General features: G+C 46.3%; 1 protein-coding gene and 1 long non-coding RNA gene across 2 annotated transcripts; both read left to right on the top strand.

The window, feature by feature from the left end:
* Window positions 1-12,984: 12,984 nt before the first annotated feature.
* On the top strand, window positions 12,985-24,659 carry LOC140723702 (nuclear factor 7, ovary-like). The gene is made up of 5 exons (XM_073038259.1): window positions 12,985-13,020; window positions 13,077-13,310; window positions 15,018-15,040; window positions 15,128-15,246; window positions 23,458-24,659. Exons 1-5 carry the CDS (start codon window positions 12,985-12,987, stop codon window positions 24,009-24,011), a joined length of 966 nt encoding a protein of 321 aa, XP_072894360.1. The 3' UTR covers window positions 24,012-24,659.
* A 6,388-nt stretch (window positions 24,660-31,047) lies between these two features.
* On the top strand, window positions 31,048-61,595 carry LOC140723697 (uncharacterized). Its single transcript, XR_012097949.1, has 4 exons — window positions 31,048-31,251; window positions 32,489-32,712; window positions 39,447-39,598; window positions 61,482-61,595. It is a non-coding gene; the product is annotated as an uncharacterized lncRNA (long non-coding RNA).
* Window positions 61,596-72,089: the final 10,494 nt, after the last annotated feature.

Raw genomic sequence — 72,089 nt, 5'->3', positions numbered from 1 at the left:
ATCCGTCCCCTATGGCCTGCCCTATCCGGGACCAAAGGGATTGTGCAGAGTAAATGTGGTACTCTGTCGAGTATCACTGTGATCAGTCCCCTCTGGCCTGTCCTATCCGGCACCAAAGGGATTGTGGAGAGTAAATGTGGTACTCTGTCGAGTATCACTGTGATCCGTCCCCTCTGGCCTGCCCTACACGGGACTAAAGGGATTGTGGAGAGTAAATGTGGTACTCTGTCGAGTATCACTGTGATCCGTCCCCTCTGGCCTGCCCTATCCTGGACCAAAGGGATTGTGGAGAGTAAATGTGGTACTCTGTCGAGTATCACTGTGATCCGTCCCCTCTGGCCTGTCCTATCCGGGACCAAAGGGATTGTGGAGAGTAAATGTGGTACTCTGTCGAGTATCACTGTGATCACTCCCCTCTGGCCTGCCTATCCGGGACCAAAGGGATTGTGGACAGTAAATGTGGTACTCTGTCGAGTATCACTGTGATCGGTCCCCTCTGGCCTGCCCTATCCGGGACCAAAGGGATTGCGGAGAGTAAATGTGGTACTCTGTCGAGTATCACTGTGATCGGTCCCCTCTGGCCTGCCCTATCCGGGACCAAAGGGATTGTGGAGAGTAAATGTGGTACTCTGTCGTATCACTGTGATCCGTCCCCTCTGGCCTGCCCTATCTGCGACCAAAGGGATTGTTGAGAGTAAATGTGGTACTCTGTCAAGTATCACTGTGATCCGTCCCCTCTGGCCTGTCCTATCCGGGACCAAAGGGATTGTGGAGAGTAAATGTGGTACTCTGTCAAGTATCACTGTGATCCGTCCCCTCTGGCCTGTCCTATCCGGGACCAAAGGGATTGTGGAGAGTAAATGAGGTACTCTGTTGAGTATGACTGTGATCCACCCCCTCTGGCCTGTCCTATCCGGGACCAAAGGGATTGTGGAGAGTAAATGTGGTACTCTGTCAAGTATCACTGTGATCCGTCCCCTCTGGCCTGTCCTATCCGGGACCAAAGGGATTGTGGAGAGTAAATGTGGTACTCTGTCGAGTATTACTGTGATCCGTCCCCTCTGGCCTGCCCTATCCGGGACCAAAGGGATTGTGGAGAGTAAATGTGGTACTCTGTCAAGTATCACTGTGATCCGTCCCCTCTGGCCTGTCCTATCCGGGACCAAAGGGATTGTGGAGAGTAAATGAGGTACTCTGTTGAGTATGACTGTGATCCGTCCCCTCTGGCCTGCCCTATCCGGTACCAAAGGGATTGTGGAGGGTAAATGTGGTACTCTGTCGAGTATCACTGTGATCCGTCCCCTCTGGCCTGCCCTATCCGGGACCAAAGGGATTGTTGAGAGTAAATGTGGTTCTCTGTCGAGTATCACTGTGATCCATCCCCTCTGGCCTGTCCTATCTGGCACCAAAGGGATTGTGGAGAGTAAATGTGGTACTCTGTCGAGTATCACTGTGATCCGTCCCCTCTGGCCTGCCCAATCCGGAACCAAAGGGATTGTGGAGAGTAAATGTGGTACTCTGTCGAGTATCACTGTGATCCGTCCCATCTGGCCTGCCCTATCCGGGACCAAAGGGATTGTGGAGAGTAAATGTGGTACTCTGTCGAGTATCAATGTGATCGGTCCCCTCTGGCCTGCCCTATCCAGGACCAAAGGGATTGTGGAGAGTAAATGTGGTACTCTGTCGTATCACTGTGATCCGTCCCCTCTGGCCTGCCCTATCTGCGACCAAAGGGATTGTGGAGAGTAAATGTGGTACTCTGTCGAGTATCACTGTGATCGGTCCCCTCTGGCCTGCCCTATCCGGGACCAAAGGGATTGTGGAGAGTAAATGTGGTACTCTGTCGTATCACTGTGATCCGTCCCCTCTGGCCTGCCCTATCTGCGACCAAAGGGATTGTTGAGAGTAAATGTGGTACTCTGTCGACTATCACTGTGATCCGTCCCCTCTGGCCTGTCCTATCCGGGACCAAAGGGATTGTGGAGAGTAAATGTGGTACGCTGTCGAGTATCACTGTGATCTGTCCCCTCTGGCCTGCCCTATCCGGGACCAAAGGGATTGTGGAAAGTAAATGTGGTACTCTGTCGAGTATCACTGTGATCCGTCCCCTCTGGCCTACCCTATCCGGGACCAAAGGGATTGTGCAGAGTAAATGTGGTACTCTGTCGAGTATCACTGTGATCCGTCCCCTCTGGCCAGCCCTATCTGCGACCAAAGGGATTGTGGAGAGTAAATGTGGTACTCTGTCGAGTATCACTGTGATCGGTCCCTTCTGGCCTGCCCTATCCGGGACCAAAGGGATTGTGGAGAGTAAATGTGGTACTCTGTCGTATCACTGTGATCCGTCCCCTCTGGCCTGCCCTATCTGCGACCAAAGGGATTGTTGAGAGTAAATGTGGTACTCTGTCGAGTATCACTGTGATCAGTCCCCTCTGGCCTGTCCTATCCGGCACCAAAGGGATTGTGGAGAGTAAATGTGGTACTCTGTCGAGTATCACTGTGATCCGTCCCCTCTGGCCTGCCCTACACGGGACTAAAGGGATTGTGGAGAGTAAATGTGGTACTCTGTCGAGTATCACTGTGATCCGTCCCCTCTGGCCTGCCCTATCCTGGACCAAAGGGATTGTGGAGAGTAAATGTGGTACTCTGTCGAGTATCACTGTGATCCGTCCCCTCTGGCCTGTCCTATCCGGGACCAAAGGGATTGTGGAGAGTAAATGTGGTACTCTGTCGAGTATCACTGTGATCACTCCCCTCTGGCCTGCCTATCCGGGACCAAAGGGATTGTGGACAGTAAATGTGGTACTCTGTCGAGTATCACTGTGATCGGTCCCCTCTGGCCTGCCCTATCCGGGACCAAAGGGATTGCGGAGAGTAAATGTGGTACTCTGTCGAGTATCACTGTGATCGGTCCCCTCTGGCCTGCCCTATCCGGGACCAAAGGGATTGTGGAGAGTAAATGTGGTACTCTGTCGTATCACTGTGATCCGTCCCCTCTGGCCTGCCCTATCTGCGACCAAAGGGATTGTTGAGAGTAAATGTGGTACTCTGTCAAGTATCACTGTGATCCGTCCCCTCTGGCCTGTCCTATCCGGGACCAAAGGGATTGTGGAGAGTAAATGTGGTACTCTGTCAAGTATCACTGTGATCCGTCCCCTCTGGCCTGTCCTATCCGGGACCAAAGGGATTGTGGAGAGTAAATGAGGTACTCTGTTGAGTATGACTGTGATCCACCCCCTCTGGCCTGTCCTATCCGGGACCAAAGGGATTGTGGAGAGTAAATGTGGTACTCTGTCAAGTATCACTGTGATCCGTCCCCTCTGGCCTGTCCTATCCGGGACCAAAGGGATTGTGGAGAGTAAATGTGGTACTCTGTCGAGTATTACTGTGATCCGTCCCCTCTGGCCTGCCCTATCCGGGACCAAAGGGATTGTGGAGAGTAAATGTGGTACTCTGTCAAGTATCACTGTGATCCGTCCCCTCTGGCCTGTCCTATCCGGGACCAAAGGGATTGTGGAGAGTAAATGAGGTACTCTGTTGAGTATGACTGTGATCCGTCCCCTCTGGCCTGCCCTATCCGGTACCAAAGGGATTGTGGAGGGTAAATGTGGTACTCTGTCGAGTATCACTGTGATCCGTCCCCTCTGGCCTGCCCTATCCGGGACCAAAGGGATTGTTGAGAGTAAATGTGGTTCTCTGTCGAGTATCACTGTGATCCATCCCCTCTGGCCTGTCCTATCTGGCACCAAAGGGATTGTGGAGAGTAAATGTGGTACTCTGTCGAGTATCACTGTGATCCGTCCCCTCTGGCCTGCCCAATCCGGAACCAAAGGGATTGTGGAGAGTAAATGTGGTACTCTGTCGAGTATCACTGTGATCCGTCCCATCTGGCCTGCCCTATCCGGGACCAAAGGGATTGTGGAGAGTAAATGTGGTACTCTGTCGAGTATCAATGTGATCGGTCCCCTCTGGCCTGCCCTATCCAGGACCAAAGGGATTGTGGAGAGTAAATGTGGTACTCTGTCGTATCACTGTGATCCGTCCCCTCTGGCCTGCCCTATCTGCGACCAAAGGGATTGTGGAGAGTAAATGTGGTACTCTGTCGAGTATCACTGTGATCGGTCCCCTCTGGCCTGCCCTATCCGGGACCAAAGGGATTGTGGAGAGTAAATGTGGTACTCTGTCGTATCACTGTGATCCGTCCCCTCTGGCCTGCCCTATCTGCGACCAAAGGGATTGTTGAGAGTAAATGTGGTACTCTGTCGACTATCACTGTGATCCGTCCCCTCTGGCCTGTCCTATCCGGGACCAAAGGGATTGTGGAGAGTAAATGTGGTACGCTGTCGAGTATCACTGTGATCTGTCCCCTCTGGCCTGCCCTATCCGGGACCAAAGGGATTGTGGAAAGTAAATGTGGTACTCTGTCGAGTATCACTGTGATCCGTCCCCTCTGGCCTACCCTATCCGGGACCAAAGGGATTGTGCAGAGTAAATGTGGTACTCTGTCGAGTATCACTGTGATCCGTCCCCTCTGGCCAGCCCTATCTGCGACCAAAGGGATTGTGGAGAGTAAATGTGGTACTCTGTCGAGTATCACTGTGATCGGTCCCCTCTGGCCTGCCCTATCCGGGACCAAAGGGATTGTGGAGAGTAAATGTGGTACTCTGTCGTATCACTGTGATCCGTCCCCTCTGGCCTGCCCTATCTGCGACCAAAGGGATTGTTGAGAGTAAATGTGGTACTCTGTCGACTATCACTGTGATCCGTCCCCTCTGGCCTGTCCTATCCGGGACCAAAGGGATTGTGGAGAGTAAATGTGGTACTCTGTCGAGTATCACTGTGATCCGTCCCCTCTGGCCTGCCCTATCCGGGACCAAAGGGATTATGGAGAGTAAATGAGGTACTCTGTCGATTATTACTGTGATCCGTCCCCTCTGGCCTGCCCTATCCGGGACCAAAGGGATTGTGGAGAGTAAATGTGGTACTCTGTCGAGTATCACTGTGATCCGTCCCCTCTGGCCTGCCCTATCCGGGACCAAAGGGATTATGGAGAGTAAATGTGGTACTCTGTCGAGTATCACTGTGATCACTCCCCTCTGGCCTGCCTATCCGGGACCAAAGGGATTGTGGAGAGTAAATGTGGCACTCTATCGAGTATCACTGTGATCCATCCCCTCTGGCCTGCCCTATCCGGGACCAAAGGGATTGTGGAGAGTAAATGTGGTACTCTGTCGAGTATTACTGTGATCCGTCCCCTCTGGACTGCCCTATCCGGGACCAAAGGGATTGTGGAGAGAAAATGTGGTACTCTGTCGAGTATTACTATCATCCAGTCTCTCTTCCTGCCTCTTATTATTCTTGTCTGTGATTGCAATGCGACAATCTCTGGCCCAATGTTCCCTCTTTCTACAAACCCCGTTTCTGTCCTTAGCCAAGTGTCCTCTTCATCTGTACCGTCCACATGATCCTGCCACCCGATCTGGGTTCTTTGTCAGGACCCGTACTCCATCTCCTCACTACACCCAGTCCCTTTAAAGAGTCAATTGCGCTCCATATTCATCAGAATTTATGTCACCTTGGGCCAGGTCTGACACAGCGAATTGAGAATAGTTAACTTAAACGAGTGGGCAGGATTGTGTCTGAGACAGTTTAGAAAAGTCTGCACTGCCAACTGGACATACTGATCTGTCCAGGGGTTTGCCGGCATTGGACTCTCACGTATCCTTAAAAGGAGCTATAAAGTACGCAAGGGATTCTCCTTTTTTCTGTAGTTATCGGGTAAATTCACCATCGGGCTGTCATTCAAATGGGTTCCCTGACCTCAGTGATCCACCGTGCCATGGCTTGTATTACATCAGCCCCTCTGGTGGCTCCCGGTCACCTTCGGGCGTCTGCCTGGGAAAGGGGAACCCACACCCTGTCCCTGCCAGAGAGGTTCCATATGTCACCCTGAGGAGTGGCACAAGTCCCCGGGCAGGGTCTGGAAAGGGGAACCCACTCCCTGTCTCTGTCCGAGAGGTTCCATATATAACCCTGAGGAGTGGCACAATTCCCCGGGCAGGGTCTGGAAAGGGAAACCCACTCCCTGTCCCTGCCCGAGAGGTTCCATATATAACCCTGAGGAGTGCAGACAAGTCCCCGGGCAGGGTCTGGAAAGGGGAACCCACTCCCTGTCCCTGCCCGAGAGGTTCCATATATAACCCTGAGGAGTGGCACAAGTCACCAGGCAGGGTCCGGAAAGGGGAACCCACTCATGTCCCTGCCCGAGAGGTTCCATATATAACCCTGAGGAGTGGCACGTCCCTGGGCAGTGTCTGGAAAAGGGAACCCACTCCCTGTCCCTGCCTGAGAGGTTTCCTATATAACCCTGAGGAGTGGCACAAGTCCCCGGGCGGGGTCTGGAAAGGGGAACCCACTCCCTGTCCCTGCCCGAGAGGTTGCATATAAAATTTTTTAAATCCTTTTCTTCTATACTCGCTCCTTGGCTTTGTAAAATTTTTAAAGATGCGTTAACCGTAGGTAAATAACCACAATCTTTTTATAATGCCTCCATTTCTCCAATTCTTAAAAAAGATAAAGACCCCACTGAATGTGCATCCTATCGGCCAATATCCTTGCTGAATGCGGATTCTAAGATTTTTACCAAAATTTTGCCCACTAGATTAGAAAATGTATTACCTCAAATTATCTCTGAAGATCAGACCGGATTTATTAAAAACTGTGATTCATCTTTTAACATTAGAAAATTTATTAATATAATTTATACTTCTTCATCTAAAATACCAGAATATCATTTCCTTAGTTGCTGAAAAAGCATTCGATAGAGTTGAATGGCCATATTTATTTAATACGTTGCAGAATTTTAATTTTAGCTTGAAATTTATATCATGGATTAAATTAGTCTATTATAATCCTTTTGCTTCAGTTCTTACCAATAATCAAAGAGTTCCTTTTTTTCAGTTGTCCCGTGGTACGAGGCAAGGCTGTCCTTTAAGTCCTCTATTATTTGACATTGCTTTGGAACCTTTAGCCGTTGCCATTCGTGAATCACCTAATATTTTTGGTATTACCCATGGGTAAGGGACTTATAAGTTATCATTATATGCTGATGATTTGTTACTATACATATCTGACCCTGAGAGATCTATTCCTGATATTTCATCCTTGCTTGCTCAGTTTAGTAGCTTTTCTGGCTACAAACTGAATTTTAATAAGAGTGAATTATTTCCATTAAATATGCAAGTTCCAATTTATAAACACTTACCATTTAAAGTTGTCACAGATCATTTTACTTATTTGGGTATTTAAATAAACCCTTATGTTTCTTGGTAATTTTAAGTTAATTTTTTACCTTTAATTGAACAAATGAAGCAACTTGTTACCAGGTGGTCCCCATTATCTCTGTCATTGGTTGGTCGAATTAATACTATCAAGATGATAGTATTACCCAAATTTTTATATTTATTCCAAGCATTACCAATTTTTATTCCTAAATCTTTTTTTGATATTATTGACTCCAAAATATCCTCGTATGTGTGGCAGAGTAAAAATCCGAGATTAAGTAAAAAATATTTACAGAAGCCTAAGAAAGAAGGTGGTTTTGCTTTGCCAAACCTGAGATTTTACTATTGGGCAGTTAATATTCAGTATTTAATATTTTGGACACAAGAATCGGTCATAGTACCTTGCCCACAATGGGTAAATTTGGAGTGTAAATCTGTACAAGACTTCTCATTGTTTTCTATTTTAGGATCTTCGCTTCCTTTTGCTTTATCGAAACCGAATAAACAAATAACTAATCCTATAGTTCAACATACATTAAGAATATGGTTTCAATTTCATAAATTCTTTGGCTTGAATAATCAAGCCCTATTATATCTAACTTCTTTTTCCAGCCCTCTTTTATGGACCAAGCCTTTGTGTTATGGAAAACAAAAGGTATAACATGTTTTCGTGATCTATTTTTAGATAACAGTTTTATGTCCTTTGAACAGCTATCCAGCCTAAAACTCATATTTTTTTAGATACTTGCAAGTTAGAAATTTCTTGAATGTTATATTTTCTGAAATTATGACCAATGGACATTACAGAAAAAATTCTATCTCTGAATCCTTGCCAGAAGGGTTAAGTAGCCATCATTTATCATATGATCATGAAAATACAGCCAGGAGTATCAGAAATAATTAAGAAGGAATGGGAAAAAGAACTTCACTGTCTTATACCCACAGAGCAGTGGGAGAAAATTTTACAATTAGTCAATTCTTCTTCTATTTATGCTAAACATGCCTAATACAATTTTAGGTTGTTCATAGGGCTCAAATGTCCAAGAATAAACTCGCTCGATTTTATTCTTATGTTAATCCAACCAGTGACAGATGTCATACTGAAGTCGCTTCATTGACCCACATGTTCTGGTCTTGCCCGTTTGCAAAATTATTGGAAAGATATTTTTGGTATTATTTCAACAGTTCTGAATATCAAATTGCAACCGCATCCTATTACTGCAATTTTCGGTTTACCAATGGTGGATAATAGTCGATTATCCCCCCTCAGCCCGGCGGATGATTGCATTTGTTACATTAATGGCTAGAAGATCTATCCTATTGAATTGGAAAGAAATTAATCCTCCAACTATATTTCAGTGGTTTTCTCAAACTATTTCTTGTTCGAGTTTAGAAAAAATTACAAGTGTTGTCTTTCACCCTTCAGTTAAATTTGAAGAAACTTGGAGACCATTTATTCAACATTTTCATATAAGCTAAACTGACTTTTCCTAAACCTTACTTTTATTGTCCTTAATTATTTGGATGGAGGTGCGGAGTTATTGACGCCACTGTGTACAATTGATATAAGGCAATGGCCCATGTCGATTAGGTATTTTTTCATTTTTTTGGGGGGAGGTTCTTATTCTCTCCATTTTTTGTAACCACTATGAGTTTGGGAGGTTATCATCATCTATTTGCATTTATACCTTAACCTATTAATTCTGTACTCTCAAGCTTTTTGTATTCATGTTTCATTTATGTTTATTTAAAATCAATAAAAAGATTTAAAAAGAAAGGACTATTCTGAGGAAAGGGTGGAATAGGCGCAACGGGCCGAGTGGCCACGCATGCTCCTGTTTCTTATTTTCTAAAGCACGAGTTTACCTTTGCGCCTTGTTCTCCCTTGGTTTTCAGCCGTTCGGATTGCACAGGGGAGCGGTGAGAGCTCCGGAGATCCACCGGCAGCCGCTGCGGGGCAGCTCCCGTCTCCCAGCAGGAAGGGACGGGTCTGGGAGACAGCTCCAGACAACAGGCCCCGATCCTCGGCGGGGAAAGGCCGGGCACCCTCTGTGTAGCTGAAACATCTCACGGAATCTCCGCCGGTCTCTTCAGCTCTGCCTTCGAAAGGATTCACGACCCGCCGGTGGTGCAGCCGAAACCCGAGGCTCAGCTCCCGGTATCCGGGCTCACTCGGTCCCGGTTCCAAACACAGGCCCGGCCGGGCGCTCAGCGTCCCGCCCACTGACACCCCTCAGCCAATGAGAGCATCCCTCTCCCAGCGGTGATCGCTGATTGGCTGTGGGTGTGTCTGAGGACGGGCTGCTGCTGGGAACTGCAGATGTCAATCACAGTTTGTTCCCAGAATTAAAGCAAGTTTCCCGAAACTCAAATTTCAAAATAAATTTTATTTTCAGAGTCCAGATAAGTCACCACATACAGCCCCGAGAAGCATTTTCCTGCGGACATACTTAGAAAAAGTATAGAATAGTAACCACAACAGAAGCAGGCAGTGAAAGATCAGCCAGAGTGCTGAAGGTAACAAACTGTGTAAATGCAAATATGGAGAAACAGGATAAATAACAGGAACATGAAATAATCGCAGCGGCTGCTGATGGATCTCCGGAGCTCTCACCGCTCCCCTGTGCAATCCGACAGGCTGAAGGCCAAGGGAGAACAAGGCGCAAAGGTAACCTTGTGATTTAGAAAATAAGAAACAGGAACAGACGTTGCCATTCGGCCCGTTGCGCTGTTCTGTCCCTCACTCAGAACATGGCTGATCTTTGCCCTCAGCACCACTTTCCTGCAACGTTCCCAACATCGCCGAGCCCCTAAATATGTCGGTTTAATTTAGAAAACCTGTGGAGAAAACTCCAAATATTCACTGCACTGTGGGTGGGGAAATTTCTCCTCATCTCAGTCCTGCTGAGGTGACCTCGGATTTTGAGTCTGTGATCCCCGGTTCCACTGCCCAGCCAGGAGAAACTTCATTCCTGCCCCTACCCTGTAAATACCCTGTGAGACTGTGTCTGTCTCAATCAGGAAGCTTCTCCATGTGAACCTTGTGTTAATGAAATTGGTGACAGTTCTTTCAGACCAGCAGCTTTGACCACAAGAACACCAGACAGTGGTCAGCACGGACTGTCCTGCAGTTACTGCAGGAGAAGGACTGGACGGAGACAGTGGAGTGGTTCCCTGAGCAGACAGCCCAGACCATCTGGCAGAATGCCTCATCACCAGATCTCACAAACAGGCACCAAGATCTCACCTGTCTGGCAGCGAGAGGGCCCCTCCCAGTCTGATCCTTGCTGCATGTCCGGAGATCACTCCCACAGCGCGCTGCCCCGAGATTACTGCAGTAGAGACGAGACGGTCACTCTCCTCTTTGCGGACTGTGGGCTGGCTAAGATATGTAGAGAAAGATGCAAGGGCCTGTGCCACAGCAGCTGCGTGACAGAAGGCTCACTGATCCTCGGGCTGTTCCCAGGACGCGCAGGAAAACGGACAGCAAGTGCTCCTGGAATATCATCAACTCGGGGAAAGACGCTCGAAACTTGTTGGCCTGCCATCACACCGAGATGTCCGGAGAGCAGGGGTTCCCAACCTGGGGTCCACGGTTACTGGTATTGGTCTTTGGCATAAAAAAAAAAGTTTGGGATCCCCTGTCGTACAGGAATGCTGCCAACAGACACATTCCAGACTACAGAGACACCATTGGAACTACAGCGATCCCCTACACTGGACAGGGATTGGCCGGGGTTGGCTGAGGAAGCCTCACAGTTATTGTAGTAGTGAACCACCCCAGGGGGGACACATGGCTTCTCCTTTCAGCGCAGGACTTCAATCGTCTTCCAGCGGAAGGTCCTTCCGACCGCAGGGATGAGGCCTTTGGAGATTCAGCTGACGTTTTTGTCGCACTGGGTTTTTAAGAGATGGGTTGGTAGCCATACGGCCGACCGTCCTCCGCTCGTAGCCGGGCTTAGACAGTCCATGGCCGCGTTTTCTTATATGTTGCCTGTTTATTGTGTTTTTGATCCCACACTAAACAAAGAAATGGCCAGAATTTCCACTGAACACATCCTGCAAAACCATGTTCATTCCCCGAGTCCGCAGCGCGCGTAGTGGACAATCGCGGTACTGCAGGGGATCAGCAGCTCCCCGAAAGTGAAAGCATTCTGAATCAGGAAGTGCCGGGAGTTAACATGGCTTCGAAAGGATCGGTCGAGAGTTTGAGCGAGGAGGTAATTTGTCCCGTCTGCCTGGATTTCTTCACCGATCCGGTATCACTGGAGTGCGGACACAACTTCTGTCGCTCTTGTATCACACGGTGTTGGGAAAGGGAGGAGAGAAACTCCTGCCCGGAATGTAGAGAGGTGTTTGCTGACCGCACCCTCAGGATGAATCGGGCCTTAGCAAATCTGGCTGAAAAATTTCGAAATCTAAACCTGAACCCGAAAGGGAAGGAAAGTAAACGTCACTGCGAGGAACATGAGGAAGAACTGAAGCTGTTTTGTGAAACGGACAAGACACTGATCTGTGTGATCTGTAGAGACGCGCAGGAACACAGAGAGCACCGCTTCATGCCGATTAAAGAAGCTGTTAAAATCTACACGGTAAAACTAACATTAATTTAATACTTAACACATTTCCTTTCTCCTACGTACCATCACACGAGTCCCCATAACTAACACCTCATTCTCTGCAACTTCCGCCATCTCCAACGGGATTCTAGCATCTCTCCGTCCCACAACCCAACTCCGCACCCCGGAATTCTCCGCTCTCTATAAGGATCGCTCCCCGTCCTGTATCGCCCTGATCCACTCGCTCCTCCCCACTGATCTCCCTCCTGGCACCGACACCTGCAAGCGGGACAAGTGCTGCACCTGACTCCTAACCTCCTCCCTCGTCACCATTCAGGGCCACAAACAGCCCAGTTCCTCCCGTTTCTTCCATGGTCGATTGTTCTCTCGTATTACATTCCTTCTTCTCCAACTCTTTACCTCTTCCACCTGTCCCCTCTCAGCTTCTCACTTCATCACCCTCCCCCACGTTCCCCCTCACGTTGTCTCACCCGTCACCTGTCAGCTGGTTCTCATTTCCAACCTTTTTATTCTGGCTTCTGTCCCATTCCTTCCCAGTCCTAATGAAGTGTCTCATCCCGAAACACTGTCTGTTTATTTGCCCTGAATAGATGCTGCCTGACTCACTGAGTTCCTCCGGCATTTTGTGTGATAATCGGGTTTGATCACCTGTTTCTTTTGATGCATCTTTGTTTCTATTTCCTTCACTCTCTGACTTCCAGGATCAGCTAAAATCTTCCTTAGACACTCTCACAAAAAAGAAATCAGACTTCCAGGAAAAGGAGCAGCAACAGAAAGAGAAAATTTCCGGAGTTCAGGTGAGGCTTCCTGAGCGGAATTTCTGATATTACTGTCGAGTTTTGCTCCATGTAATGCAGAATAGCGAGTATCGCAGCTCCAGTGACCTGGGTCCGATTCTGACCTCTGCTGCTGTCTGTGTGGAGTTTGCATGCTCTCCCTGTGGCCATGACAGTTTCAGACACATTCCAAGGACATACTGGATGAATGGTTAACTACAATTAACCCTGTGAAGGTGGTGGAGGGTGTATGTGAATCAGGTGGGAGTTAATGGGTCATTGAGGGAGAATAGGTTTCAGGAAAATGTGAGGGAAAGGGGTTGATGGGAATGTCTCAGAAGTAGTATGGACCTGAATGGACTGAATGGTCACTTTAATGTCGTAAGGAAATACAACACAGCAATGCAGTAAACTAATCTTCACCTTTCATTCGACAGAAACAGTCACACAGCGTTCAGACCCACATCACATCCCAGTTTGCTGAACTGCGCCAGATTATCATTGAGAAAGAGCAGAGCTTACTCAGGGATCTCAGGGAAGAAGAGAAGAGGATTCTCAACCCAATGGAGAAAAATCTTCTTAAGATTCAAGAGAATATAAGGATTATTCAAGAGGAAATCACTAAGTTAAAGGAACAGATGGATCAAAAAGACAGTGTGATGTTTCTCAAGGTGAGGGATTACATTTCAATTTATTTCTGTCAAATTGAACTAAATGAACAGTGGTATATTTGAAATAAACACAGCACAGAGGCCAATTCTACCAAATCAATTGCCACTGCTGGTGTCCTCACACAGAGAGTTCTCCTCGCATTATGAACCTCCAATCACTCCGCTAATGACATTCTAAATATCGGAGATAGATATTCGATCCTTTATCGGCAACATACAATATTTAAGCAATGGAATTTCGGCATAATTAATCGTAAATTAAACTGCAAGAAATCGTTCAACAAAAGATATGGCATTTGCCAGTCCCAGGATCAAAACAGCCCAGAACAAAGTACAAATACGTAACTTATTCCCTTCGGTTTTACCACGTCCCCACTCACGTGACTGGTTATCGTAATAAACACATAACACAGAATACAATGCAGACAGAAAACAGACGTGTTGCTCCTACAAACAGCATTTACAAATGGCAGTAAACTGTTTCTCACCAGACAATTGATGCAACTATTCAGGGTTGTTGTCCCAAAACATGACTTCCACAACTTCTGTACATCCCAGGACAGAATGCAATCTTTTCTGAAATGATTTACTCTGATCATAACACAGAGCTGCTGACCGTTTCCTTAATTACCACATTAAATATCCTCTAAAACTCACATTAACTCCCAGTTCCAGTCACAGGCTGTGAGTGTGTCTGGTGCGGTGGGTGTGAGGGTCTCTCTGTGAATTAGTGAGAACAAAGAATGTGACCCACACATCAGACTTATCCTCCATATCCGGTTTCCGTCAGATTACAGAAACTTTCACTGTCTCTACTTTTTCGAATTAGTTTTACATGGGATTGTGTCCCATTCTCCGTCATGAGCAGGCCATTTGGTCCATCTTCTATCAATTTCCCCTCGGCCACAAGCCTCCTGTCACCTCCTCACCGCACCCAGCAACAATGCTCCGAACTCCCTGGTCCCTCACGTGTTTATCCAGCCTCCCCATTACATTCAATCTCTGCTTTTCCACTTCAACCACTCATGTGGCACTGAGTTCCACATCCTCTTCACTAAATTTCTTGTGGGATTTATTAAAAACCACCTGGCATTTTATTTTTGACTGAAGGTCTCCCCATAAATAGAAACATAGAAACAAAGAAAACCTACAGCACAATACAGTCTCTTTGGCCCACAGTTCTGTGCCAAACATCTACTCACTTTAGAAATTACCGAGTAAGCCATAGCTCTCTATTTTTCTAAGCTCCATGTACCTGTGTGGGAGTCTTGTGAAAGACCCTATCGCATCCACCTCCACCGTCATTGCTGGCAGCTTATTCCACCCTTCCCAAAACACTTACCCAACATCTCCTCCGTACTACTTCCAAGCACCTGTGTCCTCTCGAGTTCGCCATAATGAGGTACTTCCTCCACCCGCATACAATCACATACATCACTGATCTTAAATTCCTCCATCCTATCAGCCTGACGTCATATCCAGATGGTAATGCACAGCCTGTCCTGTCTTTCCTGTAAGTTTCATCCTCTCAGTAATGGTCTGAATTTCAGAAACTTTCCCTGTCATTTACCCCGTGGTTCTGTATTGCTGGTGTGTGTTTGTGACTGTGGGAGTGGGAATTTTCAACACCTTGTAATGATTTGGATTAAATTCATGATGTGGACAGTAAGTCCAAGTCGAATAAGATTTGTGTTTTATTTATTTCAGGAGGAAGCTCGTCAGAACAGGAGGTAGGACATGCTCTTTACTGAAACCCTGTATGGATTTGTAAAATAGTTCAAAATTCCAGTTTATCACCAGCAGTTTAATATTTACAGAATCAGTGACGATGTCCAGGAATTGTCAGTGACAGATGAGGCCCTACCGGTTGAAAAATTCGATCGCTTCTATTTGTTGTACACAGTGCTGAGAGAAACACTTGATGCCATTAACCGAGGTAAAACTACAAAGATTCATTTTTACTTATTCATGAAACACAATTAATTTATAAGCTGAAGCAAAGATTGGCTGTGATAATGGACTGAAGGGGAACTGAAGTTTATTCCACATCAACCCCACCCACTGGGAGGCATCACTGTCACATGGTCAGCTGGAGATGTCAGATCCCTGAACACACCAGCACAGGGTCACAATACAACCAATACACGGGACTGGCAGATGAACCACTGTGTCCTGATCCCAGGCACACTGCACTAACACACCAGGACATGAGTTTGGATCGACCACAGGAGCTGGGAAGTTAATACTGTTTTGATGATATTGTAGGGAATAAAAGCGGGTATCAGTGTGGTGACGGGGATTGTCAGGAAAATACATAAGTCCTCTGTGCCCTTTGAGTGCAGACTCTGACTGACGCAGGTCTTCCCCCTTCTGGAACCACAACTCTCACTGTTGTTAGAGGGAGAAGAGGGGAGCAGTAGTGACAGGGGATTCAATTGTCAGGAGACAGACAGGAGAATGTATGGACGTGAATTGGACACCCGAATGGTATGTTGCCTCCTAGGTGCCAGGGTCAGGGATGTCTCCGATCGTGTCTGCAGCATTTAGAGAGGGAGGGAAAACAGCCAGATAACTTGTTGCATTTTGGGACCAATTACATAGGAAGTAAAAACAAAGAGGTCCTGAAAAGAATTTGGAGAGCTTGGTAGAAAGCTCAGAAGCAGCACCCCCAGGGTTGTAATTTCTGGATTGCTGCCTGTGCCACGTGCTGGTGAGGGTAGAAACAGGATAATTTGACAGATAAACATGGCTGAGAAGATGGTGCTGGGGACAAGGATTCAGGTTCTTGGATCATCGGGATCTCTTCTGGTGGAGGAATGACCTGCTCAGAAGGGATGGGTTGCACCTCGACCCGAGGGAGAACAATATTCTCGGTGAGAGAGGTTTCATAGAGCTTTTGGGTAGGATTTAAACTAATTTGGTGGGGTGGGGGGTTGGAACTGGAGTGAAGGGAGAGGACTGATGGTAAAAATGCAAAGATTGCGTGCAGTCAGACTGTCAGATATGGCGGACAGATGCGAGGAGAAAATTGCAGCCAGCAAGGTGAGTATCAGTGCATTAGGGATGCAGAATTAAAAAGGGTAGCAGATACAGTACATAAATTGTTATATCTCAATGCATGGAGTATGAGAAATAAGGTGGATGATCTTGTTGCACTATTACCGATTGTCAGGTATGATGTTGTGGCCATCACGGAATCGTGGCTGAAGGATGGTTGTAGTTGGGAGCTGAATGTCCAAGGTTACACAATGTATCGGAGGAAGGAAGGAAGGCTGATGGGGTGGTGTGGCTCTGCTGGTAAATCAGCAGCTAGATGTGACATAGGATTGGAAGATGTTGAATCCTTGTGGGTTGAGGTAAGGAACTGCAAAAGTAAAAATGACACTGACACCAGTCATATACAGGCCTCCCAACAGTCAGTGGGTTGGGGCCCACAGATTACAACTGGAAATAGAAAAGGCTGATGAAAAGGACAATGTTATGATAATCATGGGAGATTTCAACATGCAGGTCAATTGGGAAAATCAGGTTGGTAAAGGATCTCAAGAGAGTGAGTTTGTTGAATGCAACGTGATGGCTTTCTAGAGCAGTTTGTCGTTGAGCCTACTCGGGGAACAGCTCTACTGGATTGGGTGTTATGTATTTAACCAGAGGAGAGTAGTTAAAAGAAACCTTAGGAGGCAGTGCTCACAACATGCTGAGTTCAACTTGAAATTTGATGAGGAGAAAGTAAAGTCTTACATTGTAGTATTTCAGAGAAGTAAAATAAATTATAGTGGTCTGAGAGAGAAGTTGGCCAAAGCAAATTGGAAGGAGATGCGAGTAGGGATGAGAGCAGAGCAGAAATTGTGTCAGTTTCTAGGAAAATGAAGAAAGTGAAGGATAGATGTATTCCAAAAATAAATACTCAAATGGCAAAATAGTAAAACCGTGGCTGACAAGTTAATGTAAAGTCAAAAGAGAGGGCATACAACTAAACAAAAATTAGCAGGAAGACGGAGGATTGGGAAGCTTTTAAATATCTACAGAGAGGAACTGAAATAAAAATAAACAAGAAATTGATTTGAATTCAATTGACTTTATTACTTACATCCTTCATATACATGAGGATTAAAAATCTTTATGGTACATCTCTGCCTAAATGTGCAATGTGCAATTTATAGTAATTTATGATGAATAATATGTACAACAGGCTGGTCAATATAACATAGAAATTCAGTTGTGTCAACACGAGTTAATCAGTCTGATGGCCTGGTTGAAGAAGCTGTCCCGGAGTCTGTTGCTCCTGGCTGTTAATCTGTGGTTCAGAATAGCATTCAATTCAAGAGCAGGGATGTGATGCTGAGGCTTTATAAGGCACTGGTGAGGCCTCACCTTGAGTATTGTGCACAATTTTTCTAAGAAAAGATGTGCTGGCATTGCAGAAGGTTCATTTCATAAGGATGTTTCCAGGAATGAAAGGGTTATCATACAAGGAATGTTTGATAGCTCTGTGTCTGCACTCGCTGGAATTTAGAAAGATGAGGGGGGATCTCATTGAAACCTTTCGAATGTTGAAAGGCCTAGACAGAGTAGATGTGGAAACGATGTTTCCCATGGCGGTGGAGTTTAGGACAAGAGGGCACAGCCTCAAGATAGAGGGGGGTCGATTTAAAACAGATGCGGAGAAATTTGAGCCAGCGGCTGGTGAATTTGTGGAACTTGTTGGGTGTATTTAAGGCAGAGCTTGATAGGTTCTAGATTGGACACAGTATCAAAGGTTACGGGGAGAAGACCAGGGAGTGGGGCTGAGGAGGGAAAAAAAGGATCAGCCATGATTGAATGGTGGAGCAGACTCGATGGGCAAATGGCCTAATTCTGCTCCTATGTCTCATGGTTATCAGACCACTACATTGAAGCATTGTGAGAATGAGCTCGGACACACCAACAAGCATTGACATGGGTCAAGATTTCATCTCGGGAGAAGCACACACAGTATAACCGGCCTGGCAAAGCTCCCTCACACACATACACAGGAAGGACTGGCAGATTGTATTCAGAGCCTCAGCAATGTACGTTGTTATTTCCCTCAGTAACCTGGAAACCAATCTCTTCAGAGACAGTCATTTATTCATTTAAACAACTCAATCAAGTGTGACACACGGCCACAGAAATAGGCACAAATTCCCATTTAGGATTGAAATCTGCCGTCCTTACCCAATCTGTCTGTTCTGTGACACTGAGCTGCCCTCTGACGTGACGTCACATCAACACTTCACAGACAGACTCCGGGGTGAGATTCCTCAGGAGGATGATCTGGGAGGGTTTGATGGATGTTGAACCCACGGCCCACTTCATCAATCTGCAAGACTAAGATGTCTTCTTGAGCATGGCCCATTTGTGTGTGTTTGCCTCCCCCCATCCCTCTAACCATTTCCCATCTGTGTACCTGCCCAAATTTATTTTAAAATATTTTATTTTTACCTGTTTCTACAGCGTCTGAGGGCAAATTCCATTTACAAACCTCCCTCTCTATGAGAATGTTACCCAATAGACCACTCATAAAAATTTCCCGTCTCACTTTCAATCCGAGGCCTCTGGATCTGTACCCCCATTTCTTGGAAAAAGAAACTTTATTTAAGCTCCTTATGAATTATTTACCTCGATAAGGGGTCATACCTGAACATCCTACTCTCTGCTTTTAACCCAAGCCCCCAGTCCTGGTAACATCCTCCTGAAGCCTCCTGTCCAGTGTAATGACATCCTCCCCATATTCGGGAACCGGAAATGCAGACAATGCTCCAAGTGTGGTCTATCATCGACATCAAAGGCCTTGCTGAATTTCATGTGGACAGTGTGGAATAGGCTGATGAATACAGGACTGAAGGTGTTTTTTTAGATTGGGACAAGAAGGGTGGCGTGGGAGCTAAATTCTGAAGGAAGGCAGTTTTTTTTAATTCTGATTCTGATTCTGATTAGAGAAAATGAAGAGGTGATAGACAGGAGCTACAAGGAGGTAGTCATCCCTAGGCTACAGGGGTCAGAAAACTGGATGACTGTCCGGAGTGGGAAGGGAAATGCCCGGATAGTGGAGAGCACCCCTGTGGCTGACCCCCTCAGCAACAAGTATATCGTTTCGGATGCTGTTGAGGGGGATGACCTGACAGGGGACGGCCACGATGACCGGGTCTCTGGCACTGAGCCTGGCGCTGTTGTGCAGGAGGGAAGGAGGGAGAAGAGGAATGCGGTAGTCATAGGGGATTCCATAGTCAGGGGAACAGACAGGAGATTCTGTGAGCCTGGTAGAGATACCCACATGGTGTGCTGCCTCCCAGGTGCCAGGGTATGGGATGTCTCGGATCGGATCCAGAATATCCTGAAGGGAGAGGGCGAGTAGTCAGCTGTCTTGGTACATGTTGGTACCAATGACATAGAGAGGAAAAGGGAGGAGGTCCTGAAGAGAGATTTCCGGGAGTTAGGAAGGAAGCTGAGAAGCAGGACTTCCAGGGTAGTAATCTCAGGATTGCTACCTGTGCCACGTGCTAGCGAGGGCAAGAATAGTAGGATCAGGCTGATGAATGCGTGGCTGACAGACTGGTGCAGGGGGCAGGGCTTCAGATTCTTGGATCATTGGGATCTCTTCTGGGGGAAGTATTACCTGTTCAAAAAGGACGGGTTACACCTGAACCATAGTGGGAATGTTTAATAGAGCTGTTAGGGAGGGTTTAAACTAATTTGGCAGGGGGATGGTAAACTGGAATGGTAAAGTGGAAGAGGGGGAAAACAGAAATAAATCTAAGATAGTGAGTAGGAAAGATGTCAGGAAGGACAGGCAGGTGATGGGGCAAATTTGCACCCATTGGGATGAGTTGCAGTGCAATCAAAACAAAGAGTACCAAATACTGGACTTAAGGTGTTAAACTTAAATACACACAGCATAAGGAATAAGGTGGATGATCTTGTGGTACAGCTACAGATTGGCAGGTATAATTTTGTGGCCATCACTGAGACGTGGCTAAAGGATGCATGTCTCTGAGAGCTGAACGTCCAAGGATACACGGTGTATCGGAAGGATAGGCAGGTAGGCAGAGGGGGTGGCGTGGAAATGATATTAAATCATTAGAAAGAGGTGACCTAGGATCGGAAGGTGCAGAATCTTTCTGCGTTGAGCTAAGAAATCACAGGGGTAAAAGGACCCTGATGGCAGTTATCTACAGGCCTCCTAACAGCTGCAGTGAGGTGGACTACAAATTACAACAGGAAATAGAAAAGGTTTGCCAGAAGGGCAGTGTTTTGATAATTGTGGGGGATTTTAACATGCGAGTGGATTGGGAAAATCAGGTCGACACTGGATCTCAAGAGAGAGAATTTGTGGAATGTCTACGAGATGGCTTTTCAGAACAGCTTGTTGTTGAGCCCACTAGGGGATCAGAGGTACTGGATTGGATATTGTGTAATGACCCTTGGACTATAGGGATGTCCATTTAGGACAGAGATGAGGAGGAATTCCTTTATCCACAGGATAGTGAATCTGCCACAGGCAGCTGTGGAGGCCAAATAATTGAGTATATTTAAAGCAGAGTAACACACACAAATTGTTGGGGGAACAGCAGGCCGGGAAGTTTCTATGGATAAGAGTAAACAGTCCACGGTTCAGACTGAAACACTTCATCAAGACCTGTGTTGCTTAAGGGTTCCTGCAAATTCATCCCCTGTCCTAATGAGGGGCTGCGGGGGATGGGGTTGTGGGAAAGGTGACAAAGTCATCCTCATCTGCCATCTTTGCCCCCTCCAGCTTCTTATTACGTGTACACACACAGTTCACCCACGGGCTTTCCACCCCTCCCCCTCCTGGTTCAATCTGCCATTCATCTCTCCCGTACTGGTTCCCATTATCAGCTCCATTACTGTCTCAAACCATCACACTCACAAATGAATGTGAACATTGTATGACGGGACTGTTCCTGTGCTGTACTGCTCTATGTTCTTTGTTCCATGTTTCTGAGAATGAGAGGAGATCTCATGGAAACACAAAATTCTTTCAGGGGTCAACAGGCAGGAGTGTGGGAGGATGTTTCCCCTGTCTGAGGAGTCAAGGGCCAGGGGTCTCTCTGCTCTCCGTCCCGCGTAAAACCCTTGTGGAGACATTAGTTGTCTCCTCGATCCCCGGGGCCGCGCTGCCCGAGTCTCCCCCCCGATCCCCGGGGCCGCGCTGCCCGAGTCTCCCCCCCCCCCGATCCCCGGGGCCGCGCTGCCCGAGTCTCCCCTCGATCCCCGGGGCCGCGCTGCCCGAGTCTCCCCCCGATCCCCGGGGCCGCGCTGCCCGAATCTCCCCCCGATACCCCGGGGCCGCGCTGCCCGAGACTCCCCCCGATCCCCGGGGCCGCGCTGTCCGAGTCTCCCCACCATCCCCGGGGCCGCGCTGCCCGAGTTTCCCCCCCATCCCCGGGGCCGCGCTGCCCGAGTCTCCCCACGATCCCCGGGGCCGCGCTGTCCGAGTCTCCCCCCGATCCCCGGGGCCGCGCTGCCCGAGTCTCCCCCCGATCATCGAGGCCGCGCTGCCCGAGTCTCCCACCGATCCCCGGGGCCGCGCTGCCCGAGTCTCCCCACGATCATCGAGGCCGCGCTGCCCGAGTCTCCCACCGATCATCGAGGCCGCGCTGCCCGAGTCTCCCACCGATCCCCGGGGCCGCGCTGCCCGAGTCTCCCCACGATCCCCGGGGCCGCGCTGTCCGAGTCTCCCCCCGATCCCCGGGGCCGCGCTGCCCGAGTCTCCCCCCGATCATCGAGGCCGCGCTGCCCGAGTCTCCCACCGATCCCCGGGGCCGCGCTGCCCGAGTCTCCCCACGATCCCCGGGCCGCGCTGCCCGAGTCTCCCCACGATCCCCGGGCCGCGCTGCCCGAGTCTCCCCCCGATCCCCGGGGCCGCGCTGCCCGAGTCTCCCCCCGATCCCCGGGGCCGCGCTGTCCGCGTCTCCCCACGATCATCGGGGCCGCGCTGCCCGAGTCTCCCCCCGATCATCGGGGCCGCGCTGTCCGAGTCCCCCCGATCATCGGGGCCGCGCTGCCCGAGTCTCCCACCGATCCCCGGGGCCGCGCTGCCCGAGTCTCCCCCCGATCCCCGGGGCCGCGCTGCCCGAATCTCCCCCCGATACCCCGGGGCCGCGCTGCCCGAGACTCCCCCCGATCCCCGGGGCCGCGCTGTCCGAGTCTCCCCACCATCCCCGGGGCCGCGCTGCCCGAGACTCCCCCCGATCCCCGGGGCCGCGCTGTCCGAGTCTCCCCACCCCCCCGATCCCCGGGGCCGCGCTGCCCGAGTCTCCCCCCCGATACCCGGGGCCGCGCTGCCCGAGTTTCCCCACGATCCCCGGGGCCGCGCTGCCCGAGTCTCCCCACGATCCCCGGGGCCGCGCTGTCCGAGTCTCCCCCCGATCCCCGGGGCCGCGCTGCCCGAGTCTCCCCCCCCCCCCGATCCCCGGGGCCGCGCTGCCCGAGTCTCCCCCCGATCCCCGGGGCCGCGCTGCCCGATTCTCCCCCCGATCCCCGGGGCCGCGCTGCCCGAGACTCCCCCCGATCCCCGGGGCCGCGCTGCCCGAGTCTCCCCCCGATCCCCGGGGCCGCGCCGCCCGAGTCTCACCCCGATCCCCGGGGCCGCGCTGCCCGAGTCTCCCCCCCGATACCCGGGGCCGCGCTGCCCGAGTCTCCCCCCGATCCCCGGGGCCGCGCTGCCCGAGTCTCCCCCCCGATACCCGGGGCCGCGCTGCCCGAGTCTCACCCCGATCCCCGGGGCCGCGCTGCCCGAGTCTCCCCCCCGATACCCGGGGCCGCGCTGCCCGAGTCTCCCCCCGATCCCCGGGGCCGCGTTGTCCGAGTCTCCCCCCGATCCCCGGGGCCGCGCCGCCCGAGTCTCCCCACCCGATCCCCGGGGCCGCGCTGCCCGAGTCCCCCCCCCCCCCCCATCCCCGGGGCCGCGCTGCCCGAGTCTCCCCCCCATCCCCGGGGCCGCGCTGTCCGAGTCTCCCCCCGATCCCCGGGGCCGCGCCGCCCGAGTCTCCCCCCGATCCCCGGGGCCGCGCTGCCCGAGTCTCCCCCCGATCCCCGGGGCCGTGCTGTCCGAGTCCCCCCCCCGATCCCCGGGGACTCTCTAATTCTCTGCTTCTCCCCCCAGTCTCTGTCACCCTGGATGTGGAAACGGCGAGTCCGTGGCTCGAGGTGTCTGAGGATCGGAAGAGTGTGAGATTGACCCCGACCCGGAGGGATCTCCCTGACACCGGGAAGAGATTCACAAACTGGGAATGTGTGCTGGGATCGGAGGGATTCACATCGGGGAGACATTACTGGGAGGTGGAGGTGACGGGGAATCGGTTCTGGTGGCTGGGAGTCGCCGCAGAGTCTGTGAAGAGGAAGAGACGGTTCAGTCTGAGTCAGCAGACCGGATTCTGGGTCATGGGGCGGGATTGTGACGTGTTATATCGGGATTGTGACATGTACGGTGATCTCACCTCCCCCGGGTCCCGTCTCGCTGCCGGTCCCATCCCCGGGAGGGTGGGAGTTTATCTCAGTTACGAGTCCGGGACAGTTTCATTTCACAACGCGGAGACCAAGTCCCATCTCCACAGCTTCACTCGGAATAAATTCACGGGGAAACTTTATCCTTTCTTCATGACCTGGGATGTAAACCAGTGGCTGAGAATCTGCTCCGGTTCCGCTCCGGGTCTGTAAACGGGTCGGGTCCCGGGACCGGCGTCAGGAGTAAAGTCCCTGTAAATATAAATGTGCGGAGAGTGCAGCTAAATACGTGGCTAAGGAGATGGTGCAGGAGGGAGGGCTTCATGTTTCTGGACAATTGGGCTTTGTTCCCGGGAAGGTGGGGCCTGTTCCGACGGGACAGTTTGCCCCTGAACTGGAGGGGGACTAACATTCCTGCGGGTAGATTTGCCAGTGCTGCTCGGGGGAGGGGGTAAAAAAGATTTGCGGAGGGAGGGGAACCAGAGTGTCAGAGCAGATAGTGGGGTGGAGGAGGATAAAGGTCATGCGAGGACTGCATGTATAGACAGAAATCAAAGGTTTGTACATTCGGTTGTAAATTAATTTTCAGAGCTTTAGAAATTGTAGAAAATAAAGATTTCCAGAAAGATTTTGATGAAGAACATTACCAAAACATATGTGAAAAAGTGGCTACTTCAGTTTCACACCTATCGCAATAATTGTCTATGTTAGGAAATATTTTGGGTGGTCTCTCCTTTGTTAACAGTGAACAATTTTAAATTGAATTAAACACTGATTGGCACATATTAAAGAAGAATTGACCATCTTCATTAACAAAGGTCATATTAAGTTCTCTCTCCCAAACTTGTTTAATTTTTAGTGATTAAGGGGATCTGTTTTTTTTGCAGATTTATTTATTTTTATTATCATTTATTTTGTGATGGTTGATTGATGACTTTTGAAGAGTTAATTAGCAAATATTCTCTCTCTCATACACACTTACTGCAATATCTTCAGGTTAGAAATTTTTTTACAAAAATTAATTATATAAGTTCCCATATATGCAAGAATCTGATTTGTTGGATACTATTTTGAATATGAATCCTTCAGTAACAGAATTTGTAATTCTCATTGGTAGAATTTATAATTTATTTTTAATACATTAATACAAAAAGATAACCTCCCACCTAAGGTTTATACATGATAGAAATATTTGTTGTTTCAGACGTGATAGAGGGGGAGGGATGAAAGGGGGAGGAGTGGCATTACTAGTCAGGGAAAATATCACAGCTGTGCGTAGACAGGACAGGCCGGAGGGCTTGTCTACAGAGGCCATATGGGTGGAGCTGAGGGACGGGAATGGTGTGACCACACTAATAGGGGTGTATTATAGACCGCCCAATAGTCAGAGAGAATTGGAGGAGCAAATCTGTATAAAGATAGTAGACCGATGTAAGAAACAGGAAGTTGTAATAGTAGGGGATTTTAACTTTCCACATATTGACTGGGACTCCCAAACTGTAATAGGGCTAGGTGGCTTGGAGTGTGTGAACTGTTTTCAGGAAAGTTTTCTAAATCAATATATAGAGGCACCTACGAGAGAGGATGCAATACTTGATCTCCTATTAGGAAACCAGACAGTCAGGTGACAGAAGTATGTTTAGGCGAACATTTTGGGTCCAGTGACCATAATGTCATTAGTTTCAAGTTAATTATGGATCAGGATAGGTCTGGTCCTCAAGTTGAGGTTCTAAATTGGAGAAGGGCCAATTTTGTGGAAATGAAAAAGGATCTAGGAAGAGTGGATTGGGATAAGTTTTTTTTTCCCCTGACGAGGATGTGTTCAGTAAGTGGAAGGCCTTCAAAGGCGAAAGTTTGAGAGTGCAGAGTTTGCATGTTCCTGCCAGGATTAAAGGCAAAGTTAACAGGCATAGGGAACCTTGGTTTTCAAGGGATATTGGTGATCTGGTTAAGAAAAAGAGAGAGGTGTATAGCAGGTATAGGCAACAAAGAACAAAAGAGTTACTTGAAGAGTATAGAAAATGTAAGAAAATATTAAAGAAGGAAATCAGGAAGGAAAAAAGACATGAGGTGGCTTTGGCAGATAATGTGAAGGTAAACGCGAAGGGTTTCTACAAGTATATTAAGCGTAAAAGGATAGTAAGGGACAAAATTGGTCCCCTAGAAGATCAGAGTGGTCGTCTATGTGTGGAGCCTCACGAGATGGCGGAGATCTTAAACAGTTTTTTTGCATCAGTATTTACTCAGGAAACTGGCATAGTGTATATGGAAGGAAGGGAAACAAGCAGTAGTGTCATGGAACATTTGTAGATTAAAGAGGAGGAGGTGCTTGCTGCCTGACAGCGAATAAAGGTAGATAAATCCCCCGGGCCTGACTTGATATTTCCTCGGACCTTGAGAGAGACTAGAGTAGAAATTGCAGGGGCCCTGACAGAAATATTTAAAATGTCCTCAGCCACGGGTGCAGTGCTGGAGGATTGGAGGGTAGCTCATGTTATTCCATTGTTTAAAAAAGGCTCCAATAGTAAACCAGGTAACTACAGGCCAGAGAGCCTGACATCAGTAGTAGGTCAGTTATTGGAAGGTGTTCAGAGAGATCGGATTTACAAGTATTTGGACAGCCAAGGGCTGATTAAGGATAGAATCTTGAAGAGTTTTCGAGGAGGTTACCAACAAAGTAGGTGAAGGAAAGGCTGTGGATGTTGTCTACATGAACTTTAGTAAGGCACTAGGTAACCATAGAGAGGTTAGAAACTGGATTCGAAATTGGCTGTGTGGGAGAAGACAGACAGTGGTAGTGGATGATTGCTTCTCAGACTGGAGGCCTGTAACTAGTGGTGTGCCTCAGGGATCTGTGCTGGGACTATTGATGTTTGTTGTCTATATCAATGATATAGATGTGGTCAATTGGATCAGCAATTTTGGAGGCGTTGTGGACAGCGAGGAAGGCTTTCAAAGCTTGCCGAGGGATCTGGACCAACTGGAAAAATGGGCCAGAAAATGACAGATGGAATTTAATGCAGACAAGCGTGAGGTGTTGCATTTTGGAAGGACAAACCAAGGTAGGACATACACAGTAAATGGTAGGGCACTGAGGAGTGCGGAGAAACAAAGGGATCTGGGAGTTCAGGTACATAATTCCCTGAAAGTGGCGTCACAGGTAGACAGGGTTGTAAAGAAGGCTTTTGGCATCCTGGCATTCATAAATCAAGGTACTGAGTACAGGAGTTGGGATGTTATTGTGAGGTTGTATAAGGCATTGGTGAGGAAATATTTGGAGTATTATTTGCAGTTCTGGTCATCTAACTATAGGAAGGATATCAATAAGATTGAAATAGTGCAGACAAGATTTACTAGGATGTTGCCAGGTGTTCAGGAGTTGAGTCACAGGGGAAGATTGAACAGTTTAAGACTTTATTCCTTGAGGCACAGAAGAATGAGGGGGATTTGATAGAGGTTTACAAAATTATGAGGGGTATCGACTGTAAATGCGATTAGATTCTTTCCACTTAGATTAGGAAATATAAAAACAGGAGGACATGGCTTCAGGGTGAAAGGAGAAAGGTTTAGGGGGAACATGAGGAGGAACTTCTTCACTCAGAGAGTGGTGGGAGTGTGGAACGAACTGCCATCTGACGTGATAAATGCGGGCTCACTCTTAAGTTTTAAGAATAAATTGGATAGATACCTGGATGGGAGAGGTTTGGAGGGTTATGGACTGGGTGCAGGTCAATGGAACGAGCGGAATAAAGTTTCCGCACAGACTAGAAGCGCCAAATGGCCTGTTTTCTGTGCTGTAGTGTTCTATGGTTCTATGGAGTGAAATAAACACGAGATGAGAATTGTCGATCGATTAAATTTAACTCGTTCACCGCATCCGTCAACCGAACAGAAACACCGGGGATTCAGCAGCAGCTGCGGGCGGTGGGTCCTGAGCTCCCGCTGGTCCTAAAGTCCACCCGTAATGAGACAGGTTAAATGGGACAAGTGCTGACCGGAAAAGTCAGTGAAGATTGTTCATTAAGTTCATCTGCCATTTCTTTGTCCCCCGTTACTACTTCACCAGCATCATTTTCTAGTGGCCCAGTATCAACTCCCATCTCCCTATCACTCTTCATGTAACTGAAAACTAAACTTTTAGTATCCTTATTTATATTATTGGCCAGTTTGCCCTCATATTTCGTCTTGACCATTCTTATGGCTTTTTTCGTTGCCTTCTGTTGGATTTTAAGAGAATCCCAATAATCCATCATCCCACTCACCTTTGCTAATTTATATGCCATTTCCTTAGGTTTAACACAATTATTACATGCCTTTTCCAGCTCGAACTGTGAATTAATTTAAAGTCAGTCCCATAATTTAATAAAGTTTTTATCTGAAAACTATCTACCGTCGCAAAGATTGTACTGAAGACTGCATTTGATTTTTCTTCAGCCTTGTACGCTTCACATTGAAATAGTATGTATTTCGACAGTTTCATAATGACAAAATGTACACGACACAGAATGAAGTTTTCCAATTAGTTACAAGGCATAATTAAGCATAGTGTGGACATTTCTATGTCATGTCAATATCATTCCTTCCCTTGTTTTAAGCCCTTCTTCTATAAACCCAACAGGTTTATGTATTCTGTAAAGGTGTCTGTCCTTATGTCCATTATCCTACGTCTTGCCATAAGCCCCTAATTCTTAACACTACCAACCCTTTAGCTTCTAATTTGCTAAGTGGAAGGTCTATATCCACAGCTTAACATTTAACAGCTTTTGGTGCTAAACAGTCAACATCATAATTTCCCTCAACAGTGTGATGTGCAGGGCCCATAATGTGCAGACATATAAATCAATCTTTATATATGAAATACGGTTTGACAAGTTTCCAACAGTCAATCTGACCTACTGCCAGAATGACCTGTTTAAGACTCATCAAAACCGAAATGTATTCTGAGCAAATTATAAGGACCAATTTCCTCCACCCACTGTGAGCCTAAGCTGTTGGCAAAGAATTCTGCTTCCTATGCTGATGAATGTATACAAGTCATTTCTTTATCATTACCTGCAATTCAGGCAGAAAAACAGCCACACCAACATCCCCAGTTAACTTATCTTTTGATTCATCTGTAAAAATGGTTACTGTATGATAATAACTTTCATTAATATACTGATGAACCAACAGACTCTCAGGCAGAACCGAATCCGATCGTGTAACATAAAATCAACTGAAGTCATTGGAAAAAACAAGGTGGGGTTACAGAGAAAGCTACAGTGGGACATATTGTATCATCAAATACACCTGTATTCCCAGCGTGGTAAGAACCCAGCCACTCAGAACAAAAAACACTCTTCTTGTGATGTCCCCAACCGTCCACCAGCACACCTTTAACAGGATGATCATTTCCTTGCTCTCTGAAATTAATCCAGAATGATGACATCAACTTGAACCTCTGTTACTTTGAGGGCAATTGTCCCATTGCACTCAGTAAAGCCAAAACAGGAGACAACATTACTGCACCAGAACACAATCTTAAAGTCTGTAACTGTATCATATACAAACATTTTTAGTTTGAGGATGAAGCTGATCCATAAGCCACATAGACATAATCAAGAACAGATCAAATTAAAAATATATAATTGGTCAACAAAGATTTTCATGTTGCACCCAAGAATACCCACATAGATGTCTGAGGAGATTTAAAGCTCTTTCACATTTATCAATTATTTTACTGATAGATGCTTTCATGTCAGCTTATTATCCATCCACATACTGAGAAATCTTACTACTGACACTTCCTTAAGACATTAATCATATAATATAAAATCAAGTGTAAGTCTATTAATGCTGTTTGTAAACCACGTAATGTGTTTTAACGACTGAAAGCTTAAAATCCTCATCAATCTGCCCACTGTTTGACCTATTAATTGTAAATTGCAATTAATACCTCTAATCCATAAAGCTACGTCATCTGTATATTGTGATTTACCCAGGGTATCCCATATTCCCACCTCAGAGAAAATATCATTAATCATAATATTAAATAATGAAGGGCTACAAATACTGCCTTGTGGGATCCCATTCTCTATCTCATAGAAACACAAACATAACATGCCGACCCATAATTGCACAGTCAGTCCAGATTAAAAAAACTCAGAAAATTATAAAATGTCCACTCACTCCTAATTTCCGTCATTTAATCAAAAGTCCTTCCTTCCATAACATTTCAATTTTCAGGATCAACAAATACTGCTATTCCATCTTTATTTAATTGTGCTTTCCGAATATCATCTTCCAAACCTAAAACTGAATCTAATGTCATTTTACACTTCCAAAACCCACTCTAATAAAACACTTTATCACCACTCTTTCCAAAATACAACTCAAGCACTTGATTACCATACATTCCCTAAGTTTACATAAATGAGACATTCACGATATAGGCCCTTAACTAGAAGCATCAAATGGGGATCTGCCAGGTTTTAGAATAGGCACGACTATTTCCATTTTCCATGAGCAAAGTAGATGCACAATTGAAACATTTGAGATTTTCACAGAAGAGAATTATATACAATTACAATTTCAAATATTACTCTTTCCTGGGGACACCTGACCTGCATTATTAGTAGACTTCTTAAATTCATACAAAGAAATCTCTCCATCAGTGATAATATCATTGCTACAGCTGACTTCCAGCACATCAGGGTATTCACTGAAAAACATATCCCTACATTTTTTAACTTCTTCACTTAAATTATCCTGATTATGAATCTCAGCAAATGACCCAGCCAGTAACACAACCTTCCCTGTTTCAGTAACAATCATTTTGCCCTCATTAATCAACACTGGAATATTATGATCCCCACAAATCCCCCCCCCCTTTTCTAAATCATATCCCAAACAATTCCAAGTTTGATATCCCTTCCAATATTATCTCCATATAACCTCCAGTAAATCACCTCCTTCCTCACCACGGCCTTTGCCCTTTTATTGTTAATAATGTAACTCGGAGAGTGATGCACCATCACATAAAAACTCACATTTCTCCCAATTTGCTTCCTGTCCCGTTATAAATCCAAATCCAAACTTATAAAGACAGGAAGGCTGACTGACGTTCACAGAAACTAATCACCCTCTGAGTTCCCATTTGAGCGACAGGCACGGCAGCCAATCACAGCAGGGGTCAGTGTTACGTCTGCGCTACGATAGGCTGGAGGAAATCGGCCCATGATCAGCCCCTCCTCTTCCGCTCCATCGCCATGGCGGAGATCAGCGATGCGCTTCTGTCGGTGTCGCCGGCCTCGGCGCCCACAAGGACGGGTGTGATTCCCCTTCGCGCCTCGGTGGGTCTGTTTCGGTGACGTCTGTGGTGGGTGACGAAACAAGCTTTGACAGGGAGCGAGCGAGGACAAATGACTACAACTCCCAGAAGGCACCACTGATGACGTTGTAGTGTTGTTTCGGGGTAAGTTATCAAAGCAAAATGGAGGAATATGTAATGCATTACTTTTTCTGTGCTGTGTCCTGCCTTCAATAAAAAATTAAATTAAAAGAGAGATTCCAGCGAGAAATAGATAGAACACAGAACAGTACATCACAGTACAGGCCCTTCGGCCCACAATGTTGTGCCGACCCTTAAATCTGCCTCCCTAAGCTTAAATTCCTCCATATACCTGTCTAGTTGTCTCTTAAACTTCACGAGTGTATCTGCCTCCACCACTGACTCGGGCAGTGAATTCCTCGCACCAACCACTCTCTGAGTGTAAAATCTTCCTCTATTATCCTCCCTTGAACTTCCCTCCCCTTACCTTAAAGCTATGTCCTCTTGTATTGAGCATTGGTGCCCTGGGGAAGAGGCGCTGGCTGTCCACTCTATCTATTCCCCTTAATATCAACGAGACCTCTATCATTTCTCCTCTCATCTTTTCTCCAGAGAGTAAAGCCCTAGCTCCCTTAATCTCTGATCATAATCCATGCTCTCTAAACCAGGCAGCATTCTGGTAAATCTCCTCTGTACCCTTTCCAGTGCTTCCACATCTGGGACATGTAGCCCCAGATCCCTCTGCTCCTCCACACTTCCAAGTATCCTGCCATTTACTTTGTACTGTGCCTTGGAGTTTGTCCTTCCAAAGTGTACCACCTCACACTTCTCCAGGTTGGACTGCCACTTCTCAGCCCACTCCTGCATCCTATCAATGTCTCTCTGCAATCTTTGACAATCCTCTGCACTATCCACAACACCACCAACCTTTGTGTCTTCTGCAAACTTGCCAACCCATCCTTCTACCCGCACATCCAGGTTGTTAATAAAAATCACGAAAAGTAGGTGTCCCAGAACTGATCCTCGTGGGACACCACTAGTCACAACCCTCCAATCCGAATGTACTCCCTCCAGCACAACTCTCTGCTTTCTGCAGGCAAGCCAATTCTGAATCCACCTGGTCAAACATCCCTGGATCCCATGCCTTCTGTCTTTCTGAATAAGCCTACCGTGTGGAACCTTATCAAATGCATTACTAAAATCCATGTAGATTACATCTACTGCAGTACCCTCATCTATATGCCTGGTCACTTCCTAAAAGAACTCCCATCTGGCTTGTTAGACACGATCTGCCCTTCAGAAAGCCATGCTGACTGTCACTGATCAGACCATGATTCTCTAAATGCCAATAGACCCTAACTTTGTGAATCTTTTCCAACAGCTTTCCCACCACAGATGTAAGGCTCAATGATCTATAATTATCCGGACTATCCCTACTACCGTTTTTGAACAAGGGGACAACATTCGCCTCCCTCCGGTACCATTCCCCTGGATAATGAGGACATAATTATCCTAGCCAGAGGCTCAGCAATCTATTTCCTCGCCTCGGATGCAGAACTGGAAAGTGGCAGATGGAGTTCAACACAGATGAAGAGATTCATTTCTGTAGGTCAAATTTGAACACAGAATATAATATTAATGGTGAGACTCTTGGCAGTATGGAGGGTCAGAGAGATCTTGGGGTCCATGTCCATACGACACTCAAAGCTGATCTGCAGGTTGGCAGTGTTGTTAGGAAGGGGTCTGTTGTGATGGCCTTCATCAGCCGTGGGATTGAGTTCAAGAGATGTGAGGTGATGTTGAAGCTATATTTCTCCTAACCTGTACATAAGTAATTGTACCCCAACACGGCAGGGCTGTGGGCTTAGTTGGACCCACCTTGGGAGTCCTGTGTTCAGTTCTGGTGGCCTCACTACAGGAAGGATGTGGATACTATAGAGAGTGTAGAGTAGATTTACAAGGATGTTGCTCTTGGATTGGAGAGAATGCCTTATGAGAATAGATTGAGTGAACTTGGCCTTTCCTTCTTGGAGCGACGGAGGATGAGAGGTGACCTGACAGAGGTGTGTAAGATGATGAGAGGCTTTGACCATGTGGATAGCCAGAGGCATTTTCCCAGGCTTGAAGTGACTAACACGAGGGGACGTAGTTTTAAGCTGTTCGGAAGTCGGTACTGAGGGAACGTCAGGGGTTAGTTTCTTACACAGCCATGGAATGGGCTGCCAGCAGCGATGGTGGAGGTGGATACAATAGGATATTTTAAGAGATTCTTAGATAGGTACATGGAGCTTACAAACATAGAGGGATATACGGTCAGGAAATCCTAGGCAGTCTCTAGAGTAGGTTACATGGTCGGTACAACATTGTGTTGTAATGTGCTGTAGATTTCTGTGTTCTGTGTCAAAGACAGGCAAGAGGGATTAGTTTAAATGGACAGGAGGACAGCATGGAAAGGTTGGGCCGAAGGGCCTGTGTTAGTGCCGCAAGGGAGGGGTTCTGTCCCAACCATCGACTCTATTCCCCTCAACAGATGCTGCCTGACTTGACAACATTCTTGAAAAGTTGCATTCAGTTCCGCTTAGCATTCTGTACAAAGGATGTTTTGTGCTGGAAGAGTGCAGAGGAGATTCATCATGATTGAGGGGGCTTGTGTTCATAAGTCCATAAGGCATAGGAACAGAATTAGGCCATTCAGCCCATTGAGCCAGCCATGATGGAAAGGTGGCTCCACCGCAGTCTGTGGCAGAGCATTCCACAGATCCAATACACCTTGGCTAATAAAAAAAATAAGCTGCTTACATCTGTTTGAAAATGTGGCCCCTCAAATTTGTGGCTGTGCCCCACCACAGGAAATATCTTCTCCACATCCGCCTTATCCAGTCCTTTCAACATTCGGTAGGTTTCAATGAGATGTCCCGCATTTTTCTGAGTTCCAGTGAGCACAGGGTCAAAGCTGCCAAGTGCTCCTCATATTTTAACCCCTTCATTCCCAAAATCATCCTTGGAACCTCCTCTGGACTCTCTCCAATGACAACACATCCTGTCTGAGATTTGGGGTCCAACACTGTTGACAATACTCCAAGTGTGGCCTGAATCGTGTCTTATAAAGCCTCAGCATTATCTCGTTGCTGTTATATTCATGGGGCGAGATTGGACTGTGTTGATCTACCGGGGGATCTTGGAATCCGAGTTCATAACTCCCAGATAGTGGTTCCATTGTCAGGCAGTTATGTTGCAGTTGTATAAATCTCTAGTTTAACCACATCTGGAGAATTGCATTCGAAGACAGGAATAATGCGGAGGTTTTGGATGGTGAGTGGAAGACGCTTAACAGGATGCTGCCTGGATCAAGTGAGACTGGACAATCTCAGGTAATTTTCTCCGGAGTGGCAGAGGCTGAGGGACGTCTGACAGACGTTTACAGGAATGTGAGAGGCACAGACAGAGTGGACAGCCGGGATTTTTTCTCTAAGGAGGAAATGTCCAATGCCAGTGGGCATGCACTTCAGGAGAAAGGGGGAACACATCCTCATTGGTCCTATTTGCACTATTGAAGTATTTTGTAATTTAGTGTAATTTTGTATCTTTTCTCTGCATAGCTGCTGTTAAACAAAAACAATTAGAAAAGACAATGATTTCAAAAACCTGACTCAGGATGTTTAAAGGAGATTTGCGTTTCAAGTCTTGTTTTTCATTCCCATAGTGGTGGGTGTCTGGAGTGAATATCGGGTGGTGGTGGAGGCAGATGTGATAGAGGCTATTAGATACCACGTGAATGTGAGGAGAATGGAGGGATGTGTTCCTTGTGTAGGCAGAAGGGACTGGTTTAGTAAGGCATGAAGTGACCAGTTCAATTGGTTCAGAACAACACAGTGAGCAGAAGGGCCTGTTCAAGGACAAGTACAGCAAGCAGAGCAGGTAATCTGGATAAAGTGATCCCACTCAGAGAACAGACTGTGACGTCAGTGGATATATGTCGTCATCACAGTTCTCTCATCAAAGATACTTCACTGCTGGATAAAATGAAGTTTGTGATGTTTATAACCAATGTGGTGAATTGTACTGCTCAGACATCTGATCCTACTTAGGAAATTAAAATTATTGTGAAAGCTGTAGAAAGGTATCTTGGTGTAACTGGTGTGTTGTGGGAAGCTTTAAATGAAGTTTTGTTGGCTGGGGTATCTGTTTCCCAGTCTACTTGTCAACATACATAATAGGATTAAAATATTGCAATGAAATGCGAGTACTCTGTTTTATAATGGTCAAGACTTTAAGAAGTTCATTTCTGACTTTCTGTTTCTTCCAATGTTACATCTGTTCAGGAAACCTGCACATTTTAAGTTTTTATTCCTGTGCAGGATTATATTGTCGTTAGGCTTGACAGGTAAGTTGCTAGAGGGGTGGTATTGCCAGTTTTATAAGGAAAGGGGCAAGGTTGATGAACCGACACAAGATATTGGATTCTGTACTCTGATAATAAATAATAAATTTTGAGTCTCGGGAATCTCCTTTGATTCTGATAGCAAACTGTGACTGACATCTCCAGCTCCCCTGATTACTGCAGATTTTCTCTTGTCTGCGACAGTCACTGTCCAGTCTCCTTCTGACTCGAGTCCTGCAGTCCCGGCGGCAAAAGCCGTGAATCCCTACTCCGCCGTTCCGGGTTAATCACGTCCTTCCAGAGGTGACCAACCAGAGGTGCGCACTTTCCTCCAGCTGTGATCTCACCAACATGGAGCAGTACGGGCCCTTCTGCTCACTGTGTTGTTCTGAACCAATTGAACTGGTCATTCAATGCCTTACTATACCAAACCCTCCTACCTGCACAAGGTCCACATCCCTCCATTCGCCTGACACTCACGTGGTATCTAATAGCCTCTATCGCGTCTGCTGCCTCCATCACCTCCCCCGGCATTCATTCCAGGCACCCACCACTATGAGTGTGAAAAGAAAACTTGCATCGCACATCTCCTTTAAACATTCCGAGTCAGGTTAAATGTTATCGTATTACTCAGTGGTTTGCAGTCGATTATTAAGTAGGTGGTTTCGGGGTTCCTGGAGGCACATGATAGAATAGCCCGTAGTCAGCATGGTTTGTCAGTGGAAAATCTTGCCTGAAATTTTGTTGGAATTCTTTGAAGAAATAACAATCAGCGTAGAAGAAAGAGAAACAGAGGATGTTGTCTGCTTGGATTTTCAAAAGGCCTTTGACAAGGTGCCACACATGACTCTACAAAACAAATTAAGAACACATGGTATTACACAAAAGCTGTTGGTATGTAGAAAACATTGGCTGTTTGGCGGGTTGCGAAGCGTAGGAATGAAGGGAACCTTTTCTGGTTGGCTGCCGGTAACTAGTGGTGTTCCACAGCGGGCAGTGTTGGGATTTCTTCTTTTTACATTATATGTCAATGGCTTGGATGGCGGAATTGAGTGATTTGTGGCCAAGTTTGCGGATGATACAAAGATAGGTGAAGGCGCAGATAGATTTGAGGAAGTAGGGAGGCTACAGAAGGTGTTAGGCAGATTAGAAGAAAGGGCAGAATGTAACAGATGGAATATATTGTCAAGCAGTTTATGGTCATGTACTTTGGTAGAATAAATAAAAGGTAGACTATTTATTAGGTGATGGATTTTTTTTTAAAATGCGGCGCAAAGGGTCTTGGGAGACTTTGTGCAGGATTACATGAAGACTAATTTGCAGGTTGAGTCGGTGATGAGGAAGACAAGTGCGGTGTTGGCATTCACCTCGGGAAGACTAGAATATAAAAGCGAGGAGGGAATGTTGAGACTTTATAAACAACTGGCGAGGCCTCACTTGGAGTATTGTGAGCAGTTTTCTGCCCCTTATCTTAGGAAGGATGGGCTGACGTTGGAGAGGGCTCACAGGATGTTCACATAAATGGTTCCTGGATCGATCCCCTTGTCGTATTAAGAGCCAATGTGGATCTTCATTTGGTTTTATCACGTGTAGAATCATCTGCTCTTATGTTGGTCAATGTGACAAAAGCTCAATTTATGACCCAATCTATGACCTGCCTAGGTATTATGGACCTGTATTCCCAGACTCCTCCATTCTCCCATACTCCTCAATTGCCTACCATTCACTGTGCATGTCCTTCTCTGCTTGGTCCTCCCAAAGTGCAACACCTCTCACTAATCTGCATTAAATTCCATCTGTCATTTTTAGAAATTTCATCCAGCTGCTTAATTCATGCTGAAAGTTTTGATCACCTACGTCGCTACCTACTCACGCTCTGAATTTAGGTGTCATCTGCAAAACCAGTTTACCAGAATACTATTGATAGTCAGAAGTTTCTATATCCTGTCCCTTAAAACGTCTTCCAATGTTACCCACGACTGATGTCAGACGCACCTGTCTCTAATCACCAGGCTTATTCTTCGAACTTTCCTTGATCAACGGAAGCTAATCTCCAGCACCTCACCTGTGGCTGAGGACATTTTAAATCCCTCTGCCAAGTTTCCTGCAATTTCCGCATTAGCCACCGACATGAACCGGGGAGGACACCCTATCTGGACCTGGGCATTCATCCACCAAACTCCCAAACACCAAATTCATCAACCATCCGCAAACTCCCCTTTCCCCATAATCCGTATATGTTCCATGAACTCAGTGCTGTTCTGCCCTATTTCCTTTGTCCATGTGTCTGTTACTGAAGCACCTACAGATACAAAAAACATTTAAAATATCTTCCCCGTCTCTTGGAAGATTGTTCTGATCGCCAATGGACACCATTTCTGTCCCTTGCTATCCTCGTCCTCTCCGTATATCTCCAGAGACCCTTGGGATTCTCCTTCACCTTGTCTGCTCGAGAAAACTCATGCCTTCTTTGATTCCTACTGAATTCCCTGTGAAGTAGTTCATGTTTTCTTATACCTCATGAGTGACTCATTTCATATGAGCTGTCTAGGCCTCTTTCGTCGTCTTAACCAGACCATCAGTATGCCTCTAAAATCAAGATCCCTGAAGCCTTGGCCTTTATTCCAACAGGAACATATAAACTCTGCACTGCTGAATGTTTTCAACTTAGAAAGCATTGTAACCCAACCTACACCGGCCTGAACTCTGCTGATGACATCGAAATTGTAGTGTTTCCAAACTACAGTCAGATTCCGAGGACCAGTTATATCAATCTTCACAATTATCTTGAAACCGATAGAATTATGATCACTAGATACAGAGTTTTCCCGGGCACACATTTCTGTCACTTGTAAACTACGACCTCCAGCATCTCATCCACTCACTGAGGAACACTACTTCCTCGATCCGAGGTGTTTCTCACCCTGGCATGTGAGATTCAACATACCTTTCCGGAGTCTCATTCTCGTCAACAGAACCCACAGTCTGTCCCCCTAACTGGTGAATCCCCGCTTAGTACTGCTGAAAGGATGTGTAACCATTTGTAATGATTTGGAAATGTATGGCCTAATTAGGGATAAAAAATAGAATTAGAATCATCGAGAAGTACCGCAAAGAATCAGGCCATTTGCAACGTGCAGGCCACGCTGAACCATTAAATAGTCTTCTCTACCTCTACCATATGTGTACCTATCCACACTTCGCTTAAACCTTGTAATAGAGCTCACAATGACCAGCTGCTGGCAACTATTTCAACTATTGAGCGAAGAGGCTACCTGCATGTTCCGCTGAAGCTTCTCACTTTTCACCATTAGCCCATGATTTTTGGTTGTTGTCCCACAGAACGTCAGCAGAAAAACCTTGCCGATCAATACCCCCTTAATTCTGTACACCTCTATCAAATCTACTCTCAATCTTGCACTTTGCAAGGATAAAGTTTTAAGCTATTCAGTTTTTAACTCAGATAATCCAGACCTGGCAACATCCTTGTAAATTTCCCCTGTGCTCTTTCAACCTTAGGTACAGCTTTCCTGTAGCTAGGTGACGATAACTGAACACAGATCTCGTAGCAAGGCCTCATCAGTATCTCACACGTTACATCCCATCTCCGACAATCGATACATTGATTTATGAAGGCCAATGTTCCAAACAATCTGTATACTTTTGAAGCCACTTTGAATGAATTATAGACCTGTATTGCCAGATCCGTTTGATCTTCTACACTCCTCAGTGCCCTTCCGTTCACTTGGTAAGACCGACCCTGTTTGGTTCTATGGAAGAGCAACACCTCTCTCTTGTCTGCACTGAATTCGATCTGTTATTTTTCAGCCCATTTTTCGAGCTGGATCAGATCATGCTGAAAAAAAAAACATGAAAACCTTCTTCACTGTTCACTACACCCCCCAATCCTGGTGGCATTCAGAAACTTGCTGATGTACTGTATCATATTATCACCCAGATCGTTGATATCGATGGTAAACAACAACGGACCCAGCACCGATCGCTGCGGCACTCCACTGGTCACAGGCCTTTATTCAGAGAGGAGACCATCTAATACCACACTCTGGCTTCTCACACAAAGCAAATGTGGCAGCGTCGGCGGATCTGAGGGTATGACTAATCTCAGGTTGTTTCATTTATAGATACCTTAATAATGAATGCACTTCGAAGTTTGAACTTTGTTCTTGCTATCTTTTAGGGTGGGGCAGCTATTTGTGAAGTGCTTGAAATCATTCTTGCTCTGGGATAATCTAATGGGCATGTGGAGAGTGTCAGCGGGTTTGGGATGCACACGGATTCGGCAGTGCACATAGATTTGGAGGTGCACACTGATATGTGGGATGCACACGGATTCGGCAGTGCACATAGATTTGGAGGTGCTCACTGATATGTGGGTGCACACGGATTTGGCGTGTCTGCGGAATTGGTACTTTGACAAAACCCAAGATTGTTTCATTTTTGAAAACCAATGATAAATGCACCTTCGACTTTCTTCGCTATCAGTTTAAGGTGGAGGCCGCTATTTACTGAACAGTTTGACATGATTATTGCTCTGAGATAATATTCCATGTAGGACGGGTGTTACTGGGCTGAGGAGTGCGCTCAGATTTGGGGATAAGCGCAGATTCAGGGGTGTGTCAGCAAACATGGGGAATTAGGGGGTGTAGGTCGATTCGGGGTGTGACGAATCTCAAGGTTGTTTCATTCAAAGTTACTTTACTGATAAATACAGTTTGAATTCTGAACTTTGTTCTTGCTGTTTTTGTCAGGTGGAGGCAGGTATTTTGTAAACGGTTTGAAATTGTTCTTGCTCTGGGGTAATCTAATGTGCAGGTGGGGTGTCAGAGTGTTGGGGCTGCACACTGATATGGGGGTGCAGACCAATTTTGTGCACACAGGTTTATGGGTGTCCTTAAACAGGGGTTGCACACTGTTTTGGGGGTGTCGGTGGATTTCACTGTGCACAGTGATGTGTGGTGTGCATTGGGATTTAGGGGTGCATATGGATTTTGGGATGCACACAGATCCAGATGAATATAAAGTAATAATGCACTCCCCATCAGTGATGTTACCTGTGGGGCACCTGACACCACTAACCCAGGTCGCTTCAAAAAGTCCTTCTGGTCTTTTTGAGTCGTTCTGCTGCCTACAAACCCCTATAACGGTGTGAGTGAAAACAAATAAAACTGTTTGGAATTTACTGTGTCTAGAATCCTTATTTTTCTGAGTTATAGACCAGCAGTGCAAGTTAAATGAAAGGATTGTTTTGATTAGCCAAGCTAGCCATTGTTTCACTGCGGGGTGTGTAAACGATGAACTCCCAAGAGCTACGGAACGGGAGGGAAAAGGGCGTGAAACACTGGGGAAACTAGACCATGGACAGAAGGAGAGGGAGTTACTAACCGGGCAAAGGGTCAAGGTTAGCGGAGAATTATCATTACCAACCTGTTCAGTCACAGTCTGTTTCGTTGCTGTACTGTGTCTGTGACTGACGCAAACATGACAGGAACAACAGAGAAATGGGCCGGAGAGTTTGTTTCGATGCCATAGTGTCCGTGACTGACTGGAATGTGGGAGATGCGAAGGGAGGATGGGCCGAAATGCCTCTTCCTGTGCTATAGTTTCTACTGATAATGGGACAGAATGGGTATCCTGATGGGCTGAAGCGTCTCTGCCAGTGTTACAGTGTCTGTGGACAACGGGATAAAATTAATAGGGAGATGGGCTGAAAGAGTGTTTTTGCGCTGTCGTGTCTGTGATTCACTGTAATGGGACAGAATCTGCAGGATGATGGGCCGAGTGGCCTTTCATCTTCTTTTCTCTCTCTCTCTCTCTCTCACACACACACACGTTTGTGCCTGACCCTAATGTGACATGAGCAGCAGGATAATGGGCCTAATGGTCTACGTGGTGTTGTGTCTGTAATTGACTCTCACAGCCAGGATGATGTACGAAGGGTCTGTTTCTGAGTACAGAGTCCGCAGCTGTTAAAAATATTCCTTATCACATACATACAAAATAGTTTACTTAAAAGTACATACTGTTTATTAGCAAGCTTGGGTTGCTCAGTTGACCCACAGAGACCTTGTGAAAATCTGCCAGTCAAGCAAGTCCCCGAGTATCACACACACACTCTGATAAGGGACACTGTGCAGCTTCTCATGGAACAAACACTTCTTTGTTCATACTTTATTCTCACAGCACGACTTGTTAGGCTGCCAATAACTCAGTCAGGTTTTAACTCTTTTAATTGTGCATATAATTTCCCAATGTTAGAGTCAGTCACAAACAGGACAGCACATAGACTACCCTTCGGCCCGTCACCCTGTTGGTCCTCTCACGCGAGAGACAGTCAAAGAAACCGCAGTGCAGAAACAAACGCTTCGACCCATCAGCGTGTCGTTCCTGTCCCGTGAGAGTGAGCAAGGTTGTTACATTTATAGATACTTTATCAACAAATACACTTCGAAGTTTGAACTTTGTTCTTGATACTTTTTTATGGTGGGGTAGGTATTTGGGAAATGTTTGAAATGATTCTTGCACTTTGAAGGTGTCAGTTGGTTTGGGGTGAGCACGGATTTGGGAATGTACACAGATTTAGGGGATGCGCATAGTTAAGTGGGTGCACACCGATTTGGGGGTACTCACAGATTTGGGGTCGTGATGAAAAAGAACGCTTTTCATTTTTCATACCTTAACAACAAATGCACTTTGAACTTTGTTCTTGATGTTAGTTTAAGTTGAAGGCAGCTATTCACTGAACAGTTTGAAATGATTCTTGCTGTGGGATAATCTAATATGTATGTGGGGTGTCAGTGGGCTCAGGAGTGCGCACAGGTTTGGGGAAGTATACAGACGTAGGGGTGTGGCAGCGAATGTGGGGGATTGGGGTGCAGGTGGATTTGAGGTGTGATGAATCTCAGCGTTGTTTCATTCATAGATACTTCACTGACAAATACATTTTGAACTTTGAACTTTGTTCTTGCTACTTTTGTAAGGTGGAGCAAGCTATTTTGTGAACTGTTTGATATTGTTCTTGCTCTGGGATAATCTAATTTTCAGGTGGGGGTGTCAGCGGGGTTGGGCTGCACACGGATTTGAGGGTGCAGATGGATTTGTGTTTGCACACAGATTTAGGGATGTCGGTGGATTTGACGGTGCACACAGATTTGTGGGATGCATTGGGATTTGGAGCTGTACATTGATCTTGTGATGGGCACAGATCTCGGGATAAGTTGGCTAATATGGGAATATATACTGACATGGGGATGTGCGTAAATTCATGGGTGTATTATCGAATGAGCGCGTACACTCGAATTTGATTGTCTGGACAGATATGGTGTGTGGGTAGATTTGGGGGTGTGCCTGTAGATTTGGGTCAGTGGGCAGATTTGGGGGTGTGTCTGTAGATTTGGGTGAGAGGGTAGATTTGGGGTGTGTCTGTAGATTTGGGGTACACACGGATTGGAGTGTGATGAATCTCACGGTACTTTTCTAATAAATACAGTTTGAATTTTGAACTTTGATTTTGCTATTCTGTAAGGTGGAGGCAGCTAATTTGTGAACTTTTTGCTCTGGGAAAATCTAATGTGTATTTGGGGGTCTCACACCTCGCTATCAGGTGTGGGAAAGTGTACACGACGAGGGTCACCAGTTGAAAATCTGTTTCATTTTGATTTGTATTCTATTCACACGATACATCACAATATTTTACCAGAGCTACCTGATAAGATGGCAAGAAATATCTTCTGAACCGATATCAGTCCTCACCAGCACGTTTGTGCAAGGGGTTTTATTTAATGCAAAATGGAAAACGTACGAAAGCTGCCAAAAGGTTTTACTGAAGAAAAGTCTTTACAAAGAAACGAATGAAAACATTCTTATGTGGGGAAAAAATACAAATATACAGTGGCTTGCACAACAACAAAAACTTTGTTTTTTTTTACTATCCGATATAACTTCTCTAGGCTGCAAAGGTGGTCACAGCCGAAGGGTGGTAGTGGGGAGGAGTTCCCACTGCTAAACAAATGCTCTTCATGGCGCGCGTTTCAAACAGCTTCTGACAACCAGATCCGACTCCTGGCCTTCACGTGGCGGAGCTGTTCTCACTGACAGGAGAAGAGGCAAAGGAGGGCCACTGGCGCCTTGAAACCAGTTGCCCCGGGCGGATGGGGCTCGTTAACCACGGATGGTAGCTCATCTGGGAGAGGGAAAACTCGGATTTCAAACCTCCGTTTCCACTAGCGGTGTTACCTGTGCAAGGTGTGGGTCACCTTACCCCACTAACCCAGGTGTTATTTCAGGACACCCCAGACGGTCCCTCGGATCTTTGGGGGCCATTCTACTGTCTACAAACTGCGGTAACCGTGTGAGTGAAAATAAATGAAACCATTAGAAATGACTGTGTCTGGAATCATATTTTTATCATTTATAGACCAGTAGAGCAGATTAACTGAAGGCCTGTGACTCTTTTGTCTCTGCTGTGGTGTTTATACCGGGTCATGTCGCCTTCGGATCAGCCTCGGCCTTCTCAGCCGATTCAGCCTGAGAAGGATCGGAGGACAGTGTTGAAGTCACTTCCTGATGATTCTGGCCATTTGGTGTTTGAAAAGACCAATCGATTGCTCAGAGATTGGTTCTACTGGCCGCTAATGAAGCTGGAGGGCGAAGAATACAGCAAGTGGTGCATTCAATCCATAAGACGGAAGAGACTGTCTACGCGGGCAGCTCCCTTGTCACATTTGCAGAGTGCAGGGCCTCTGGACCTGGTGTGTATGGATTTCCTGTTGATAGACCCCGATGCAGCAACGCGGCCAATGTATTAGTCATCACGGACCACCACACCAGATATGCGCAGGCTTTCCCTACCAAGGATCAGAGGGCGTCCACGGTGGCCAAATTTTCATGGGAGCGGTATTTCATTTATTATGGCCTCCCCAGGCTGATCCATAGTAATCAGGTTGGAGTTTGGAGAGTAGGCTTATGAGCATACACTGCTACAACTGTACAAGTATAGAAACTACCGGGACTCGCCATGTTATCTGATGTCGGGCATGATCAGGAACAGTCAACGTGGATTTGTGGGTGGAAGGTCATGTTTGACAAACCTTACTGAACTTTTTGAAGAGGTTACGAGGAAACTTGACGATGGTAAAGCAGTCGATGTTGGCTATATGGACTTCAGTAAGGCCTTTGACAAAGTTCCACATGGAAGGTTAGTTAGGAAGGTTCAATCGTTAGGTATTAATATTGAAATAGTAAAATGGATTCAGCCGGTGGCTGGATGAGAGGTGCCAGAGGGTAGTGGTGGATAACTGTTTGTCAGGTTGGAGGCCGGTGACTAGTGGTGTGCCTCAGGGATCTGTACTGGTTCCAATGTTGCTTGTCATATACGTTAATTATCTGGATGATGGGGTGGTAAATTAGATTAGTAAGTATGCAAATGATACTAAGATAGACGGCATTATGGATAATGAAGTAGGTTTTCAAAACGTGCAGAGAGATTTAGGCCAGTTAGCAGAGTGATCTGAAAGATGGAAGGTCATCTTTCTGAAATTTGATATGTCATCTGAAAGATGTCATTGGAGAGAGTCCAGAGGAGGTTCACAAGGATGATATCGGGAACGAAGGGGTTAAAATATGAGGAGCGCTTTGCAGCTTTGACCCTGTGCTCACTGGAACTCAGAAAAATGCGGGGGCATCTCATTGAAACCTACCGAATGTTGAAAGGACTGGATAAGGTGGATGTGGAGAAGGTATTTCCTGTGGTGGGGCACAGCCACAAAGTTTAGGGGCCACCTTTTCAAACAGATGTAAGCAGGATTGTTTTTTTTATTATTAGCCAGAGAGTAATGGATCTGTGGAATACTGTGCCACACACTGCGGCAGAGGCCAAACGTGTGGGCATATTCAAGGTGGAATGTGATCGTTTCCTAATCAGTCAAGTCATCAAAGGATATGGTGATAAAACAGGTGTATTGATTTTAGTGCGATCGAGGATCAGCCATGATGGAAATGCGGCAGACTCGATGGGATGAATGGCCTGCGTCTGTTCCTATCACTGAATGTCTCTGGACACAAGCACCCTCATTCATGATGAATCTCCTCTGCTGTCTTCCAGAACAAAATATCCTTCGTACAGAATGCTCAGCAGAACTGAATGCAACTTTTCAAGAATGTTGGCAAGTCAGGCAACATCTATTGAGGGGAATAGAGTCGATGTTTGGGACAGAACCCCTCCCTTACGGCTCTGACACAGGCCCTTCGGCCCAACCTTTCCAGCCTGTCCCGGTGTCTATTTAAACTAATCCCTTTTTCTGCCCTTGATATAGAACATATAAATGTACAGCACAACACAAGCCCCTCGAGCCACAATGTTGGGCCGACCATGTAACCTACTCCAGAAACTGACAATGCTCTTCATTTAATATCGAACTCATGCAGTGAACAGATACAGCACACCGTCAGACATGAATTTAAAGGGCAGGTGTTGCAACAGTTTGAGCTTCATACCGGGGGCCACGAAGCAAGCAGGGTGTCACAAAGTAAGGAATGTGGGAGTGTTGTATGTCTGAGCCCAGCTGTGTGTGTTTGTGTATCAGAATCAGGTTTAATATCACCGGCAAATGTGGTGGAATTTGTTGTTTGTGACAGCAGTACATTGAAATACAAAGAAATAGAAATTATAAATTACAGTATGTATAAAATTAAATTTAAATGTTAGTGCAAAACGAGAGGGAAAATACTGAGGAAGTGTTCGTGGGTTCATTGTCCATTCAGAAATCTGATGGTTGAGGTGAAGAAGCTGTTCCTGAGACGTTGAGTGTCTCTTCAGGGTCCTGTACATCCTCCTTGATGGTAGCAATGAGACGAAGGCATGTCCTGGGTGATGGGAGTCCTTAATGATGGATGCCACCTTTTTGTGGCATCATCTTTTGAATGTGTCCTGAATGCTGTGGAGTCCAGTGCCCATGAAGGAGCTGGCTGAGTTTACAACTTTCTGCAGCATTTTCCGATCCTGTGCAGTGGCGTCTCCACACCAGGCAGTGATGCAACCAGTTAGAATGCTCTCCACAGTACATCTGTAGAAATTTGCAAGTGTCTTTAGTGACAGACCGATTCCCCTCAATCTCCGAATGAAATATAGCCGATGTTGTGCCTTCATTGTAACTGCATCAATATGTTGGGCCCAGGATAGTTCCTCAGAGATGTTGACAAGCAGGAAATAGAAACTGCTCACCCTTTTCACTTCTGATCCCACGATGAGGACTGGTGTGGGTTCCCTCGACTTCCCCTTTCTGAATCCACAATCAATTCCTTTCTCTTCATGATGTTGAGTGCAAGGTTGTTGCAAGAACTTGCTGATCTATCTCACTCCTGTACTCCTCCTCATCACCATCTGAAATTCCAGCAACAATAGTTGTGTCGTCGGCAAGTTTATAGATGAGCCTCGACACACAGACGTGGTGTAGAGAGAGTAGAGCAGTGGGCTGAGCACGCATCGTTGAGGTGTGCCAGTGTTGATTGTCAGCAAGGAGGAGATGTTATTTCTGATCCACACAGACTGTGGTCCCCTGGTGAGTATCCAGTTGCAGAAGGAGGTACAGAGGCCCAGGTTTTGGAGCTTGTTGATTACAATTGAGGGTCTGATTGTGTTGAACGCTGAGTTGTAATCAGCAGCCTGACTTGTGTATTGCTATTGTGCAGCTAATCTAAGGCTGAGTGGAGAGGCCTCATGTTCGACGACACAACCCCTTATTCTGCGCAAACCCCCAAATCCACATGCATCCCCCAAAGTCATGTGCCTACAAACCACCAATCCATAGCTCAATCACCAACTCAGTGCGCACCCACACATGCTGACACCCCCCCGCAAACAGAACCCTCAGAGCACGAATTATTTCAAACAGTTCAGGAAATGGCGGTCTCAGTATTAAAAATCCCCACTCCAGATCGGCCGACACATCCAATTCTGGGTGTCACTCAATATCCGTGTACAGCCACATGTGCACCTCCATAATGGACGACACAGCCCTAAGTTTGCACAATTCGCGAATTAGTGCGCACCGTCATATTGGAGAATGAATACACTCTGTGTCCGTGCACAACCCCCAATCCCTAAATGTGCGCTATCCCCATTTCAGTGCACACCCGAAATCCCTAAATGTGCGCTATCCCCATTTCAGTGCGCACCCCAAATCCCTAAATGTGCGCTATCCGCATTTCAGTGCGCACCCCAAATCCCTAAATGTACGCTATCCCCATGTCAGTGCGCACCCCAAATCCCTAAATGTGCGCTCTCCCCATTTCAGTGCGCGCCCCAAATCCGCTAACACTCCAAATGCACTTTAGATTATCTCAGAACCAGAATCGTGTCACAGTTCAGAAAATGGCTGCCTCGACAATGAAATTCTAATTTAATCCATTCTCGCCATGCCCATCCCCAAATCTTTGTGCAACCCCCAAAGCCGAGGGCATCCCTACATGCACAACAGTTAATCCCAGGACAAGAATCATTTCAGAGTTCACAAAATATCGTCCTCCGCACAATAGCAAGAAGAAAGTTCAAAGTGCAAAGAGCAAAGACTTGCTGTGCATTCCCAAACCAAAATCTGTGGATGCACCATGAGGTATATCCTCTGCTGAAGCCTAAATCTGTGGCATTCAAAACCATTCAAAAACTGTACCAGAAAACCGGGTATGTCTTGCGCAGGGCTACTTAAAGCGAGAAAAGACTATTTCGAACGAGTATGGAGGCAACATCGGATGTACAGCAGCTCTGTCAGGGTTTACTTCCTGCAAAGCGAAACCCAATAGTATGCAAACGCGAGGAAATCTGCAGATTCTAGAAAATTAATCAATACACACAAAATCAATACACACAAGGAGAATCACTGTCGACGTTTCGGGCCGAGACCCTTCGTCAGGACTAACTGAAAGGAAAGATAGTAAGAGATTTGAAAGTAGGAGGGGAGGGGAAAATGCGAAATGATAGGAGAAGACCGGAGGGGGTGGGGGGAAGCTGAGAGCCAGACAGGTGATTGGCAAAAGGGATACAGAGGTAGAGAAGGGAAAGGATCATGGGACGGGAGGCCTAGGGAGAAAGAAAGAAAGTGGGAGGGGAGCACCAGAGGGAAATGGAAAACAGGCAGAGTGATGGACAGAGAGAAAAAAAAAACTTAAATATATCAGGGAAGGAGTAAGACGGGGAGGAGGGGCATTAACGGAAGTTAGAGATGTCAATGTTCATGCCATCAGGTTGGAGGCTACTCAGCCGGTATATAAGATGTTGTTCCTCCAACCTGAGTTTGGATTCATCTTGATAGCAGAGGAGGCCATGGATAGACATATCAGAATGGGAATGGGGCGTGGAATTAAAATGTGTGGCCACTGGGAGATCCTGCTTTCTCAGGCGGACAGAGCATATGTGTTCAGCGAAACGGTCTCCGAGTCTGCGTCGGGTCTGACCAATATATAAAAGGCCACACTGGGAGCACCGGACGCAGTATACAACACCAGCCGACTCACAGGTGAAGTGTCGCCTCATCTGGAAGGACTGTCTGGGGCCCTGAATGGTAGTGAGGGAGGAAGTGTAAGGGCAGGTGTAGTACTTGTACCGCTTGCAAGGATAAGTGCCAGGAGAGAGATCGGTGGGAAGGGATGGGGGGGGGGGGGTGGGGGGGGGGGAGGACGAGTACAACGCGTAGGGAGCGAACCCTGCGGAAAGCAGAAAGAGGGGGAAGGGAAAGATGTGCTTGATAGTGGGATCCTGTTGGAGGTGGCGTAAGTTACGGAGAATTATACGTTGGATCTGGAGGCTGGTGGGATGGTAGGTGAGTACAAGGGGAACCCTATCCCGAGTGGGGTGGAGGGCGGATGGGGTGAGGGGAAATGTGCGGGAAATGGGAGAGATGCGTTTCAGAACAGAGTTGATGGTGGAAGAAGGGAAGCCCCTTTGTTTAAAAAAGAAAGACATCTCCTTCGTCCTGGAATGAAAAGCAGATGCGGCGGAGACGGAGGAATTGTGAGAAGGGGATAGCATTTTTGCAAGAGGCAGGGAGCGAAGAGGAATAGTCCAGGTAGATGTTAGAGTCTGTAGGCTTATAGTAGATATCAGTAGATAGGCCGTCTCCAGAAATGGAGACAGAAAGATCAAGAAAGGGAAGGGATGTGTCGGAAATGGACCAGGTAAATTTGAGGGCAGGGTGAAAGTTGGAGGCAAAGTTAATGAAGTCAACGAGCTCAGCATGTGTGCAGGAGGCAGCGCCAATGCAGTCGTCGATGTAGCGAAGGAAAAGAGGGAGACGGATACCCGTATAGACTTGGAACTTGGACTGTTCCACAAAGCCAACAAAAAGGCAGGCATAACTGGGACCCATGCGGGTGGTCATGGCTACACCCTTGGTTTGGAGGAACTGGGAGGAACCAAAGGAGAAATTATTGAGAGTAAGAACTAATTCCGCTGGACGGAGGAGAGTGGTGTAGAGGAGAATTGATTAGGTCTGGAATCCAAAAAGAAGCGAAGAGCTTTGAGACCGTCCGGGTGGAGGATGGAGGTATATAGGGACTGGACGTCCATGGTGAAAACAAGGCGGTGGGGTCCAGGGAACTTAAAATCATTGACAAAATTCAAAGCGTGAGAAGTGTCACGAACATAGACGGGAAGAGATTGAACAAGGGGGGATAAGACAGTGTCAAGTTATGCAGAAATGATTTCAGTGGGGCAGGAGCAAGCTGAGACAATAGGTCTACCTGCACAGGCAGGTTTGTGGATCTTGGGTAGGAGGTAGAAACGGGAAGTGCGGGGTGTGGGAACTTTGAGGTTGGTGGCAGTGGATGGGAGATCCCCAGAGCTGATAAGGTTGGTGATGGTATAGGAGACAGTAACCTGGTGCTCCTTAGTGGGGTCATGATCAAGGGGTAAATAAGAGGAGATATCAGAGAGTTTTCGCTGTACCTCGGCCAGGTAGAGGTCAGTCCGCCAGACAACAACAGCTCCCCTCTTATCAGAGGGTCTTATAGTGAGGTTGGGATTGGTGCGGAGGGAGCGGAGAGCAGAGCATTCGGAAGGAGTCAGGTTGGAATTGGAACAGGGTGTGGTGCAGTCAAAACGGTTGATATCCCGTCGGCGATTAGCAATAAAGAGATCCAGAGCAGGCAGAAGACCAGAGCGGGGTGTCCATGAAGACAAGGCGGGCTGAAGACGGGAAAAGGGGTCATCGGTGGAGGTAGGAGAGTCCTTGCCAAAGAAGTAAGCTCGGAGACAGAGCCGGCGGAAGATGACTTCAGCGTCATGGCGTACGCAGAACTCGTTGAGGTGTGGGTGAAGAGGGATAAAGCTGAGGCCCTTACTGAAGACAGAGCGCTCTGCCTCAGAGAGTTGAACGTCGGAGGGAGTGGTAAAGACCCGGCACGGATGAGAGATGGGATCAGAGGGGGGAGGGAGGCTGGTATTGTCAGTGGAGAGGGAAGGGTTGAGGTGACATGAAGATGGAGCCTCTGAGGGCCCAGGAGTTGACGATGGGATCTGAGAGAGAGGGGATTGCAGAGTGGTGGTGGGGGAAGTGGAGAACGGCCTTTAATAAAGCCCGTTTGATTCATAGAGATGATTTTAGTTAAAATATTTTCAGGATAAAGGGATCGAAAATGGCGGAGATGATCAACAATAAAAATAATCCGGGATTCCATAATGGGGGTAAAAAAAGAAAAAGAAAACAACCAAATTACAAAGCCCAGAAAAAAAGTCAATATCTATCGACGCAAGCCCCAGGAAAAACATTGATGCTGTTATAGCTCCGCCTACATGAATTTAAAAAAAGTAATCTCTGTCTCCCTCTCCCGGGCATAAATCTCATTACAGACGACATATATCTCAGTATAGTTAACTTGAAAGGATAGTGTTTTTCCTATAAAACAAAACGACCTTCAATTTGAAAGTAACCTTCATAGTATTAGATAAGGGAAGAAAAACACATCCAAAACAATTCTTGAAATATTTGCACAAAAGAAAACGTAAAGAAATCCAAGCAATTACTTCACAAAAAAACTTTAGAAAAGCATACAGAACAAAAAAAAAACAGTTGTTTTTTTTAAATGCTGCAGACAAAAAAAAGCTAGATGGTTCAGAATTATCTACAGTCTTTCAACAGTCCTCCTGCTATATCTTCGAAGGTTAAAACCACCAAACCCAGTCTTTTTCGAAGCTAAGAATATATTTTAAGGTAAAAACTTTCTATTACCATCAAATCTTCCAATTTCATCGCTTTACACCACGAGACCATCAAATTATTATAAATTATTCAAACTTCAGATTCGTCATCAGACTCGTCAGACAAAGAGTTAATAAAACGCAATGCTTCGGCTGGATCATCAAAAATACGAGCTCCAGAATTTTTAACAAAAAGCCTTAATTTGGCTGGCTATTGTAATAATGCAATAGTCCCTGTCTCTAAGACGGAGAAAACGCACAACGACATGTCTGTTTTGACCTTCATCAAAAGATTTTAAAGCACCGGTTCTGTGAGCCGATTCAAGCTCCGGGGGTTGCGAACAAACCTCCGGAAATAAAGACCGAAACATTTAATCAAAATAATCCAGTGTGTCGGCAGATTCTGACTTCTCTTGTAATCCAACAATTCGAATATTATTCCGACGCGATTGAGCTTCCAAACCCACGATCCGTTGTTTTGCCTTTTCCAAACGAGAGGAAAGGTCAGCCGCATTTCGATTAACTTCTTTAAGATCGAGGCTCTGAGAGTCAATTTTTTCTTCAAATTTCTCTTTTAGTTGAGTTATTTCAGTGCAGATACCGGTGATTCGAGATTCCAATCTCATGACTCAAGGGGCTTCTTTCGAGAACTCGTCAGCTTTTTTTTAGATTTTCCATTAGAGGGGTCGGGATTTCGTCTGGTGCTCTTTGAAGTAGCCATAATTATAACTATTGTTATACAAATTCGAATGAATAGAGTTAAAATTTCAAAGTTTAAATCGGAAAAGGGAGAGATTAAAGACGGACAATAAGCAACTAAGTCTTACATGTCCGTAGCGGGAGGTGGAGTCCGGAAGGACTTTGGATTGAATTATGGAAAGGATGTTTCCCATGGTGGGAGAGTTTAGGATAAGAGGGCATAGCCTCAGGAGAGAGGGGCGCCGTTTCAAAACAGAGATGCAGGAAATCTTTCAGAGAAAGGGTGGTGAATTTGTGGAATTTCTTGCCACATGCAGCTGCAGAGCCCACGGCGTTGGGTGCATTTCAGGCAGACATTGATAGTTTCTTGATTGGACATGGCATCAAAGGTTCAGGGGAGAAGGCCGGTAGCTGGGGTTGAGGAGCAGGGAAAGAAAGGATCAACCATGAGTGAATGGTGGAGCAGACTCGATGGGCCGGATGACCTGACTCTGCTTCCATGTCTTATGGCTTTATGGAAATGAGGATTGAACAGGAGACTGCGAGACTTTGTCTGAGTTTTATATTAGGACGGTCGGTGCTGGTACGGGTGGGAACCCACAACGCCGTATTTGTAACCCTTTATTATCTAATGTTATGATTAATGATATTCTCTCTGAGACAGGCACTGAGGTGTGTAAATCTCTATATGCAGATGATGGAGCTCTATGGCTTAGAGGCATATATTGCAATTATACTGAATATTTGATCAAATTAGCAGCTAATAATTTGGAACAGTCGGCAAATATATGAGAATTTAAGCTTTCAGTCGCTCATGAACTAGTTCTGTGTTTTATAAATGTGATTAATAGGCATGCAGTTGATTTGAAATGATATAGTCATACTCTTCAAGACGTTATAACGGTAAGATTTCCAGGCATGTGGATGGATAATCAGCTGGCATGGAAGCGTCATATCAGAAAAAAATAACATTAAATATTCTCAGTTGTCTATATGGGTATTCTGGGGAGCTACATGAATATCATTGTCGACCATGTTCATTTGTTTAATTGGATCTGTTCTTGATTATGGCTGTGTGACTTGGAGATCAGCGTCATCTTCAATTTTAAAGTGTTCGGAAGAGTTCTGGCGCAATAAGGTGGTCCCCTGTTTCAGCTTTACTGGTTGAAATGAGCCAAGTATAACTGCGGAGATTGCAGTTGACATTAACAAACTGGACTGATTAGATGGGAGAAATAAATTACCATCCTGTTGAAGTTGTGTTCGAGGACGGTTGGCAACATCACACGAAGAGTGTTTTCAAGTTTAGGTGGCTGGGATCTTATCGCGCTGGGAAGGTGGGATTGTGGGATTACGCAATATTCCCCAATGTCACGTTCTCTGAAACCCCATCTTGTTTTGCCTCTGACTAGCTGATTTTAGGTCACAGAGCTTAATAAGTCTAAGAATTCTGCAATGTCCGAGAGTCTGTTGGTTCATCAGTATATTTTGGAAAACTATTATGATATATTAACTGTTGCAGAAGAATCAAAAGCTAACAACTGAGACGTTCCTCTGGCTGTTTCTGTGCCTTAATTACAGGTAACGACAAAGACACAACTTACTTACCATGATATCAGTACATAGAGAAGAATTTGTTGCCATCATTTTAGGCTTACACTGGGTGGAGGAAATTTGTCCGTGTAAAGCACTAATTTATTCACATGCCTTTTCGGTTTTGATGATTCTTAACACAATTTATTCCAGCGGTCGGTCAGATTTACTGTTGGAAACTTCTTATGAGTTTTATGGGGCTTCTTATGGGTCTCAACCTGCACGGGGAGGTTGAGTTACAAAAGCTGATACAATTCCAGCCGTGGATAAAGACCTTCCACCCGGCAAATCAGAAGCTAAGGGGTTGGTGGTATTGAGAATTATAGCAAGACTGTTGGGATAATGAGCATAAAGGAAACACCACTGCAGAATGCGTAACTGTTAGCTTAATGGGGGAACGGAATAAAACAAGAAGTGAGAGAATTTTATTCAAAAAAGAAGCAGTGAAGGTTTTTTTTTTCTCATTCTCTGCACCACACTCCAGTCCAGTTAGTGGCGGGAATCCGACTTTAATTTGATCTTTTAACCAAACCCTGCCCCATTTCGTTACATTAGCAAATCATTCAAGGGGAAGGCGGAGAGTAGAGTGATTGACATTGGATTAGGCAGCCAGTAATCGACTAGATCCCTGCCGTTTTGTGGTCTGTAAGGTTGATGGGCCGCAAAAAGAACAGATGGACATATGCACAGACCAATGGCTGGACAGCGTTTCGGTGCAGGTCTTTGACTGTCATCTGGCAGGTCCAATGCGGTACTGAGTCTCCAGGACGGTGCCTAGCCCCTCACAAAACACACACTGTCCTAACGTTCCAGAGCTGCCGGTCGATGCGACAACCTGCCGGGAATAACACCTGGGTGATCAGGGGGTGAATGTGAGGAGCTGGAACTCTCACTGCAACCGCCTTTGGCTTGTGCTCAGGACGCGGCTTTATTAATGAACTGAAGCACCGAGGTGACCGGATATTTCACCGCGCTGATCACCTGCTCCCTGAATTTCGACTGAGTCACCGCGTAAATAAATATGTTCGTGCAGCAGCTGAAATTCATCAGCAAAACCCCGACGTAGTGAAAGATCGATTCAGAATGATTGAATTCGAATCCTTTTCCTGAGACCTGATAATATATGACATTTACAAAATGTGTCATCCACAGGAGGATGAAGCTGCCGGAGAGGGTGAAGAGTAAAACCACAGACCTCCTCCTGCTCTCCATCTCCGGGTCACTGCGGTTCTCCCCCTTGCTCTGACCCTTCAGCCCCTTACGGACCCGACTGGCCACTAAAATGTGTTTGACCGTCAGAGTGTTGAGCAGCAGGATCCCAGCGAAAGGGAGAAACGGGGTTAAAAACGTATCGAGCCAGTCATATCCAACCCACCAGGGGTCAGTGAAATAACTGTCCTTGGTTATACAGAACCACGGTACATTGTCGATGATCATCCAGGGTTCCCATGTGAAGTATCGGGGAACGTTTCTCAGACACGACAGCACGCCGGTTGCTGTTTGAACCACAGCCGCAGTTTTCCCGGTGCAATATTTTGTTTTCAGTTTCTGGCAGCAAATGGCGACAAACCGGTCAAAGGTGAAAGTGACGGTGAACCAGACAGAACAGTGTGTGACTGTGAAGCTCAGAACATCGATAACACTGCACACAGGGGTGATGTCCAGAAAACTCCACCGGAAGTAATAGAATGTGATTTGAGTCAAAATGACGTTGGTGACAATGGTCAGTAGATCGGTCGCTGCCATGGCCACCAGGTAGCGAGTGGTGCAGGTAGAGAGGCCGCAGTTTCCCCGGGACAGGATCACAATCGCCACTACATTCACTGGAGAGAGAGAGGGAGAGAAACAGACACTGGGCATTACTTGACACATTCTCCGGGAATTCACACTGGGTCGAGTTGCAGCTAAAGATGTCTGTGAACGGCTGCTAATCTAGCACCAGACGGGTCACACTATCTCTGAACTGTTTTCTTCAGTGTGGAGATAAAGCAATGTGTGGGGAATCGTCGGCGATATAAACGAGCTGAATGAGCAACAACGATCGCTGCTGATCCCGATTCCAGTCGCTGATGAAGCTGGTTTCACTGACTTAACCGTGACTCAGCAGGACTCTGGACAATCAGCATCTGATGTTTTTAAGATGAGATACGGAGGGGAGAAACACACTGAAAACAGTGGAAACAGTATTAGCAAACAGAGACTGAGTGGCTCAGTTAACGGATTAATTCTACACCGCAGTTCAATTCGATAACACTCGTGATCAGATCCCTGGACACCGGATCGGGTGATCAGACCAAATTATTGACAAAAGGCAGCGTGATAAGATTGTGACAGACTCCACAGGGAGACACGAAACACAGCACCAGGGGCTCTCTTTGATCAATAACTCAGAAACAGTGAATCTGACAATGAAACCCCTCCCCCCCAGTCACACCTTCTCGGAGAGCTACCTGTCCTCAGCACTGGGACAAATCTGGACAAGGTATCATTAAAGGCAAGAACAGCGTTTGAGTCGATCCCGTGAGTTAGAGGAGAGACAGAGGATTAGTTCCCTTTGTCGTTGAATATGAAAAATCGGAAAGTGGAATTGACAGGATCGATATCTCTGACGAATATTTGTACAGTGATCATCAAGTTGGAAGATTGTAAAATGATCATGAATAGGTTCACACCGGTAACAATCAGAAATTCCAAACATGAATCCCTCTGCTCACGCACTGGGAACTCCAACAACGGCAATGAACACGTACAATATTTTCTCCACACTCATGTACATTTCCAACAATGCAGACATTTTCTCTGTCCAGTGATTTGGCCCCCCTGTGTTACACGCGATCTCTCGGAATGAAATGTTGAGGCAGCACATGCCTCGGGTTTTTAATACAATTCAGTGACTCCACAGGGACAGATTTCAACAGATTTAAAAATAAAAAGTTTAAATTATTTACAAATCGATTACATCAGACAGGTGAAATTTCCGCGGTGACGGATACCGATTAAACTATTCAATTAATATGAAGACCATTGGGAGTTAATTTGTCCCAACGCAGGTGACTGAACCGTCCGAGTTATCTTATCAACTAAATGTGCTTCCAGTGTAAAATATGCACTTCAAAGTAACCATTTAACAAAATATTGAAGTAAATTATGCATTGTAGCTTGTGAAAATGTATTGAATCACGGACACTACACCGGCTGGTGACGTAGTGGCATCAGCGCCGGGCTCCCGAGTTCCAATCCAGCCGGCTCCAAAAACGCCTGGACAGGGATGGGCTCCGCCAGGTTTCAGATGCCCAAGTCACGTCGTGTGATGAGCAATCACCAAAAAGATCGGTGTAAAAAGCTTGTGACAGTGCCCCGACGACTCCACGTGTGTGTGTGTGTGTGTGTGTGTGTGTGTGTGTGTGTGTGTGTGTGTGTGTGTGTGTGTGTGTGTCTGTGTGTTTGTGTGTGTCTCTCAGTGTGTGGATAGACTGACTGTCTCTGCCTGACCCTGCCGGGCTATACACGTGTCCATCTCCAATTCACTTTATCCCCCTTGGTTTAGTCCCTTCTCATCTGTCTCTTCAAACTGCACAGTTCAACAAACTTCACAAAATGGCTGTCTGAACAATAAAAGAGATAAGAACGGAGGGCATAATTCAAATTGTATTTATTAGTAATGTATGTACAAATGGAATAACTTTGAAACTTTTCGCAGCTCCAAATCAGGAGGCACCCCCACATGCACATTAGATTGTGCCAGATAAAGAATCATTTCAAACAGTTCACAAAAAGTTCTTCTCCATTCAAAACATAGCAAGAACAAGGGTGAAGGTTGATATTGCATTTATTATTAAAGTATGGATAAACGGTAAAACCTCGAGATTCGACACCCCTCCAGATGCCCCGCCTCACCCAGGTTATTGTTCACCTCCAAATCCGCCAACACACCCAACTTTGTGCAAATCAGTCTGCACCCAGAAATCTGTGCTCACCAGAAAATCCTCAATGAACCTTTAAATCAGTGTCCACCCCAAAGCTTCCGACACCACGAAATCCTTGTGCACTCACACATTCGCTGACATACCCCTGAAGCTGAGCACATCCGCAAAGCTGGATGCTCCGCCAAACCCGTCCGCACCACTCGATTCACTGGCAAATCCCGAAATATGCCTGTATCCCCATTTATCTGACCAAACAATAACATGTATCATCCTGTCCTGGTGACGTCTGACCTGCCAATCCCCTGCAATATTGTCACAGTATGTCCCCAGAAAATCTTTTTCGCAATCTTCACCACTTTCCTCACCACGGCTTCTGCCCATTTATACTTAATAAGGTTACTGGGACACTGATACTTCTTCACTTTCCTAAACGCCTTGTTCCAGTCCCTAATCGCCTCTGCACACTCCTCAGTCCACAGTGATACAGCCTTTCTCCTATTAATTCTGTTTGTAATGGGAATCACTTCCATCTCAGTTTGCTGAATAACGTGACATAACCTTTCATTGTAAAAATACACATCTTCGTCAATATTCTGCAGCGGTTCTAAAGCTACAGTGAATATTAAATCTCGTACCCTTTCAGACACACAAGTTGAAAAACTGTTCTTTAATCAAACCATTACCATCATTCCGCAAACAAACCCTCAGTGAACTGCGTTAAAATCTCAGCAGCGGACAGCTCTTCGTGAGCGAGAACAAAATATACTTTCTCACAACTCAGTAGGAAGTTCTCCACAAGCGTTGTAAACCATAATCAGTTTTATTCAACTACCTGCTGAATCAAATATTTCTACAGCAAATCCCACATACGGTCCATTCACATTCACAACTCTACACCCTGCCTCCTTTCTTATAAAACTGTCAGCACTACCTCTCTATCAAATGACCAATCACGCCAAACGACAATATAATCCTGCACAGAAAAAAAACTTAACTGTGAAGATAAACTCTTTTCCTGAATACTCAAAACATCGGGGGATTCTGACAAATGAGAAACAGACTTCTTAATGTGTTGACGATGAAAAATCAGGCTGGGATAGACTAGGATGCAGATACTCCACCCATCAGATCTTCATTTACAGCTTCCAACATAACACCGGTTACACCGAGATACCTTTCTGCAGCTTTCACAATCATTTTATGTTTTTGCCCGTAGGACGAGATGTCTGATCAGTACAATTCACCACATCCATTATTAACATCACAAACTCCATTGTATCCTCCAGTACAGTATCTTTCCTGAGAGAACTGTGATGCCGACATATATCCACTGACCCTCTAGTCTATTCTCTGACTGGGAACACTTTATTAAGTTTAGCAGAGTCAGAGTCAGATTTAACTTTTTGCAAGGTCTCTGCATAAGACACACCCAACTGTACTTTAACCTGTTGAACTGATCCGCCTCTATTTTCCTAAGGCAACATAGTTGCTGTTTTCACATTCCCACCTTTCTCCATGACTGAAATTCACATTAACTAATCATCTCATTTGACTGACAGGTTCCTCTGCCAGTGACAGCAGGGGACAGTGAAGGGTCTGAACTACGATAGGCCTGGTGGAAATCTGCCCCAAACTCAGACCCTCCTTGTCTGCTCTATCGCTATGGCGGAGTTCAGCGATACTGCTGTCGGTGGCCGTCGGCCGCGGCCTCTACAGGGACCAGCGTGGCTCTCCGTGCACACCTCCGACTGTCTGTCCCGGCGATGTTTGCCAGACCTCCCTCAGCCTCCGCCGATGCAGAGAAAATTGCTCCACCAGCCGGCAGCAGGCACTCTGGGAGTTATGAACTACGATCCTCCACACTCCTGGTGAATCACCTCTGGAGATCTGCACAAAATATACTTTGTTTAGAATTCAACAGTTTAAGAAACTTATCAGGTCAGGCACAATCTGTTGAGAGGAATACTGTCGAAGTTTCGGATGAAACCCTCCAGTTTCAGCATTGAGAGTGGCCCTTCCAGGCTGCACTGGTGCCCACCAAAATTGTCCCATCTGCCTGCGTGTGAGCCATTTCCTCTGGGCATGAGTTAGCTTGAATTGTCACATGGGTACAGGTGCTGAAAGGTTATTTTCTCTGCTGCAGGAGTCTTTGACTAAACCTTTCCTATTCTGTACATAATCACAATGCCTTTTAAATTTGTCTCAGTACAGGACCACAAAGGAGGTAGTGTTTAGTCTCTTATCGAGCAGTGAGGTGGATTGTTTACTCAGAGCCTGGTAGGATATACTGCAGATTATTGAGAGAGGCAGGAAATGACATCACTAGTGACTTGTCCAATATATTTGTGTTCTCTGTAGCCACGAGTAAGATCTCAGAAAAGCGCTGACCAATCTTATACTGTTATTTACGAACGGAGATGGATAATCCTGGAAAATATAGACTCACGTTAGGGGTAGAGACGTTTTTGGAGAAGATTCTTAGGGACTGCATGTAGAGTTATCAAACTCCTCACACATCAACATACCCATCGTCTCCTCCAGAGTGTGATAGTCTGTTTTCCGACGGCCCTTTCGGCCGGCACCAGGACCATCCCTCCCGTCCATGTACCTGTCCAAGTGTCTCAATGGAACCTCATTTCACACCTTCCACTGGCGTCTCATTCCACACTCACACTGTCCTCTGAGTAAAGAAGTTCCTTCACATTTTACGCTTAAACCCTTTTCCATTTACCCCGAACTTATGACCTCTTATTCACTTCTCACCCAACCTGAGGGGGGAAAGCCCCAGCTTAGGTGCGACAAAACCCTTTGAATCTTCCTCTCCAAATCGGGCCCTCAGCTCCTGGAAACATCATTATAAATATTCGCTCTAATCGTTCAAGTTCCTTGATGTTATTTTTCGTGTAGATGGGTGACCCTGGATAGATACACGGAGCTTAGAAAAATAGAGGGCTATGGGTAAGCCTAGGCAGTTCAATTGTAAGGACAGGTTCAGCACAGCTATGTGGGCCGAAGGACCTTCAGTATAATGTAGGTTTCCTCTGATCCAAACTGCACACAATACTCCAGGATTGTCCTCAGTAACGTCCTTTACAACTTCAACATAACATTGCAATTCGTGTACTCAGTACTTTAATTCATGAAAGCCAATGTGCCAAAGGCTCTCTTCATGACCCTGCCCTGAACTATGGAACTGTATTCCCGGATCCCTCTGCTCCCCGCAGACCACAATCCCCGACCAGTCACTGTCTGAGTCCGACCCTGTTGTTCCCGGCAAAGCGCAACACCTCACATCGGTCCTCATTACATTCCAGCTGCAAAACCGTCAGCCCATTTATCCAGCTGCTAAACTCATCTCCAAGTTTTGATAATCTGCCTCACTGGCACTCCTGCTCTGTATCCGGGTGTCATCTGAAAATCCAGTTTACCATATTCCCATTGAAATCCAAAGTTACGTGGAGCTGAGGAGGACGATGGCGCCTAACGGCTACTCCTTGTTTGCAACTTCGGAAAGAGCTCTTGTTCTAATTTAATATCTCTATTTTTCCCTTTCATATTTCTTTTGAAGACCCCGACCTGGAATTACAAACTGACTTTGGTTCTCTGCGGGAATGGGATCCGTTCTCGGAGTCTGACGACTGGCCGTTATTCGATATACCAAGGACGAGGGCTAAAACACCAGCGCGCCTTCAGTATTCCGGGATTTCGTGGCTCTGGAGGCGGGTGGAGTCGAGGTCGGTGCCGTTGCAGGAAATCGGTGCGTCGTGGGAGACGGAAGATCGAAAGCAGCGAGCCGGCTGCTGGCCCTGTACCCGGGCACAGAGGTCGAATAAAGCGACACAACAGATATTGAAAATCTTATATCAGCGAGCTGTTTGTTATGTCCCCCTCTCGCTGTAAAACGGGGACGTTTTTCCCTTATGAGAGAGAGAGAGAGAGAGAGAGAGAGAGAGAGAGAGAGAGAGAGAGAGAGAGAGAGAGAGAGGAGAGAGAGAGAGAGAGAGAGAGAGAGAGAGAGAGAGAGATATGGGCGTGGGGGGGAGAGGCTGTGGTATGTTGAATTACCGGGTAAAAGTGTCGTTTTCGGGGTTCTGCAAGTCAGTGTCTCTACTGACGCTTTGCTGCACGTTTCAGTGCTCGGTGGAGGGCGCTGATGCTTTCGTTAACTGGTAGGTGGGGGGGGGGGGAGATGGTTGCATTACTATGCTTACGCGTGGGTGGGGTGAATTGGGGGGAATTTGGGGTGCTAGCATTTATCTCTCATTCATTCATTGGGGCTCTCCTCTGTTTTTGTGCATGGTTGCGAAGAGAAGAATTTCAGGACGTATATTGTTTCCATTTGTCTTACATTAACTACACATTTGAAACATTTGATACCTTTGAAATATTTATATATCCTGTCCCTTAAAATGTCTGCCAATAAGTTAACCCCTGGTGTCAGGCTCATTCGCCTCTACTTTCCCGGCTCATCGTCAGAGCCTTTCTTGAACAATGGAAGCTAATCTACATCACCTCACAGGTGTCTAAAGACATTTTAAATACTCCTGGAGACAGGCTAAGGCCCCTGCGGTTTCCGTACTCGACTTCCACAAGGGTCGATGCGATGCCTTGTCACTAATTGAAAATTGATCTGCCTGATTGAGCCCATTAAACTATAAGATACAGGATCACAATTAGGCCATTTGTCCCATAGCGTCTGCTCCGCCATTTCATCATGGCTGATCCGTTTACTGTACGCTACTGGCCCCCATCTCCATCCTTCTCTCCATATCCGTTCATGCCCTGAGCAGTCGAGAATCTGTCAACCTCTCCCTTAAATATACGTAAGGACTGCACCCACTGCTGCCTGTGACAATGAATTCCACAGATTCGCCATTCTCTAGCTAAAGGCATTCCTCTTGCTCTGATTCTAAATGGATTTCCCTCCATTCTGAGACTGTGTCCTCTAGTCTTACACTCTCCCAGCAGAGGTATGATCCTCTCCACAACAACTCTGTCAGAGGCATTCACCATTCGGTAGGTTTCAATCGGGTCAACCCTCATTCTACAGACCACAAGACCCTTGAATAACTCCAGACCGCCGAACGTCTGAATTCCCGCCAGGCCCGTTGGTCATTATTTTTTGGCCGGTGCAGGTTTACCCTCACCTATCGTCCGGGGTCCAAGAACGGGAAGCCCGATGCTCTCTCCCGTTAATACGTTTCCGAGAAGGACCTTCCCAACCCCGAGTCCATCCTTCCACCATCCGGTGTAGTGGCTGCCCTCGCCTGGGAGATCGAGTCCAGTGTCTGGCCTGTCTTCTTCAGTGTGCAGATAAGACGATATGTGGAGAATCGTTGTCGATAAAAGCGATCTGCATGAACAACAACGATCGATGCTGATCCCCGTTCCAGTCGCTGATGGGGCCGGTTTTACTGAAATTACTGTGACTGACCAGGACTCTGGAAAATCAGCATCTGATGAGGCCGAGAAGGGATACAGAGAGGAGCAACACACACAAAACTGGAGGAACTCAGCAGGTCAGGCAGCATCCATGGAATTGAATTTCGTTTCGGGTCGAGACCCTCCTTCAGGACGAAGCGCTGCCCCGATTTATGACGAGTTTCAGAGGGAAAGAAGGAACCACTTAGTGACCTGTGGCTGAGTTGCTCCGTTAATGGATTAATTCTGCAGCGCAGTTTAGTTCGATAACACACGGCAGCAGATCCGTGAACGCTGGTTCAGGTGATCTGCCCCAATAATTGACCAACAGACAGTGGGATCCGACTGTGACAGACTGCACAGGGAGACGTGAAGCACAGGACCAGGGTTTCCCTCTGATCAATAACTTAGGAAAAGTGTACTTCAGAATGCAAACATCTCCTAGTCACAACTTCCCGGAGAGATCCCTGGCCCCAGCACTGGGACATCTCTGGACAAGGTGTCATTCAAGGCAAGAACAGCGTTCTATTCGATCCCGTGAGTTAGAGCGGAAACATAGGCTTAGTACCACTTGTTATTAAATATGAACATTAAAAATGTGAAATTGACAGGATCGATCCCTCTGATGGATATATTTGCAATGATCAGGCTGTAAGCTTGTAACATTATCTTAAACAGGTTCACACCGGTTAACACACAGAAATACTGAACTTGAAATGCTCTGCTCACTCACCAGGATCTCCAATGACGGCAATGAACATGTACAATATGTTCTCCTCACTGATATACCTATCCAACATTGCAGACATTTTCTCTGGCCAGTGATTTGTCTCTTTGTGCGACAGGCGATCTCTCGGAATGAAATGTTAAGGCAGCACATGCCTGGGGTTTTTAAAGCCATTTTGCAATTCCACAGGGACAGATTTCAACAGATATGAAAATAATGGTTTTTAAATTACGTCAGACAGCTGCGATGACAGATTGTGATTAAATTAATGAATAAATCCGTAGCACTGCCCGATTTGCCAACTGTTCTCGAAATATGCGCACATCCGCAAATCCATGTGCACCCCAAATCCGTGCGCACACCTACACATTACACTATCACAGAGCAAGATTCACTTCAACTACTTTACAAAATAGCTGCGTCAACCTTAAAAATTGCAAGAACAAAATATAAATTGCAAACACTCGCCCACATGCATATACTTCTTGTAATCATTGACATCCCTTTAAATCTTCGCACCTCATCAAACTTATCTGTATCCCTTCATCAGTGGGCTTCCCAAATCCACCGACCCCCATATTCGCTGACAAATCCCTATGTCTGCTCACATCCACAAATCCCTGTGCACCCCCATATTCACCAAACATCCCTAAGTCAGAGCATTCCGCAGATCTGTGTGCACCCCCAAATCCGTGCCCACGACGAACCCGCCGACAACCCTAAATTCACCGACATACCCAGATCTGTGCGCACCGCAAACCTGCTGACGTTCCCACCTGCTCATTAGATTAACCCAGAGCAAGAATAATTTCAAACAAATCACACAATAGCTGCCTCCACCTTAAATCAAATAGCAAGAACAAAGTTCAAAGTTCAAAATGCATTTGTTATTAAATGTTCATGAGTTTCATCACATCCCTAAATTCAAGGTCACCACAACCTGTGTATATCCCCAAATCCGCCAACACACTCAGTACTGTGCGGTGCCTCAAATAGATTTGCACTCCCAAATCCCTGTGCACCCTCACTCGCCCAAAGCTGTGTTCACCCCGAAATTCACTGACGCTCCGAAATCAGTGTGCATACCCGCATTCGCCAACATACCCTGAAACGTCCGTACATCAGCAAATCAATGTGCAGCCCACTTCCATGTGCACCCCCAAACCCTCTGTCATCGCCACAGACACATTAAATTTTCCTAGAGTAAACTCATTTCAAACAGTTCTCGAAATAGCTGCCTCCATGTTAAAAAGTTCAAAATTCAAAATGTGTTCATTATTACTGTATCTTTGTGTGTCTGCATCTATGAGTGTTTATATGAGTTCGCGTGTGTGTCTTTGTGTCAGAGAGTAGCTGGCAGACAGCGCTGGCATCTTATCATGTCGGCTTGACTCCTGAGAACACTTGGCGAGGACAACAGAGGGATGTGTGTACACTGGTTCGGGGAACTATACAGCATTGCATTGTTTGTAAGGGATACAGCAATATCATGGGCTTAACTCTGAGGAGGTTGAACAGGGAATGAAACAGGTAACATTTGAGGAGCGTTTGATGGTTCTGGGCGATAAATGAGGGAGAAATCAGTTTAAAAGCTATTGAATATTGAAAGCACTGGGAACGGGACACAGTGGAGACCCGGGGAGGCAGGAGTGATTCGGCGGCAGATCTTGCTTTACGGATGTGCTAAGATTTAGGGGTATGGGAGCGAATGGGTGGATGCACTGATTTTGAGGTGTCCGTTGCCTTCGGGTTGCACACTGCGTTGAATGCGCGTTTACCAGTGAGCACAGATTTGTGAGCTCGCACTGATTTGCACAGAGTTGGGTGTGTCGGCGGATTCGGCGGTACACACTGACCTGTGGGAGCCGTTGGATTTTGAGGTGTATCGAATGTCAAGGTTGTTCCGTTTACACAGACTTCAATAATAAATGCAATATGGACTTTGACTTTGGTCACCGGCGTCCATGGAGAATATGACCCGTCTATAACCACTCTTTGCCGACTGTGGGCAAGCCAGTTCTGGATCCACAAAGCAATGTCTCCTTGGATCCCATGCCTCATTATTTTCTCAATAAGTTTTGCATGCGGTACCTTATCAAATGCCTAGGGAGATTAAATTAGTGGCATGAACCAAGGGAGAGAAACTGAATTGGAGACGGACACGCGTATAGTCATCCAGGGTCAGGCAGAGACAATGGGTCTACACACACACACACACACACACACACACACACACACACACACACACACACACACACACACACACACACACACACACACACACACACACAAAACTTTCTTACCGCCTCTTCGGCTCTCAGCCGTGTTCTTCGACACATACAGGGTTTTATGAGTAAAGCATGCTCCCCCACTCTAGACTGGTGAGTTTCATGGCGATATGTCAGTTTAGGGGTGGGTCCTGGACGAGCCCCCAAATGTTCTGAGTATCACTGCGTCGTTGAAGTCTTTGAGCTTTTCATGGATAGGAAAGTGTTTATCCATCACCACAGACAGACATTATTTTGGAAACCCCTAAACATAACGTTCATCAAGAGTTTATGTTCTTGAGGAGATTGGTAAGAGTAGGGCATTCAATACAGTTTCACAAGCTGCTATGTCATTACTTCCATGTTCTGTGTCTGACAAATTGTGCATATGTACAGTGGAAGCACCTTTAGCTGACAAGACAGCTCGGAAGGTTCAGCCATCATTGTTGGGACAAACTAACTCCCACAAATGGTTTAAATATAAATTCATCAGTTTATTCTGAATCTGTCACAGCGAGGATTGCACCTGCTTGACGTAATTGGTTTGTAAGTAAATTAAAAATTACTTTTAAATCTGTAGAAATCTTTCTCCGTGGAGTCGCTAAATGATATTAAAAACCTCAGGCATGTGTAATCTCAACATCTCATTCCAAGAGATCGTCTGTAGCTCAGGAGGACAAACCACTGGACAGAGAAAATGTCTTCAGTTTTGGATAGGTACTTGAGTGAGGGGAAAATATTGTACGTGTTCATTGCGGTCATTGGAGTTCCTGGTGAGTGAGCAGAGCAATTCATGTTTGCTATTTCTGTCAAAGCTCTGGAGCAGGGATCCAATCGCAGACCCAGTACAGTGCACACAGTGATACTGAGTCACAAATCCCGAGGTGCAAACAAAGTCAGCGTCAAAATTCAGGTAGAGATCAAAACATCCAGAGAAATCCAAACACCAGAATCGGGAAACAGGCAGAGTCGATATTCAGACGGACAGGGTACAGATACGAATGCTGGAAACGCACAGGAAAACTCCCGACGAGCCGAGTGTCTGGGCCATTCGACCACCGCCTTGTCCTTCTGTTGGTCCATCTGAGTGGAACCGGCTGAAACCATATACTCCAGGAAAGAGACTGTATTGCGATGAAACTTACATTTCTCAAACTTCAAAACGATTTGGCTCTCCAGAAGGCGCTGGAGAAATCTGCGGAAGTGACCTGTGTGTTCGGCAAGGGACTTGGAACAAATCAAAATGTCGTCGAGATCACAAAAAGTAATTGTTTCAGCATGTCCCTGAGAATATCATTCACCAGGGCTTGGAAGACGGCCAGACAGAGCGGCATGCTCAGCTACTCGTAACGGCCTGAGCCGGTGTTGAAGGCCGTCTTCCACTCGTCGCCTTCATGGATGCGGACAAAATGGAAGGCGTTACGGAGATCAAGACTGGTGAAAACTGAGGCTCCTTGTGGTAGTTCAGCTGCCGAGGTCATTAGCGGAAGAGGGTAACGGTTCTAAACAGTGAGTTCATTCAGTCCTCGGTAATCAATGCATGGACGCGAGGAGCCGTCCTTCTTGTCAACAAGACAAAATCCGGAACCAGCCGGGGAGGAAGACGGCAGGATGAGGCCTCCAGCCAGAGACTCTTGAATGTACTTATTCATGGCTTCAGGTGAAAACACCGGACTGAAATACACTGAGCAATAAACAGAGCGGCAGGTGATAGGTGGAGCACAATGAGACACAGGTGGCAGCAACACAGGTAACAATGAGAAACAGATGAGGGACGGAGTACTCAGTAATACAGGGGCCCGAGTAGAGCAGGAACACATGGCAATACAAAACCACAGACTGACAGCTAGGGGGAAACACTGGAGGTGCTGACATGTATAAAAATGACCTGGATGAAGATGCATATAGGTGGGTTAGTAACTTAGCCAAGATTTGTGGAGCACTGGATTAGTGTAGAAGATTTGCAAAGAATGCAACATGTTGTAGATCAGTTGCAGATAAGGGTTGAGAAATGGCAGATGGAGGTTATCTACGATAAATACAAGGAGACAATACACCTTTAAAGGCAAGATCCTTTTCAGTGCTACTGAGCAGAGAGATCTTGGGATCGAAAGCCATTACTTTTTGCAAGTGGCTATGCAGATCGATGAGGTTGTTAAGAAGACTCATGGAATGCTTGTTTTCACCATATGAGGCATTGAGGTCAAAAGTCAGGAGATTAAGCTGCAAAATTTTAAAACTCTGGCTCGCCCACATCTCGAGTATTTCATACAGTTCTGTTCATCCCACTATAGAAAGGATGCTGATATTTGGGAAAGGGTGCAGAGGAGATTTACCAGGATGCTGCCTGGTTTAGAGGGCATGTGCTATCATTAAAGTCTGGATAAACTTGTGTTCTTTCTTCTAGAGAGTTGCAGGCTGATGGAAGATCCGTTAGAGGTCTATAAGATTACGAGAGGCACAGATACAGTGGACAGAGTGACCCTGTTTCCCGAGGTTGAAATGGTTAATACCATAGGGCAGGCATTGACGGTGAGAGCGGGTAGGCTCAAGGGGCATGTGAAGGCAGTTATTTTACTCAGTGAGTCATAGATGCCTGGAAGGCGCTGCCTGGGTTTAGTGGTGGAGGGAAATATAATAGAGGTTTTGAACAGACAATTTGGGTGGGTACAGTGTAGGTTGGAAGGAGTAATATTTGTGTGTTTTTGTTTTGATTTTTAGCTGACATGTCACAACACTGAGGACTGAATAGCCTATTCCATGTTTCCAGTAATGCAAAATAAAAGTTTGCCTTTTCCTACCTCCTCACCACAAAGTAATAGTTATGTTGTGATTACGCGGGCAGTGGGAAAAAACATGCCTCTTGCGCTTCTTGATTTCGTCACAGAGATTCAGTGTCAATAAACCCTGACCCTTTGCTCTGGTAGACATCTTCATTAACTCGGTTCAATATTTGCTTTAACTGGGGTCTTCCTCCTCCTAACACAAATGTTAAGCTTTATGGTTGTTAATATGCTACGGTGATGAGGTTGCTACTTGTGATTGATGTGGGGGTGATGTTGGATTGTAGTGAATGACAACTGGGTTAGTGTCTATAGGTAAATGGAAATGCCGCCCTCCCCATGGAGAGAGAGGGGCGTTGAACGGTCCTGGTGTTAACTAAGCTTGTTCGTGGGGCTGTGGTCAGGCATAGTCGGGGTGCGGTCCGGGCACGTTGTGTTGTGGACCGTTAGCCTTCAGGATTAGTTTTAAGGGTAAGTTTGTGGATGTCTATATGAGGCTGGAGGAAAGAGCGTGTTGGAGTTCAGTGTCGGAAGATGTGTGTGGCTGTGGCAGATAGGGTTGTGTAGCCACTTTAATCTGGCCCGTGCCTTTCACTAACCTTGTCGAATATCACTTGGCTTAATTAACCGGTGTGCACTGTACTGTCTAGCTTTTATGGGATTTGTAGGATGGGGTGTAGGCTGTGATTACACGGGAGTGGGAAGATCATCTCTCTTGTGTTTCTTGATCACGTCAGTCGAAATTCACTATCATGCAACACTCTCATTTTGCTCTGGCCCACGCCTCCTTTAAATTGGACCAATACTTGCCTTTATTGGGATATCCTTCCGCCTTAACACAAATTTTATAAATTATGGTCATGAATATGCTGATGTGATGAGACTACGACTTATGATTGATATGGGTTGATATTGGATTGTAGAGAATGAGCCCTTATGTGTGGGTTAGTGTTGATAGGATTTGCAGGAGGCGAGAAGGTGTTAGGGTTGTGAGATGGAGATGCAGGCCTCCCCATTGGCAGAGAGAGGGGAAAATGGGACATGGTGTTAAATATGTTTGTTTGTGATGCCAAGGTTAGTCAGGGAGCAGTAGGTGTAATAGAATGTTAGGATTCTGTTTAAGGGTAGGGTTGGGCGATCTATATGTGTGTCTGTGGTAGATAGGGTTGTGGAGCCACATTAATCTTCCCCTTTCATTCACATGGTCAAGCACCACTTGGGTTCTATAACCAGAAGTCTGTAACCTGGGGTCTTTGTGTCTTTCGGGTTTTTAATCACTAAACACCCTTGGGCAGGCGACCCAGCCAGAACTGATCGCCCAGCTTGTGTTACTCCCGTGGACCAAGGTAATAAAGACAATGCCTGTTCGAGGTTTCACATATCCTAGACCTCTTTATGGGTTTTTGTTTACCGTATGGGGAGTGGAATGTTTTGAGGCCTAGTTATTAGGCTTAATTTCAAAGTGAGATGTAACTTCCCTGGTTTAAATTTACACTGGTTTTTATTTTGCACCGGGGTGGGTGGGTTCGCATTGGTTAAATTAACAGAGTTTACTTTCCACCCAGTCACTTTGAGCATAGTGGTGAATAGTTTTGTGAGCTCCCAAATTGGGTTTAACTATCTGGTTCCCTATTGTTCCTTGGTATCACGTCTTTTTGATTGCTATTTCGTGAGCCGGGCGATGAAAAGCGTGCCTCTGTTTGTCTCGGTTGTGATTATGCTGGCAGTGGGAAAAGCATCCCCATTGTCCTTCTTGATCTCCTCTCTCGAGATTCCGTGTCACACAACCCTGTAACCTTGCTCTGGCCCATGCATTAGACTTATTCAGATGAGGATTTAGGGACAGGGATGGGGATTTAGAGTTCCAATTATGATTCAGAGTCAGAGATGCAAAGTGTTTCGGGTCTGATTAGCGTTCAGGGACGGGGATATGGGAGGTTAGAGGTCCGATTACGTCCAGGGTCAGCATGTGGGAAGTCAAAGGTCATATTAGCGTTTTGAGACATGGTTGTGGTGGGTTAGAGTTCAGGTTTGGGTTTAGGGACAGGTATGTCGCGTATTAGAGGTCAGATTAGATTCGAGTTTACGTTAAATTATGTGGGGTTTCCGAGGTCACATTAAACTTTCGGGACAGTGATTTGGGAATTTAGAGTGTTACGTACTCGTGACACGTGACAGTTGTACCCTTGTCACGTGACTGGGGTTGAAGCTATACTGGACTTGAGGTAATGGTGCTGTGATGGTGGAGTGACGTAATTTTCCCGCCAGTAGAGATCATGTGACAGGTTTTTTTTTTACAGGGTATAAGAGGAGGACCCCTCCCTGTGAGGTGGGGCAGTTCGTGGCTGGATTTGCCATGTTGACTTCATGCCACTGCGTGATTTAATGTGACGACGCAGTTTAGTTGAAAGATGAAGTTTTATCTAAAGCCTAAAGTTTAAAAGGTCATTGCCAGCAGTTTCTCTACAATACTGTTGGTTAAGAATCAGTGGAGAGTGAAGATCGGAGTTCGGGAGTTAAAGATCGAGGGGAATCGAATTTCGACGGTGAAACGGGTTCGACCTTGTGTGATCCTCATTCGGAAGGATTTCGTTGACTATTCTTGTGTTAATCTCTGTGAAATACCAGAAAAGATTGAGAATGGTGTGGAAGAGAAGGTCAGTGCCTTTAAGCCGTTTTGTTTCATAAAATTCTTCATGGGAAAAATTCGACTTCAGGGACTGAAGAAAAACGACGTGAAAGGGAATTTAAATCGTCTTAAAAAGTCTCTCCTTCTTAAATGGACTGTGAGCATTTTGAACTTTTGGCAATACCACTTTAAAGAACTGTTTTTGCAACATCGCTTTAAGAACTGTTTGAGCTGCATCGCTTTAAGAACTGTTTAAGCTGCCGCACAGCAGCTGATTTCCGGTTATGTTAGTGTTTGTTTACTTTTGGGGGGTTTGTTTTCAGTGTTTAATAAACGTGTTATTTGTTAT

The sequence above is a fragment of the Hemitrygon akajei genome, unplaced genomic scaffold, assembly GCF_048418815.1.
Source record: "Hemitrygon akajei unplaced genomic scaffold, sHemAka1.3 Scf000127, whole genome shotgun sequence".
In the NCBI taxonomy this organism is placed as follows: domain Eukaryota; kingdom Metazoa; phylum Chordata; class Chondrichthyes; order Myliobatiformes; family Dasyatidae; genus Hemitrygon; species Hemitrygon akajei.
The sequence above is the reverse complement of the archived record's forward strand: the minus strand, read 5'-3'. Positions and strand labels throughout refer to the sequence as shown.

Bases quoted from the DNA above. Each gene is read 5' to 3' on its own strand.
- LOC140723702 (XM_073038259.1), top strand. From the start codon at position 12,985: ATGGACCTGAATGGACTGAATGGTCACTTTAATGTC. The intron at 13,021-13,076 runs GTAAGGAAATAC...TTCATTCGACAG, and splicing joins TGAATGGTCACTTTAATGTC to AAACAGTCACACAGCGTTCA. The intron at 15,247-23,457 runs GTAAAACTACAA...TTCTCCCCCCAG, and splicing joins ACTTGATGCCATTAACCGAG to TCTCTGTCACCCTGGATGTG.